Source organism: Podarcis raffonei, chromosome 10, assembly GCF_027172205.1.
Source record: "Podarcis raffonei isolate rPodRaf1 chromosome 10, rPodRaf1.pri, whole genome shotgun sequence".
NCBI lineage: Eukaryota > Metazoa > Chordata > Lepidosauria > Squamata > Lacertidae > Podarcis > Podarcis raffonei.
The window spans coordinates 63,284,570-63,355,978 of NC_070611.1; the positions used below are offsets into that span (position 1 = coordinate 63,284,570).

General features: G+C 44.0%; 2 protein-coding genes across 5 annotated transcripts; one reads left to right on the top strand and one right to left on the bottom strand.

The window, feature by feature from the left end:
- Positions 1-844: 844 nt before the first annotated feature.
- LOC128422860 (solute carrier organic anion transporter family member 1A2-like) lies at positions 845-45,512 on the bottom strand. Of its 4 annotated transcripts, none has more exons than XM_053407459.1 (15): positions 45,460-45,512; positions 32,642-32,749; positions 29,936-30,077; positions 28,836-28,968; positions 27,143-27,249; positions 24,723-24,869; positions 22,441-22,539; positions 19,809-20,042; positions 17,922-18,086; positions 17,494-17,689; positions 14,406-14,571; positions 8,907-9,076; positions 7,813-7,877; positions 6,048-6,165; positions 845-1,253 (listed from the first exon to the last, which is right to left on the bottom strand). In XM_053407459.1, exons 2-15 carry the CDS (start codon positions 32,687-32,689, stop codon positions 1,040-1,042), a joined length of 2,004 nt encoding a protein of 667 aa, XP_053263434.1. In that variant the 5' UTR covers positions 32,690-32,749; positions 45,460-45,512; the 3' UTR covers positions 845-1,039. The 4 variants fall into 4 exon arrangements, with proteins under 4 accessions (XP_053263434.1, XP_053263431.1, XP_053263430.1 ...); XM_053407456.1 differs by lacking the exon at positions 45,460-45,512 and adding an exon at positions 39,780-39,891; XM_053407455.1 differs by lacking the exon at positions 45,460-45,512 and adding an exon at positions 39,394-39,517.
- A 14,724-nt stretch (positions 45,513-60,236) lies between these two features.
- IAPP (islet amyloid polypeptide) lies at positions 60,237-68,130 on the top strand. The gene is made up of 4 exons (XM_053407466.1): positions 60,237-60,549; positions 60,849-60,945; positions 61,164-61,301; positions 67,530-68,130. The coding sequence occupies exons 2-4, from the start codon at positions 60,866-60,868 to the stop codon at positions 67,699-67,701; spliced, it is 390 nt and encodes a 129-aa protein (XP_053263441.1). The 5' UTR covers positions 60,237-60,549; positions 60,849-60,865; the 3' UTR covers positions 67,702-68,130.
- Positions 68,131-71,409: the final 3,279 nt, after the last annotated feature.

Genomic DNA, 71,409 nt, shown 5'->3' on the forward strand with positions numbered 1-71,409 from the left:
ATACCACTTTAGACAGACATTGCAGACATTGCACTTTAGACAGACCTTAGTCGGGAGCTAAGAATCCCGGGAACTGTAGTTTGTTAAGGGTGCCATGACAGTTATTGGGGACCCTTCTTCCCCTCACACAGCTACAATTCCCAGAGCGGTTTAACAAGTAAATCCTCTTCGCAGAGTCACGGGGGTCTCCTCATAGCTCTCAGCACCCTTAACAAAGCACAGTTTCCGAAAACGCTGGCGGCACTAAGGTAAATTCGACAGTATAACCTATTTAAAAGGGATGCAAGAGGGGAGAATTGAATTAAGACAGATATATAAAAATATGTAAGCAAATCAATAGAATCTTGGAAGGGGAGAGAGGGAAGTCATTGAATGCATGGGTATAATGAAAGATGCCTATTTTGAAATGTAAAATTTGAAAACTTAGTAAAAATTATTTTTAAAAACTAAACAAAGCATGGTTCCCAGGATTCTTTGTAGGAAGCCATGATTGTGTTAAACCGGTATCATACTGCTTAAAATGTACAGTGCGGACAGAGCAACAAATGTATTAAGGACTCAGCTACATTAGTCAAGAAAAAGCGCTTTAAATGTGTTGTAACACTGTGACACCAAATGGCACTATAGAGTTCCGTCTTTCGCCAACGAGGTTTACAACGTGTTTTCCTGAAATGTTTTTTGGATGGTTCTAGATCCAGCCTAAGTGAAAAACTGGAGCGAGCGAAAGCTGCCATGGCCCCTTCTCTCCTTTCTGTTATTTTGTAGAAATCTTGAAATGATATGTGGAAACAATTATTACAGAAACATGTGCACACACACACACAAAAAAGCACAAACCCAGAGGCTCAGCTATGATAGTATAGAACACACAGTACTTACAACTTTAGTCATGAAGAACGAGCCACACTAGTCACCCAATACTCTGCTGTATGTAATATATGTATTCTGGAAAGATCTCTAGAGGTGACTTGGAAAAGTGATAATGACCTACATTTGACGTACAACCTTAAAGCCACCAGTCCTCTTTAAAGTCTGCTTTTTACAAGTCTTTTGTCTCTTGATGTAAATGTGTGCTGTTCTGGGCTGCAGGTACATCCTTCTGTTCTACTGACCCATTTTCCTCTTCTCTGGCTTCCAATTCTTTGTCCTCCTGCACCAAGGTCTTGTTCTGTTTCCTTAAAATGAGGAGCACAAGCACACACGGGATGTAGGACACGGCGCGGAGGGCTGAGGGCACACCCAGGTACAGCTGCCTGGAATGCAATTTGGACAGCATCAGTAAAGAGCACCCATAGAACACCGTATCCAGAAGTTCTCATTCTCCAGAAGTTCTCCCAAGTAGAATCAAGTCGCCTCCATGCACTGATGGAGCTTATTTTCATTGGCCTTCTTGGTAACCTAAGGCTTGTTTGCATGTTACACTGAACACAGATACACACTTCTATGCGTGTGCCAGTGTTTGTGTGAAACTGTGTGTTATGTATTTGTTATACATACACCTTTACCAAAGGTGTCATGGACTTTGAAGACACTCGAACTCAGAACGCAAGGGAGAAACATGCTAAGAGGAAGGCACGCTTGGCAAATCCACACCGTGATCAACTCCTGCCCGGGAACCAATGTCCCCACTGTGGAAGGACGTGTGGGTCCAGAATTGGCCTCCACAGCCACTTACGAACTCATTGTTAAAACCGTGTTCATGGAAGACAATCTTACTCGGCTACAAGTGATCGCCGAAGAAGAAGATATATACACCACTTAGTGGCTGTGGCAGCTTCAAAGTCATTTCCACTTGGAAAGAAAGCCAATGACAAGAAACTGCCCCTAATCCAGAGTCGTGGAAAGAGGCGTATATTACACTTATACCGAAAACAGAGACTGGAAAGACTCAGCTTAAGAACTACCGCCCTATATCGTTACTTAATGTGGATTACAAAATTTTTGCTGACATTCTGGCCAAGAGATTGAAAAAAGTATTGATGGAAAAGATTCATAAAGACCAAGCGGGTTTTCTCCCGGGAAGACATTTGTCTGATAATTTGAGGAATATAATTGATATATTGGAAAAGTTAGAAGTGAAGATAAATACTAAAGCAGTTTTGATATTTGTGGACGCCGAAAAAGCTTTTGACAACATCTCTTGGAGCTTTATGAAGAAGAACCTACAGGGGATGGGGGTAGGCCAAAGTTTTGAAAATGGTATAGGTGCAATATATTCTGAACAAAAGGCAAAATTAATTGTAAACAATGTGGTGACGGAAGAATTTAAGATAGAAAAAGGGACACGACAGGGGTGCCCAATCTCTCCATTGCTTTTTATATCGGTCCTGGAGGTTTTGCTGAATACGATTAGAAGGGACCGGTTGGTTAAAGGTATACAGGTCGGAGCCAAACAGTACAAATTGAGAGCATTTGCAGATGATTTAGTACTGACGTTACAGGAGCCAGAATTTAGTACTAAAAGGGTTTTAGAACTAATTCAAGAATTTGGTCGAGTGGCAGGATTTAAACTGAACAAATCAAAAACTAAGGTTTTAGAGAAAAACTTAACACCGATTGAAAGAGAGAGGTTTCAGAATGAGACAGGTTTAATCGTGGTCAAGAAAGTGAAATATTTGGGGATTAATATGACAGCAAAAAATGGGAACTTATTTAAAAATAATTATGAAAAATGTTGGACGGAAGTGAAAAAAGATTTAGAAATTTGGTCAAATTTGAAGCTTTCCTTGTTGGGTCGAATTGCAGCTATAAAGATGAATGTTTTGCCTAGAATGTTGTTTTTGTTTCAAACATTGCAGATTGTGGACAAAATGGATTGTTTCAGGAAGAGGCAGAAAGATATTTCTAGATTTGTCTGGCAGGGCAAGAAGCCCAGAATAAAATTTAAGATATTAACTGATGCAAAGGAAAGAGGCGGATTTGCCCTGCCAGACTTTAAACTTTACTATGAATCAGCAGCATTCTGCTGGCTAAAAGATTGGCTGCTTCTTGAGAACACAGACATTTTGGACTTAGAAGGTTTTAACAATGTTTTTGGTTGGCATGCATATTTGTGGTACGACAAGGTTAAAGCACATAAAGCATTTAAAAACCATATTGTCAGGAAAGCATTGTTTAATGTTTGGATAAGATACAAAGATTTATTGGAAAATAAAACCCCAAGGTGGTTGTCACCAATGGAAGCGAAGGCTCAGAAAAAGCTCAATATGGAGGCCAAATGGCCGAAATATTGGGAAATTTTGGAACAGGAGGGAGATAGACTAAAACTGCAGAGCTTTGAGAAATTAAAAAACAAAGTGCGAGATTGGCTACACTATTATCAGATAATGGAGGCATATAATTTGGACAAGAAAATCGGCTTCCAGGTGGAAAAATCAAAATTAGAAACAGAACTGTTAGAACCCAAAACTAAGATTTTGTCAAAGATGTATAACTTGCTGTTGAAATGGAATACTCAAGATGAAACGGTGAAATCTGCTATGATTAAATGGGCACAAGATGTTGGACAGAACATTATGTTTGCTGACTGGGAACAGTTGTGGACCACAGGTATGAAATTTACGGCATGCAATGCCTTAAGAGAGAATATTATGAAAATGATATACAGGTGGTACATGACCCCAGTCAAGCTTGCAAAAATATATAATTTGCCCGACAATAAATGTTGGAAATGTAAAGAAACTGAAGGTACATTCTTTCACCTTTGGTGGACGTGCCCAAGAATTAAGGCTTTCTGGGAAATGATCTACAATGAAATGAAAAAGGTATTTAAATATACTTTTCTGAAGAAACCAGACGCCCTCCTTCTGGGCATTGTCGGCCAATTGGTGCCAAAGAAGGATAGAACGTTTTTTATGTATGCTACAACAGCAGCAAGAATACTTATAGCAAAGTATTGGAAGACACAAGAACTACCCACTTTGGAAGAATGGCAGATGAAGGTGATGGACTATATGGGATTGGCAGAAATGACTGGCAGAATCCGAGACCAGGGAGAAGAGTCGGTGGAAGAAGATTGAAAGAAATTTAAAGATTATCTACAGAAATATTGTAAAATTAATGAGTGTTAGAATGATGTTGGATTGAAATTAAGGGGTTTCCAGCTGTAATGCTTTAAGAGAATATGAAAAAAAGGATCATAAATAGGTAATAATATAATGGTAAGGATTTGCTGAACTAACAATTTGGGGTGGAATACAAAAAAGGGAGGTATGAGGAGGTCCGGGAAACAAGTTAAAAGAAAACAAGTAATTGAAAATGTATGTGTGTTGTTTTTTTTTCTTAAAAAGTTTTTTTATTCTGTATCTTTGTTATTTTGTTTTTTCTTTTTTATTTTATTGTAACATCATAAAAAATCTTAATAAATATCTTATAAAAAAGAAAGAAACTGCCCCTAATTAAAACTCACAATAAAAGTATGTCATCAAAACATCCACAATTAAAATTTGCCAAAAATGAAAGGAGAAGCTCATTATAACAGGCAGAAGCAGGGGTGGGGATGCTCAACTGACCACCTGGCAGGTGATTTGCTGCTGCTTACTGGGCGAAGGAGAAAGAAGGGCAAGGGGGCAGTGAGGTTAGCGCAGTGCAAACACACCTTCTGAGCCAATCGGGAGCTTTTGTTGGGGCGTATCCACCACACCACTCTCCCTGCTGTCTCACCCTTCCCAGGAAGCAGCAGCAACTCACCAGCTCAACAACTGAAGCACTTAAAGCAGCAGCAGGAGATTCAAGTCAGGTGATCAGGGGAATGCATGTCTAAAGAGATGCACCTTCATGAGCCGGCGGAATGCCAATGGTGATGGAGCCTCTCTTATTTCAGAAGGGGAGAACATTCCATGCCACTGGTGCCACCAGAGAACTTGTTGATTTGTTACAACTCTCTTGCGGAAGCACTCGCACTGGGAAATTCCAGACAAACCCCCTCCCACATCCAAAGCATCTATGAAGGTGTTGCAGGATTGTGTGTACTAGCCACACCTCCACTTCTGTGGTTCCCATTGACCATGCCCACCCACAGCCATGCATTTAGCAATCATCATAAGAAAATCATTGGTCCCCTGGAAGAGCACTATGTGTTTACATCGGAATGTACGTGGTATCCCTTCTCACAGTTGCCAAATACGGTTGTGAGAGGACAGTGGTGTTGATAGGGAAAGTGACAGCAGGCAGGGCTTACCCCCTGCTGCCTGCACACTCTTCAGATGTGCTTTTAATACAAAAAGAGGTTAATCTGAAACACCCCTCCAGTCTAGAGCTAAAGGGAAAAAATCCCCTATGTGACACCCAGAATGAGTGGGAAACATATTGGAAGAAAACCTTTGGGGCTCATATTCCAAATCCTTGCCATTCTAGCATTTTACAACTTCTGAGGGCCTTTTGGAAGCCTGAAAAGTGAAGTGGGCAAGGCTGTTTTGGTGGTATGGTGTGGCAGAAGGGGAGTGGGCAGTAAAAGGGTCAAAGACCTCTCCTCTCCCTGCTTGTTCTGAACTCCAGAATCCTTTATCTCCCCAAAAGGCACCGTACCAAAGAATGATTAGGTATCTTCCAAGGCTCTGGAGCAGACCTAGTCAATGCAATGCCCGTACAGCTCCCATCAGACCTAGAATGGTCAGGGATTAGGGTGTTGCAGTCCATCAAAATCTGGGCCGGGCCACAGGCTCCCCACCCCTCCATCCATCCATTCATTCACTCACTAAGCTGCAGAACAAACTGGACTGAACCCAGAGGCATCAGCTGCATCCATTTGCAGCTGTGCCCTCCAGATGTTGTTGGAGGCAATTCCAACCAGCATGGCCACAGGTCGGGGTGATGGGAGATGTAAGTGCAGCAACACCTAGAGCAGGCTTCCTCAACCTCGGCCCTCCAGATATTTTGAGACCACAGTTCCCATCATCCCTGACCACTGGTCCTGCTAGGTAGGGATCATGGGAGTTGTAGGCCGAAAACATCTGGAGAGCCGAGGCTGTGTAAGCTGCCCTCCCAGCTGCTCTACAATATTCTAGAGATAGCACAAAGCAAGAGAGACAGGGATCTTCCAGCGATACCTGTATGTGTCAGAATCGTACATCCGGCAGGCTCCTTCACCACCGCAGCTCTTGGTTCCCCATTTCAAACAGGTAGTGTCAATCATCGCTCCAAAATAAATAGGTGATGGGATTCCAGCTACATGGAATACGACATGAAGACAAGAAGGGTCATTTGGGGGGCTTTTGTAAACAGTACACTGTTACGATGGGGTGGGGTTTTTTTGGGGGGGGGGTCACACCCAGGCCTGTGATTCTGCACCAAGGAAGTTTACAATCTAGCAGAAGAGGCCATTGAACTGGTCAGACAAGTTTCTTTGAAAAACAACGGCCCAGCTGAGTGCTGCCATTTACATGTCCAAAGAGGTTGCCCTGATGCCATGGAAACAAAGGAGTGGTGCTGCTCCCACTTCACCCGGCTAGATGCCATGCCATGCTAGAATGGAGAACAACAGGCCAAGCAGGGCTGCATGTGTGTGTGAGTTTTGGTTGGTGCTGGAGACACAGAGACACGTCTTGCTCTGTGCTGGCCATAAAGCTATGGCAAGATCCATTGAAATCTTTATGCTGTGAGCCCCTCCATCCTATGACTAGACTGTATATATGTGTAAATAGAACCATATACAGTAAGACCACAATTGAAGCACATTTAACTTGTGTGCATTCAGCTTTATGAGCTTAGCAAAAGAAAGAAGAGAGAGAGAGAGAGAGAGAGAGAGAGAGAGAGAGAGAAAGAAAGAAAGAAAGAAAGAAAGAAAGAAAGAAAGAAAGAAAGAAATTCAAAAGGGGCAGAAAGGGGATGGGCATCCGGGGGGGGGGGGAGTTTGGCCGTTCCACCTGCTATTGCACCCAGTGTGTTTTGACTAGATGCAATTTTGGCTTTAAGCGTGGTTCCTGGAATGTAACCTCTGCATAATTTGTCGGCTTTGTTGTTGTTGTTGTTTAGTCGTTTCTGACTCTTCGTGACCCCATGGACCAGAGCACGCCAGGCACTTCTGTCTTCCACTGCCTCCCGCAGTTTGGTCAAACTCATGTTGGTAGCTTCGAGAACACTGTCCAACCATCTTGTCCTCTGTCGTCTCCTTCTCCTTGTGCCCTCCATCTTTCCCAACATCAGGGTCTTTTCCAGGGAGTCTTCTCTTCTCATGAAGTGGCCAAAGTATTGGAGCCTCAGCTTCAGGATCTGTCCTTCCAGTGAGCACTCAGGGCTGATTTCCTTCAGAATGGAGAGGTTTGATCTTCTTGCAGTCCATGGGACTCTCAAGAGTCTCCTCCAGCACCATAATTCAAAAGCATCCATTCTTCGGCGATCAGCCTTCTTTATGGTCCAGCTCTCACTTCCATACATCACTACTGGGAAAACCATAGCTTTAACTATACGGACCTTTGTTGGCAAGGTGATGTCTCTGCTTTTTAAGATGCTGTCTAGGTTTATGAAGTGATCCATTTGTCGGCTTACCATATCCTAAAATCTATCTATCCTGAGAGCTGTAGTTTGCTAAGACTGCTGAAAATTGTTGGGAGGCCCATATTTGCCTCTCAGAGGTACAATTCCCAGAGTTCCCTGGGAAGAGAAATTGACTGTTCAAACACTCTGGGAATTGTAGTTCTGTGTGGAGAACAGGGGTCTCCTAACAACTCTCAGTACCCTTAACAAACTACAGCTCCCAGAATTCTTTTGGGGACGCTATGGTTGTTTAAAGTGATGTAATAATGCTGTAAATGTATGTTTTGGATGTGCCTGCTCATCTTTTTGAAGTGAAATTTAAAGTAACCAGCACCTTACCAAAAACTCTTTCTGCCAGGGAGTGGAGACCCACACCAAATGACTTCTCCTCAGGTTTTAGGGACCTGGAGAAGAAGAGAATTTTCCATGAAGCCAATAAATGAGAAAAAAGCGCTATCCATCACATTGCTGTTGAACTGCAGCGTTAAACAATTAACTCTTACGCTCCGTTAATCGTATGTGAGCAAGGGACACATTTTGCAGCCAAAAGATTCTTCCTTTCCAGCTGCAAACTGATGCTGCAGTCCTATGGCATCATATGAAATTACAATCATATGAGAACTATATGTCAAAGTGGCCTCAGGGAGGGTTGGCAGCATCTGGATGCAGCCCCCCAACTGAATCTAGTTTCCTACCCCTGCCCAACTGCTTTTGTTTTAATTTTTAGTTTATTCGCCATATGATCACAGGGTGGTTCACATAAAAAAATCCTGAAAATAAGTAAAACAAAACAGCAAAACAATAACCTCCCCATCTCACAGACACATTTAAAAGGTTGTAGGATATAAATCAGCCAAAGGCCTGAGGAACGTTTTCGTCTGGCTCCTAAAAATATACAGTGAAGGCGCCAGGTGGACCTCCCTGGGGAGAGCATCCCACTTCAGAAGCCACTACAGAAAAGGCCCTGTTCTCGTGTTGCCACCTTCAGACCTCTCATGGAGGCGGCACACAAAGAAAGGCCTCAGAGGATGAACGAAAAGTTTGGGACGGTTTATATGGGGAGAGCTTGGGAGCTGTTTCTGCACAGTGTGATCCCACGCTCCAAAGGGCACGTGTATTAATAACGTGACCACACTTCAGGGCATCTGTGTGGCTGTTTCCCACAGAAAAGGTACTTCAACCTGGACTTCAGCTTTTGCTCCTCATTGTCACACAGAAAATCCTCGTCTTTTGCACGGAGCATTATTCGCCAAAACCGAAGGCGGGCAGAAAGATCGTTTTACTAAGCTGACCAAATCTGCTATGAAATATAAACTTCGACACTCTGAGGAGGAGACAAATGTGCCGTTCTGAGTCAACAACGTCGCAAATGGGACTCGCCTGTCTCCCAAGACCTATATATCCTGCTATTCCCACCTCCCTTCAGTTAGTACCTTATGAGGACCATGTAACCCGGCATGGCTCCAAAGGAATAAATTAAACAACAGACTAAGGATAAAAGCAAGAAGTAGTGCAGCATTGTCCCACAGTTCTCTCTGTTGCACTGGCCCAGGACCGCTGTGTCATTTCCAAAGGCTGAAATGCAGGAGCAGTTTCTAAATACCTGCCAAAACATAAAACGAAATCAGTTAAGGAAGAGAGTGGGCAGCCTGTAGCCTTTTGGTTGCATGGTTGATCTCTGTAAGTGATCTATTGAATAGGGCAACTGGGCCCCTGAAGGAGCAGGTGCACAGCCTGGGAGTCATTTTGGACTCACAGCTGTCCATGGAGGCACAGGTCAGTTCTGTGTCCAGGGCAGCTGTCTACCAGCTCCATCTGGTACGCAGGCTAAGACCCTACCTGCCCATGGACTGTTTTGCCAGAGTGGTGCATGCTCTAGTTATCTCCCGCTTGGACTACTGCAATGTGCTCACCTTTGAAGGTGATCCGGAAACTACAACTAATCCAGAATGCGGCAGCTAGACTGGTGACTGGGAGTGGCCGCCAAGACCACATAACACCCATCCTGAAAGACCTACATTGGCTCCCAGTATGTTTCTGGGGACAATTCAAAGTGTTGGTGCTGACCTTTAAAGCCCTAAACAGCTTCAGCCCAGTATACCTGAAGGAGCGTCTCCACACCCATCATTCAACCCAGACACTGAGGTCCAGCGCTGAGGGCCTTCTGGTGGTTCCTTCACTGCGAGAAGTGAGGTTACAGGGAACCAGGCAGAGGGCCTTCTTGGTAGCAGCGCCCACCCTGTGGAATGCCCTCCCACCAGATGTCAAAGAAATAAACAACTATCTGACTTTCAGAAGACATCTGAAGGCAGCCCTGTTTGGGGAAGCTTTTTAATATTTGATGAATTCTTGTATTTTAATATTTTGCTGGAAGCCGCCCAGAGTGGCTGGGGAAACCCAGCCAGATGGGCGGGCTAAAAATAATAAGTTATTGTTATTGTGTTTTTTAAAAAAATAATATTTATTACTTTTCCAACAATTTAAACAAAACAAAATAAACAATACAATACAGTACAATACAATACAAAAACACTACATAACATAACATAACATAAAAACACTACATAACACTAACACATTAAACTAACAAAACAAAATAAAAACAATTTAAAACACATCAAACAATTTCAATATCTTATCTTTCATTCACTTATTTCAACGACCTCCTCACACCTCCCTTTTTGTATTCCACTTCTGTTAATTGTTTCAGCAATTCCTTTCCATCTTCCTCTGTTTTCTATCCTATAATTATCTTAACCTATTCTATTTTTTTTATAATAATTTTTTATTACAGATTTTTATAACAACACAAACATATAACAAATACATAAACAAACAAAAAAAACACAATCAAAACAAAAAACATGTACCATTTCATATCTTAGTTTCTTACACCTTTCTTCCCCGACTTCCTCATGCCTCCCTTCTCTGTATTCCAAGTTCTTATCAATTACTCAGCAAATCTTCCCTTATTTTAATAAAAATTCAAGCTAATCTTCCTTATTCTCCTTGTCTTAACCATTACTAATAGTAACCATTTACTTTCCAATCCAACATCATTCTAACTCTCATTAATTTTGTAGTATTTCTTTAAATAGTCCTTAAACTTTTTCCAATCTTCTTGCGCTGCTTCTCTTCCCTGGTTTCGGATTCTGCTCGTCATTTCTGCCAAGCCCATGTAGTCTATCGCCTTCATCTGCCATTCTTCCAGTGTGGGTAAATCTTGCGTCTTCCAGTACTTCGCAATGAGTATTCTAGCTGCTGTTGTAGCATACATGAAAAAAGTTGTATCTGTCTTTAACACCCCTTGGCCGACAATACCCAAGAGAAAGGCCTCTGGTTTCTTGGTGAAAGTATATTTAAATACCTTTTTAAGTTCATTATAGATCATTTCCCAGAATGCCTTAATCTTCGGGCACGTCCACCAAAGGTGAAAGAATGTACCTTCCTTTTCTTTACATTTCCAACATTTATTATCAGGCAAATGGTAAATCTTTGCAAGCTTGACTGGGGTTATGTACCACCTATAGATCATTTTCATAATATTTTCTCTTAAGGCATTGCATGCCGTAAATTTCATCCCGGTGGTCCACAACTTTTCCCAGTCAGCAAACATGATATTATGACCCATGTCCTGAGCCCATTTAATCATACTTGATTTAACCGTTTCATCCTGTGTATTCCATTTCAGCAGCAAATTATACATTTTTGACAAATTTCTAGTACTGGGTTCTAACAGTTCTGTCTCCAATTTTGATTTTTCCACCTGGAAGCCAATTTTACTGTCCATTTTAAACACTTCATTTATTTGATGATAATGCAACCAATCTCTCACCTTCCCTTTTAATTTCTCAAAACTCTGCAATCTCAATTTGTCCCCTTCCTTTTCCAAGATTTCCCAGTATCTTGGCCACTTTGACTCCATATTAGACTTTTTAACAGCCTTTGCTTCCATTGGCGATAGCCACCTTGGAGTTTTGTTTTCCAGCAAGTCTTTATATCTGACCCAGACATTTAATAGTGCTTTTCTGACAATATGGTTTTTAAAACTTTTATGTGCTTTAACCTTGTCATACCACAGATATGCATGCCACCCAAAAATATTGTTAAAACCTTCCAAATCCAAAATGTCTGTGTTTTCAAGAAGCAGCCATTCTTTCAGCCAGCAGAAAGCTGCCGCTTCATAATACAGTTTGAAGTCTGGCAGGGCAAACCCCCCCCTTTCCTTTGAATCCGTTAATATCTTAAATTTAATTCTGGGCTTTTTGCCCTGCCAGACAAATTTAGATATGTCTTTTTGCCACTTCTTGAAACAGTCCATTTTATCCATTATTTGCAATGCTTGAAACAAAAACAACATTCTTGGCAATACATTCATCTTTATGACTGCAATTCGACCTAACAAGGAAAGCTTTAAATTTGACCAAATCTCCAAGTCTTTTTTCACTTCTGTCCAAGTTTTTTCATAATTATCTTTAAATAAATTCACATTCTTAGCTGTCATGTTTATACCCAAGTATTTCACTTTTTTAACCACAGTCAACCCTGTCTCATTCTGAAACCTTTCTTTTTCAACCTGTGTTAGATTTTTCTCCAATACCTTTGTTTTTGACTTATTCAATTTAAATCCTGCCAATTGACCAAACTCTTGGATTATTTCCAAAACTCTTTTCGTACTAGCTTCTGGCTCTTGCAATGTAAGTACTAGGTCATCTGCAAATGCTCTCAGTTATCTTAACCTATTCTAACCTTATTTTCCCTTTAATACTCTAATAATCTATTTATACTTAGTTCCTTATAACATTTCTACTAAAGCCATATAACTTCATTTCCACATTTTTCTAACATTCATTAATTTTACAGTATTTCTGTAAAGAGTCTTTAAACTTTTTCCAGTCTTCTTCCACCGACTCTTCTCCCTGGTCTCGGATTCTGCCAGTCATTTCCGCCAGTTCCATATAGTCCATCAACTTCATCTGCCATTCTTCCCGGGTGGGTAGATCTTGTGTCTTCCAATACTTCGCGATAAGTATTCTTGCTGCTGTTGTTGCATTCATAAAAAAAGTTCTATCCTTCTTTGGCACCAATTGGCTGACCATGCCCAGGAGAAAGGCCTCTGGTTTCTTCAGGAAGGTATATTTAAATACCTTTTTCATTTCATTATAAATCATCTCCCAGAATGTCTTAATCCTTGGGCATGTCCACCAAAGGTGAAAGAATGTACCTTCAGTCTCATTACATTTGCAACATTTATTATTGGGCAAATGGTAAATTTTTGCAAGCTTGACTGGTGTCATGTACCACCTATAAATCATTTTCATTAAATTTTCTCTTAGGGCATCACATGCCGTAAATTTCATACCTGTGGTCCATAACTGTTCCCAGTCAGCCATCATTATGTTATGTCCAACATCTTGTGCCCATTTGATCATAGCTGATTTTACCGTTTCATCCTGAGTGTTCCATTTCAACAGCAAGTTATACATTCTTGACAAATTCTTAATTTTTGAATCTAACAATTCTGTTTCCAATTTTGATTTCTCCACCTGGAAGCCAACTTTTTTGTCGAAATTGTATGCCTCCATTATTTGATAATAATGGAGCCAATCTAGCACTTTATTTTTCAATTTTTCAAAGCTCTGCAGTTTTATTCTGTCTCCGTCTTGTTCCAAAATTTCCCAATATTTCGGCCATTTAGCCTCCATATTGAGTTTTTTCTGTGCCTTCACTTCCATTGGTGACAACCATCTTGGGGTTTTCTTTTCTAACAAATCCTTATATCTTATCCAAACATTAAACAATGCTTTTCTAACAATATGATTTTTGAACGCTTTATGTGCCTTTACCTTATCGTACCACAGATATGCATGCCAACCAAATGCATTATTGAAACCTTCTAAATCCAGCACGTCAGTGTTTTCAAGAAGCAACCATTCTCTCAGCCAGCAAAAAGCAGCTGATTCATAATAAAGTTTAAGGTCTGGCAGGGCAAATCCACCTCTTTCTTTAGCTGTTATTGTTATTGTTATCTTCCCTGCCCAAACAGCCCATTGGGGGGAAAGTGGGTGCGGATGGAGATGTCGAGGAGGTATCAGAAAGACCACCGGGATTAAATTTACGGCTTGTAATGCCTTAAGAGAGAATAGTATGAAAATGATATATAGGTGGTACATGACCCCAGTCAAGCTGGTGGACGTGCCCTAGGATTAAGGCTTTCTGGGAAATGATATATAATGAATTGAAAAAGGTACTTAAATATACCTTCTTGAAGAAACCAGAGGCCTTTCTCTTGGGCATGGCCGGCCAAGTGGTGCCAAAGAAGGACAGAACTTTTTTTATGTATGCTACAACAGCAGCAAGAATACTCATCGCAAAGTATTGGAAGACGCAAGATCTACCCACTCTGGAAGAATGGCAGATGAAACTGATTGACTGTATGGGATTGGCAGAAATGACGAGCAGAATCCGTGACCAGGGAGAAGAGTCGGCAGAAGAAGATTGGAAAAAATTTAAGGACTATTTACAGAAATATTGTAAAATTAAGGAATGCTGAATGATGGTGGATTGAAACTGAGTGGTTTCTAGCTGTAATGATATAAAGGAACATGGATGAAAAAAAGGGTTTGGATAGAAAATAAGGAGATATTATAAGCTGTAATGCTTTAAGTTAAGGATTTGCTGAACAAAGAATATAAAAGGGAATACAAGAAGGGGAGGTATGAGGAGGTCAGAGAAATATGTTACTGAAATGATTGTATTTTGAACTATATGGTTTTTTTTAATTTTCTTTTTGTTTGTTTTTTGTTTGTATAAAAAAATTGAAAATTTTAATAAATATCTTTTTTAAAAAAGAGAGAGAGAAGGTATCAGAAAGAGAGAGGGAGAGAGAGAGATGGGGGACAGTTTTGTGCTGCCTGGAACACCTGCCTTACCGTGTTTTTCCCAGTTCCATTTGATATGTCGCATCCTGCAAGACATGCTGAAATGTACGCTATGCCGTTTTCTCCGCAAACAGGGTCCCACACCTTAGTGGAGCAGCCACAATGCCGGTTGCAGTCCGCGTACAAGTTTGTTTCCATGTAGGAGACTTGTTCGAGCCTGAAAAATACCCAGAAAGGTGTGCAAAGAGCCTGCGAACAATGAGAAAAATGAATAAACAAACCCAGAGCCCCCTCTTCGAGATGGAGAACTCGGCGGCCGCCCAGCACAAAAGGAGTTTATTTGTAGATTGTCTGAAGTTGTGTACACACCGTACATTTAAAGCACGTGGTTTCCCCACCCCACCCCAAAGAATCCTGGGAACTGTAGTTTCCCCCCACAGAGTTACAGTTCCCAGCACCTTTTCACAGACCACAGTTGCCAGGATTCTTTGGGTGAAGTTTATGCAGATAAAATTATGCATAGCATGGGAAAAGGTGGATAGAGAAAGGTTTTTTCTCCCTCTCTCATAACCTTAGAACTCGGTGACATCCAATGAGGTCAAATGTTGGAAGTTTCAGGACAGATAAAAGAAAGTGCTCTTTCACACATAGCACATACCGTATTTTTCGCTCCATAAGACGCACCTTTTTTCCTCTTAAAATCTAAGGGGAAATGTCTGTGTGTCTTATGGAGCGAATGTGTGGTCCCTGGAGATGGGGGAGTAACCTGGGCTTCCCCCACCAGCCCCGACAAGCTCTCTGCTTTTTGGGGCTGGGGGAAAGCCGGATTTCCCCCACGGCCAGCCCCACAACCTGCTTTTTGGGGCTGGGGGGGAACCCGGGCTTCCCCCACCAGCCCCGACAAGCTCCTGAGCAACTCTGGGGTAGCCCGTGAAGCCTCCGCAGGGCAGTGGGGAGCCTTCATCCCGCTGCACTGGGGAGGCTTCATGCGGCTATCCCTGGCTTTTGCGGGAGGTGGGGGAAGGGACAGAACAAGGCTCTCTCACTTCCCCCACCTCCCGCAAAAGCCCCCAAGAGCCACGCTCCCTTTTAAGAGCTGTGCGGAGTGTGTGTGTGGCTCTTGGGGGATTTTCCCCGAGGAGGGAGAACGGCAGCCCAACAGTGACGGGCAGCCCTTCTCCCTCCTCAGGGAAAAGCCTGCAAGCGCCGCACACACGCTCCACACGGCTCATGAAAGGGAGCACTGAGTAGAGCTTGGGATGCATACAGGCTCTGCTCAGCACTCCCTTTAAATAATATTTTTTTTCTTGAACCCCCCCCCCCACCAAAAATAGCAGGTGCGCCTTATGATCAGGTGCACCTTATGGAGCGAAAAATACGGTAGTTAAACTCTCCCACCAACCTAGATGCCTTTAAAAGAGTATTAGATGAATTCATGGAGGAGACAGCTATCAATGGCTACTGGCAATGATAGTTATGCTTATTGCCTCCACAGTCAGAGGCAGCAACATTTCTAGATACCAGTTGCTGGAAGCCACCAGAGGGGAGTGTGCTATTGTGCTCGAATCCTGTTTGCAGGCTTCACACAGCGATCTGGTTGGCCACTGTGAGAACAGATGCTGGCCTTGATGCTGATCTAACAGGCTATTCTTACTTTCTTATGTTTTTAATCCCAGTCATCTCCAAGTAGGACTGGGAGAGATAATAATAATAATAATAATAATAATAATAATAATAATAATAATTTATTATTTATACTCCGCCCATCTGGCTGGGCCTCCCCAGCCACTCTGGGCGGCTTCTATGAAAACCAAAAATACAGTAAAATATCACACGTTAAAAACTTCCCTGAACAGGGCTGCCTTAAGATGTCTTCTGAATGTCAGGTAGTTGTTTAGCACTTTGACATCTGCTGGAAGGGCGTTCCACAGGGCGGGCGCCACTACCGAGAAGGCCCTCTGCCTGGTTCCCTGTAGCTTTGCTTCTCGCAATGAGGGAACCGCCAGAAGGCCCTCGGCGCTGGACCTCAGCGTCCGGGCAGAATGATGGGGGTGGAGACGCTCCTTCAGGTATACTGGACCGAGGCCGTTTAGGGCTTTAAAGGTCAGCACCAACACTTTGAATTGTGCTCGGAAACGTACTGGGAGCCAATGTAGGTCTTTCAAGACTGGTGTTATATGGTCTCGGTGGCCGCCCCCAGTCACCAGTCTAGCTGCCACATTCTGGATTAGTTGTAGTTTCCGAGTCACCTTCAAAGGTAGCCCCACGTAGAGTGCATTGCAGTAGTCCAAGCGGGAGATAACCAGAGCATGTACCACTCTGGCAAGACAGTCCGCAGGCAGATAGGGTCTCAGCCTACGTACCAGTTGGAGCTGGTAAACAGCTGCCCTGGACACAGATTTGACCTGTGCCTCCATGGACAGCTGTGAGTCCAAAATGACTCCCAGGCTGCGCACCTGGTCCTTCAGGGGCACAGTTACCCCATTCAGGACCAGCGAATCCTCCACACCTGCCCGCCTCCTGTCCCCCAAAAACAGTACTTCTGTCTTGTCAGGATTCAACCTCAATCTGTTAGCCGCCATCCATCCTCCAACCGCTTCCAGACACTCACACAGGACCTTCACCGCCTTCACTGGTTCTGATTTAAAAGAGAGGTAGAGCTGGGTATCATCCGCATACTGATGATGTTTTATGTTTTTATGTTTTATTTATTTTTGATGTTTTATCGTGTTTTTAATATTCTGTTGGGAACAACCCAGAGAGGTGGGATATAAATAAATTATTATTATTATTATTATTATTATTATTATTATTATTATTATTTGAAAAGTGGCATATCACAGAGTTCTGTCCTTGCCCCATTGTTGTTCAAACTCTTTATAAATGACTTGGATGAAGGAATTGAGAGGGTGTCTATCAAATTTGCAGATGACACCAAACTGGGAGAGGTAGCTAATGTCACAGAAGACAGAATCAGGATCCAAGATGATCTTAACCGATTGGGGTTCTGGGCCCAAACTAACAAAATTAATTTCAACAGGGATGAATGCAAGGTTCTGCCAAAATCCCCATCTTTATGCAATCTAATCAGCACCACCCAATAGGGTGAAATCAGGCTTAGGTAAGAGCAAGAACATACCCTTCGTAGGACATGGTTAAGCCAGCAACTTTAGCATTCTTGCAGACCATGAAAAAAGCTAAGAAGTAGATGAGGTACTCCGCTATAGAACTCCAAAAACCGATGTGGGCAGCTTTATAGGTGCTTATCTTGAATTTCTTCATCATGAGGCCACCAAAGAAATAACCAGCACATATAATTGGTAAATTGTAAACACCTAGAGAGAAAACACAAAACAGCAGGTTGAGGTATGGCCCTGTCCGTGGCCCTTGCAGAACCAAGAGTGTTTTAAGGACAACAAACCTACCTTCAAGGTGTGGCCCCTCCTATTCATCAAGGAGGGTATAAGTGTAATGTTAAATAAATAAAGTTCATATTCAGCCCTTCATTCCAAATAAACATTTATTATTATTATTACTCATTCGCGCACACACATACACACATTTTACCTATGAAAAAGATAGCATCTGCCGCAGATATCCCATACTGCTGTTCCATATATTTTGGCATAAAGGTAATCATCCCAATCCAAGCGCTGAACTGGATCACAGTGATCAAAAGAAAAAGCATGTAAACTGGATTGTAAGCCAGACTTTTCAGGTAGGGGATGAAATCTAGAAACCAAAGAACCAGAACAGTTAGTCTCAGTTGTATTATTATTATTATTATTACTATTACAGTGGTACCTCGGGTTACAGACACTTCAGGTTACATACGCTTCAGGTTACAGACTCCGCTAACCCAGAAATAATACCTCGGGTTAAGAACTTTGCTTCAGGATGAGAACAGAAATCGTGCTCCGGCGGTGTGGCAGCAGCAGGAGGCCCCATTAGCTAAAGTGATGCTTCAGGTTAAGAACAGTTTCAGGTTAAGAACGGACCTCTGGAACGAATTAAGTACGTAACCAGAGGTACCACTGTACTACTACTACTAGTAGTAGTAGTAACATTTCACTGCTTTTTACACTGAAGCGTCTCAAAGAAACTTACAAATTAAGGAATAACAAGAGACATTTGAATGATTTTGTCTGGTGTCTAAAGGCGGACAGTGATGGGGCCAGCTGTGCTTGCCTGGGGAGAGAATTCCATAAGCAGGGAGCCACCACTGGAAAGACCCCTCCTCCCATGAGCCACTGTCCGCACCAACCTTGGCAAGGGCAAACAGAGAAGGCCCTCTGACAATTATTTTACCCACAATGGAGGACTGGGCTCTTTGAAATACATTTTAGGTTTGTATATGCACGTACCCAGATGCCAGCTCTGTCAAAGCTGTTTACAAAAGATGCTGGTGGAATTTTTCTATGGGCAATCTTAATTATGGACATTTATATATTAATGTTATAATATATAATATATAATAGGATTGTTTTATTGTGCATTTTAATTATGGTATGTTTTGAATAACATTTACAAATTTATATATAATAAAACTATACAGTGGTACCTCCGGTTGCAAATGGGATCCGTTCTAGAGGTCCGGCCACATCCTGAGGAATTTGCAACCAGAGGACTGCTTCTGTGCAGGCACGCAGCACAGTTTAGCGCTTCTGCGCATGCATGCACGGCGAAACCCAGAAAAATACTTCTGGGTTTGCTGCGTTTGCATCCCGAAATTTATGTATCTAGAGGGATACATAAGGGGAGGTATGACAGTACAGTGGTACCGCTGGATGCGAACAGGATCCGTTCTGGAGCACCGTTCGCATCCTGAAGCGAACGCAACCCGCGTCCGCATGTCTGCGCATGCACGGGTCACGATTTGCTGCTTCCGCTCATGCGTGTGATGTCATTTTGAGCATCTGTGAATGCGCAAGCGGCGAAACCCGGAAGTAGCGCGTTCCGTTACTTCCAGGTCGCCGCGGAGCGTAACCCGAAAATGCTCAACCTGAAGGTATTTAACCCGAGGTATGACTGTATTACAAAACATTGGCGGGGAAAGGGGTTTAAAAAAAATCCGTGACCAAGGGAAAGAGACGGTGGAAGAAGATTGGAAGAAATTTAAACTTTATCTTAAAAATTGTTGTAAAATTAGTGAGTGTTAAAATGTTATGGGTAAAGCATAGCAGATTTGCAGCGATAAATGATTGGATAAGTGGGAAAAAAAGGTTAAAGAAAGGGAATTATAAGTAATTTAGATCAGGGGTTGCTGAAAAAATTTAAAATAGGGATGCAGAAAAGGGAGGCATGGGGAAGTCGTTGAAATTGGGTATAAGAATTTTTTTTTTGAAATTATACATGTTTATGTGTTTGTTTGTCTGTGTATTGTTTGTTTGTAATGTCTTATAATATATGTTGAAAAACTAATAAAAATTTTATTTAAAAAAAAAATCCGTTCACCTTTAGCAATTTCTCGAATTGTTGTGCTGGCATGAGCTGCATTTTCTGCTGGTAGCAAAGTTTTGTTGCCCTTTGTGTTTAACTCGGCACTGTTTTCCTCTCCTTCCTTCGGAAGAGACTTGGGCAGGAAGCAGAAAGGGATGGCGACGATGAAGCTCACGGCGGCACAGATCAAGACCCCCAGCCACCAGGCCCCGACCCAGCGAGCATCAAGGAGGCTCAAAGTCACATCCTCTGGAGAGAGAGATTAATGGAGAGGATTTTTATTAGTAGCGCCAAGGTAGCCAACATTCTCAGTGGCAGATTCTCCCCTTCTTGCTTGTTTGATTGCAATAAGCAGGGTTACTTTCGAATGTGAACACTGTGTTTCTGGAAAGAAATAAAAGGATGCCTTTATAAACACTTGTTAAAGGTAAAGGGACCCCTGACCATTAGGTTCGGTCGTGGCCGACTCTGGGGTTGCGGCGCTCATCTCGCTTTATTGGCCGAGGGAGCCGGAGTACAGCTTCCGGGTCATGTGGGCAGCATAACTAAGCCTGTTATGTACTGAAGTTCTCACCCTGGGCCAGCAGGGGGATACTGTAGATAGTTATGCAAATGAAGGATCGAAAGTGACATTCAGTGATTGGATAGTTTGTATGCAAATGAAGGATCGAAAGTGACGTTCAGTGATTGGCTAGTTACAGAAAATGGTTACTGTTGCATTCTAGTGGAGCTCTATATAAGCAGGCTGACTGAGGTCCTCAGTTCAGTTCTGTTCCAGCTTATAAATAAAGAGCTGCTTTGGAAGAATCGCTGTGTCATCTGATATGTTCGCCCACAACTTAACAAAGCCGCTTCTGGTGAACCAGAGCTGCGCACGGAAACACCATTTAACTTCCTGCCGGAGCGGTACCTATTTATCTACTTGCACTTTGACGTGCTTTCGAACTGCTAGGTTGGCAGGAGCAGGGACCGAACAATGGGAGCTCACCCCGTCGCTGTCCCTCAGACCTTGTGGGGAGCCAGACTATATTTTGAAGAAAAAAAATAAAAAATAAAATCCTATGCCCCACAAATAACCCAGAGATGTATTTTAAATAAAAGCACATTTTCTACTCATGTAAAAACACCAGGCAGGCCCCACAAATAACCCAGAGGTGCATTTTAAATAAAAGGACACATTCTGCTCATGTAAAAACACGCTGATTCCTGGACCGTCCGTGGGCCAAATTTAGAAGGCAATTGGGCCAGATCCGGCCTCCAGGCCTTAGTTAGCCTACCCATGGACTAGATGATCCTTGAGGTTACTTCCAACTCTACAAGTCTATGATTTTTTTAAAGGCATAAGTGGTAATCTTGAGCAGATGCTACAAGTTTCAAACAGCAGAAGTTAGTAACTGTCCTGGACCAGAGCACAAGGGCACACAGGTCTGGATGAAGCACCTCAAAGCGGTTTCGCAATATAATAAAAGCAGAAATAATACTATTGCATCTGTAAAACCAGTTAAGCTGTTCCACATATGAAAAAATTAAGAACCATTGCATATGGTTGGAACAATTGCATATATTTTAAAAATTGAAATACATGCATGAAGTACCTACAGCTGAACCCTTTGACCTGGGACATCTGGAAACCAGATTCAAGAAACTGGGTTCTGCTGGCTAGTGCTTGGAGCAAAACAGAATGGGGAAGGATGTAGGGCTGAGGGGAAAATGCACACTTCCCAAACCAATGTGCAAACCAAAATACAGATCGCCTTCAAAATCCGTCCTTTCCCATATTTTGCGCTGCAATTTGCCAATCAAAAAGCATGTACATTTTTTTCTTGCAAAAATGCATACTCCGTGATATATAATGAATTGAAAAGGATGTTCAAAATAACCTTTGTAAAAGAAGAAGAAGCTTTTCTTTGGGGAATTACAGGGACAGAACTACCTAAATGGTATAGAAATTTATGTATGCTATTACAGCAGCAAGAATGCTACTCACCAAAACAATGGAAAGAAGCTGAAATCCCAGCAAAGGAAGAATGGATACAAAAACTTATGTAATATGTGGAAATGGCGAAACTTACCGGAAGAATAAGAAATCAAGATAACAAACTTTTTATAAAAGAATGGACATGGTTTATTGAATATTTACAGATAAATTGCAAACAGATCAAAACATTGGCAGGATTATTGTAATAACCTGCAGTTTTGTAAGAGTATATATTTAAAGTAGATAATTAAATGAGCAAATTAAATGAATTTGGATATGCAGGAGATATTAAAAAATAAATTTAAGGAACCGCAGAAAGATGGGGAAGGAAGTCAAACTTCAAAATGTTAAAATGATTGCAAAATTAATGAAATGTATAAATTTGAAAAGTATAAATAAAAACCTTTTTAAAGAATGCATACTGGATGGCAAAATTGCACCAGCAATGCATATCTTTGGGTAAATGTCCACAAATTTTCAGGCAACTTAAAAACAACAACACACCTTTGTAATTGTGTGTAGAATGGAGTGGATCGAACTTCCTAAAAATGAGAATCTGAAATTGACAGATTTGTCCCTCCTGAACTGGATGCCATCCAGGTATCCGGCCCCTAAGAAACATGAAACAGGAGTAGCCCTTATGGGTTTTGACCATTTCCATTGCATTACCTGGGTCTACAAATCCAACATCCACATACAGCTTGGCACAATAGGAGCCTATCAGTAGACCAAACAGAGGGCCCAAGACAGTTGCTATCTGCAGGCAGCCTAGCAGCAGAGGGAGAGGCAGAAGAATATAAAAAAAACAAGTTATTGTCATATTTCACGCATCTTCTTGTCCAACATTTGTTTGGCTTCCTGTCCTCAACCTCTGAAGGACTGGTTTTCAGAATAGCAATGCAGGATCTCACCAGCACTGAAACATAAAATAGACCTCCATGCACCATCATAAAAAGGTAAAGGTAAAGGTACCCCTGCCCGTACGGGCCAGTCGTGTCCGACTCTAGGGTTGTGCGCCCATCTCACTTAAGAGGCCGGGGGCCAGCACTGTCCGGAGACACTTCCGGGTCACGTGGCCAGCGTGACGAAGCTGCAGCTGGCGAGCCAGCACCAGCGCAGCACACGGAAATGCCGTTTACCTTCCCGCTATAAAGCGGTACCTATTTATCTACTTGCACTTAGGGGTGCTTTCGAACTGCTAGGTGGGCAGGAGCTGGGACCGAAAGACGGGAGCTCACCCCGCCGCGGGGATTCGAACCGCCGACCATATGATCGGCAAGTCCTAGGCACTGAGGTTTTACCCACAGCGCCACCTGCGTCCTGATGCACCATCATAATCTGTATTAAAAGTGAACTCATTATCCTTACATAGTTAAAAGAGGGGGGGAAAGCACAAAATGGAGGCAACTGCAGGCTTGGAGGAACCCAAAGGTTAGAAGTGCAAAAGCAATCTTAAGGGGGGAACCCAAAAGTTTGTCTGTGTTATGTACTGAGTTGAATAGGATCCAAAATGCAGCAGTCTGATTGGTCCTAGAACAATAGGATTCAGAATGCAGCAGTCTGATTGGCCCTAGAACAATAGGATTCAGAATGCAGCAGTCTGATTGGTCCACAGGAGCCGCCCAATCCAGCTCCAGGTGGAAGTGAATCCGCAACCTGATTGGCCTACAGGTGAATCCCAGAAGTAGCCAATCACGTGGGGCCCATTGTGTAAATAATGTATATAAAGCAGACATTCTGGGGGAACTTCCATTCCTCCTCACCACTATGAGCTGAATAAAGAGCATGAAATCCACTCTTGACTTTGAGTAAATTTCAGTCTGGAACCAGAACAGCTCAACATGCACAGAATGCTGGCTGGCTATTGGGAGATGGAAGCAACACAGAATCTGTGGTATACACCATCTGTGGGAAAGCACCATCCATGGCTCCAACATTTATGTATTCTTTATTCGTTTATTTAATGCCCTCTGTTGACCTTAAGGTCCCAGCGCAAGTTACACCATTAAAACACAACTTACACTGATAAAAATAAGGTGGGTCATGGCAATATATACCTCAAGCATTAAAAGCCAGGGTAAAGAGGTATATCTTCACCTGCTCCAAATGATCAACTTCCACTGAGTGGGATTTGCCTTCTGAATAAATATGCAGAGGACTGCACCATGAGCATCCCCCAAAATGTACTTTTTCTAAGGCATTTGTAGTCTCCCTTTTGATCCAAAGCCAGGATGACTCTATGGAAGAAACCAATCCACACCATAAAGCTCTTTAATGCCACTTTAAGCGGCCATAGGTAAAGGTAAAGGGACCCCTGACCATTAGGTCCAGTCGTGACCGACTCTGGGGTTGCGGTGCTCATCTTTATTGGCCGAGGGAGCCAGCATAGAGCTTCCGGGTCATGTGGCAAACCAGAGCAGCGCACGGAAACGCCATTTACCTTCTTGCCGGAGCAGTACCTTGCACTTTGATGTGCTTTCGAACTGCTAGGTTGGCAGGAGCAGGGACTGAGCAACGGGAGCTCACTCCGTCGCGGGGATTCGAACAGCCGACCTTCCGATCGGCAAGTCCTAGGCTCTGTGGTTTAACCCACAGCGCCACCTGCGTCCCTTAAGCTTCACCAAAATAATTCTGGGAACTGTAGGGTGCTGAGAGTTGTCAGGCAACCCCTGTTCTCCTCACAGAGCTACGGTTCCCAGAGATCCCTTGGAATAGGGATTGATTCAACTCCTCTCTAAACACTTGTGAGAGAAATAGGGGTCTTCTTACAACATTCAGCATCCTTGACAAATCACAGCTCCCAGAATTCTTTGGGCGAAGCTATGGTTGCTTAAAGCATTATCTTTGTGCTTAAAATGTATGCCGTGCATGTGGTCCAAGTGTATATAAGAGCTTGGTTTGATTTTTAAATCCAACACACAATACTGAGGATGGGTCTTTTTCAGGTTTACCGATGTAGAAAGGAGAGTTTTCTGTCCTTGCGAAATCCTCCACATACGAAATCCCCAAAGGCGCGATGGGAGTTTCACCAACTCCCCGGATGATGTTTCCCACCAGCACAAAAACCCACATCAAGGATCCAGCCTGTTTTCGACATTCTGGGCATAAAAGAAAGAAAGGAAAATCTCCATGGAGGATTTTTGCCGGTAATGAAATACTTTAATGCTCCCCATTCATCCGTAACCAGATGCTCCTGGCAAGGTTTACTCGTTCCTGTCCCTGAATTCAGAAGTTAAATCAGCTGATTGTGTGGCATATTGTTTTACTTCCCCCATACCTGTGCTAGGGCAGAAGCAGAGAACCTGTGGCCTCCCAGAATGTTGCTGGACTTCCATCATCCCTTGCCTGTATACCTGAAGGAGCGTCTCCACCCCCATCGTTCAGCCTGGACACTGAGATCCAGCGCCAAGGGCCTTCTGGTGGTTCTCTCATTGCAAGAAGTGAGGTTACAGGGAACCAGGCAGAGGGCCTTCTCAATAGTGGCTTCCACCCTGTGGAACGCCCTCCCATCAGATGTCAAGGCAATAAGCAGCTATCTTATTTTTAAAAGATAACTGAAGGCAGCCCTGTTTAGGGAAGTTTTTAATGTTTGATGTTTTATCGTGTTTTTAATATTCTGTTGGGAGCCGCCCAGAGTGGCTGGGGAAACCCAGCCCAAATGGGCAGGGTATAAATATATATAAATATATCCCACCCATCTGGCTGAGTTTCCCCAGCCACTCTGGGCAGCTCCCAATCGAGTGTTAAAAACAATACAGCGTTAAATATTAAGAACAGAGCTGCTCGCAATGAGGGAACCGCCAGAAGGCCCTCGGCACTGGATCTCAGTGTACAGGCTGAATGATGGGGGTGGAGACGCTCCTTCAGGTATACAGGACCGATATACCTGATAATAATATACAGGTATATTATTATTATTATTATTATTATTATTATTATTATTATTATTATTGCCAGTGGGGTCATGCTGACTGTGGCTGGTGGCATTTGGAGTGCAGGAGCATCTTGAAGCCACAATTTCTCCATCTCTCTCCTAAGGAGGTCACTGCCAATCTGGCTTCCATTGGCTTAGCATACCCTCCAACATTTCTCCAATGAAAATAGGGACGTTCTATTCCATGATAATAATTTTATATATATATATATATACCCTGCTCATCTGACTGCCTTGCCCTCAGCCACTCTGGGTGGCTTCCAACATATATAAAAACATAACAAAGCTTTAAACGTTTAATATTTTTTAAAAAAAACTCCTTTCAGATATCTTCTAAAGGTTGTATCATTATTTATCTCCTTGGCTCAGGGGTCACATAACTCCATACCCTCCAACATTTCTCCGATGAAAATAGGGATGTTCTAAGGAAAACCTGCACATTCCAGGATGAAATAAAAAAATGGGATGGCTTCTGTAAAGCCAGGACTGTCCCTGTAAAATAGGACACTTGGAGTGTCTGAGTTATTTTATGGGGTTAAGTCTTCAGGCGGCAAAATAACCTGAGCCCTGCAGTGAAGCCGTTGAATCACACACAAAGAAAATATGTGTGCTGGTGCTATGGCACTGTCTGTCCCCGCACCCATCCCAACTCTCAGCCACCAGTCACACAGGAAGGTAGGTGAGAAATATGATTCAGTTCTCATTTAAAGTCGACCTAACCAAATTCGCATTTTCTGAAACAATAGACTGAATTTTGCAGGGCAGTTTTCCAGCCAAGTGATATGTTCAAAAACACATTTACTGTGGTAAAGTCTGCATATAAATGCATACATCAGTGACTATGACATGCAACGATGCAGTCTTTTAGGGGAAATGGCATGTTCAAAATGTATACATTAGGCAAAATTGTGCAGAAACATGTGTATGTATAGCAGGAGAAATTAGCACAAAAATGCTGGATTCTCATGAGGACATTTTTTTAAATTAAAAAATGCAAACGGGTGTAGAAATGTGGAGAGCTCAGCTGAAGACTGGAAAAGGCTGGAGAAAACAAGAGAAACCCAAAATGGCAGATTTGGCCATCCCTAGACGCAGGTAGAGTAGGAATCAAAAACACGAGAAAAGCTGACATCTACAAAGGTAATACAGTGGTACCTTGGGTTACATACGCTTCAGGTTACATACGCTTCAGGTTACAGACTCCGCTAACCCAGAAATAGTGTTTCAGGTTAAGCACTTTGCTTCAGGATGAGAACAGAAATCGTGCTCCAGCGGTGCAGCAGCAGCAGGAGGCCCCATTAGCTAAAGTGGTGCTTCAGGTTAAGAACAGTTTCAGGTTAAGTACGGACCTCCGGAACTAATTAAGTACTTAACCCGAGGTTCCACTGTACAGTAGAAAGAAAGACAGTGAGAAATGAATCTAGGAAGGAACCTCACCTTCTGAGGGTTGTTCAGTCGCCATGGAAAACTGGCTATGATTTGCAAGGCAAACAGCTATGGTTGAAGAATTTTCAGATACAGAAAGAGAGTTTTCATAGCGGTACCTGTGGAGTCAGAATAAAATGAACACATGAAATGAGTGTGGCTCATTTGCAGACCATTTGCATTGCATGCAGAAGGTCCCAGGTTCATTCCCTGTTGTCTCCAGGTCTGGTAGGGAGAGATTCTCTGTCTCAGACCCTGGAGAGTTCTTGCCAGTCATGAATAGATAATACTGAGCTAAACAGATCAATGTTCTGATGGGGTATATGGTAGCTTCCAATGTTCTTGTGGCTACACATTACAGAAACAGATCGGTAGTTATGGGTGATGAGAGTAGCATCCTTTTATACAGATTTACTCAGTACTTTTTTCTGGGGGGACGCAGGGGGACACATACTCCTAAGCATTTTGTGAATCTTTGTACTTTTGTCCATTTACTGTATTTATTTTTCCTGATTTGAACTATAAAATGGTGATTTTCTTGAGTCAAAATGAAAGGACCCCTAAACATTTTTTAAGGGGGAAAAACTGGATTTACTGATCAGCTATGTTCAGGTGCCCATCTTCCAGGAAACCTATCTGGTAAAACCAGCACTGCATTTAGGATGGCATGGACAGTTACCCCCATAGGTGCCAAATCGAGGGGGTGCGAAACTGAGAAGATCCATAACTGAGAAGATCCCTTTGGATGATTGGCTGCAATGATCTGTTGGTAGTTCCACATGCTTTTGCATCAGCCTTCAAAAACCACCTGTGCAACTCCCTGCATTATGTGCAAACATTCCATAAACTGTATTGGCCCAAATATAAGATGCACCCACAAATAAGCTGCAACTTTAAAATTCAAGGCTTATTTGTGGGTGCGGCCCACCTCCCAGCACTACTGTCCTGAATGGGGGGTGGCTGACGCCCTGCTCCCTAAGCCAGCGCCAGCGCTTGGTTCTGAGCACGCTGTGCACCTGCTTGCTTCCTGGCACTACCTCCCCAAGCCAGCGCTGGCTGCCCCATCCCCTGTTCAGGGCGGTAGTGCCGGAAGGTGTGCGTGCAGAGCTCGGTTCTGAATATAAGCCGCACTTTAACTTTTCACAGTCAGAATTTGGAGAAAAAATACGTGCGGCTTATATTCAGGCCAATACGGTATTTTCTCTTATGATGTGCTGTGTTCTGGAACATTGTTCATTCTCTCTGCTTCCATAATCAAACTGCTTCTGTGCTGCTAATGCAGCAAAAAGAACATGGGAGGCAGCAGTGGTTTGTCTTCAACTTGGGGAGCGCAATCCATTGCTCACAAGAGAGACGGATACCAACAAGCATACAACTTCCCCCCAAAAAACTCGTATTAAAGATACCTTTCTAATAACGTCTGCAAATGCATTTCTTAAATGTTTACACTGATTTTATACAAATACATACAACTCTCCCACCATCAAAACACTATTACAATTAAAATCTTATTAATCAGAGGCCCCTTACTAACTGTTTCTGCAGATTTATTTCTTAATTCTTCTCCTTTAATTTGATGTTCAGGTGTGCATGGGATGAATGGGGTGGGGTTGCATATTCCGTGTTATTTCAAGGAGAAGGACCCAAGGTTCCAACAGGAGCACATAGACAGGTATACCTCGGAAGTATGAGTAATGGGATTTACCTTCCCATCAAGAAATGAGGTAGCGCTATCAGAAAACATCCAAAACCCATAACTATGCAACCAATAGCGATCATGCATGGTCTGTGGAGTTTTGATCCCAAGTAGCTCACAAAAGGTATCACCAGCAAGTTGCCTGTGGAAATAGAGAACATAGACTATCATCCGTCCAAAGTTATTCACTCTTCAGTCCCATGAGTCTCAGTAGGAGAGTTAGGCAAAGGCAGTCCAAGATATTTGGCTGCCCTAAACACCTCATCCAATTGCTCCCCTTGAAGTTTCCTCCACAATCTTGTTGGATCCAGGATGGGGATTCTGTTTCTTGTGTGCAAGCAGGACCCGAGTGCAAGTGCACTTTCCCCTCCTGCAGTTTCCAGCAATTCATATTCAGAAGCATACTGCCTTTGAATGTGGATGAAGAACATAGCAGTCGTGGCTACTAGCCATTGAATGAGCTAATAGTGTTCTCCTAATAAGGCATTATTCTCACGCTTTGTAACAATTTGGTGACAACCTGTCTGACTCTCGGAGAGAGTGTTTTGAGCTACCAATTACTCTGGATCAATTCGGGTCAATCCAACCTGCTCCAGAACAATCCAGACTTTCTTCAACCTGATCTGGATTCATCTCAAATTGTCTCAATTCAGTTCAAGGTTGGGCTTTTCTGAGTTGCACAGTCCTAGCATGTAGCTCACTAAAGTGAGCTTTCATTTCTTTTCTAGAACAGTAGCTCTATTGGTCTGTTGTACTAATCTTTTTATACACCCTGCATATACTTTTGAGAGTGATCCCCCATCATTCTCAATGGGATTTACTTCTGTAAAGACTTGTGTAAGTTTGGGAATGCAAGGTAGCCATGGTGAAGATAAAAGCAGAGTGGTCTTTATTCTAGATACTTCAGAAGACTTTTGTCTCTAGCTCCACCTATCATTGCTTTGATTCTGCCAATCAAAGGCATGTGGCCCTCAACAGGTTACAACTGAAGGGATGTGGACCTTGCCAGGAAAAAAGGATGTCCACTATTCCTGGATTGGTCTTTCTATGCATTTAGACATGCCTGTTGAGCTATGGTTGAATTCTCTTCAACCTTTTCACTTGCATACCCATTTCAAAGCTTCCGTTTATCACACCGACCAATGAGGCAGGGATGTTGAACCGCCGTTCAATCTGTGTGAGCATGCTGTTCATGTAAGCCCCAGACATGGTCTTGGCGAGATAAGCAAAAGATAGCGACACCAGAAAGACCTAGAAGAGAATGTGGAGAACTCATTAAATCAACAATAGGACCTTGTTAGGTGGATTCAAAGATCGTCAAGCTCTTGAAATTGCAAAATGAAGGCCTGGTGTAAATGTTATTGTGCACTTTAGGGTGGAAAGGTATGGAAAGGGGCAAGAATATTCACATGCTCCACCTCTGACTCCATCCAATCGTAGCCAAATGGAATGAGGTTAGGCACATGCACACACAAATCTTGCAACACTTGCAAATCTTGATGGTCAATGTCATGGGCTGGGTGGATGCAAAGGAGTGGTGGGAAGCACCAGCTGGGGAACCCTCAGGGGAAGAAGGCTTAGAGCCAGGGGCAGAAAATGAGTGGCCAGAGGGAGAAGAGGGAGCAGAATGGGAGGAGGAGGTGTTAGAAGTTGAAGAGGCAACAGGGTTTAGTGAGGAGGAAGAGACTATGGCAGAGAGCAGTTCAGAATCAGAGGCAGAAGCAGAGGGGGGTCAAGAGGCAGAGAGGAGGCACACTGCTGAAGAGGCCAGGGAATCTCCCCCTCCTGGTGTGACCAGCTCACCTCCTCCCAGAACCAGAAGAGGAATGAAGAGGGCAGAGCAAAGAGAGACAAGGCGACAGAGCCTGAGGAGGAGGAGCCTTCGAGAGTGCTGGGAAAGTGTGGCCCTTCAGTTCTTGCAACTTTCTCCTTGAGGCAAGACCTAATGGGAAGAGTTGCTGTGATCACAGGGTTTCTTTGAATAACTTCACTGACAGCAGTGGCTTTATTTCTGACCTGCTCCTGACGGTTGGCAAGCTCTGTGAGTGTGAGTGTGCATGTGTATGCAATTACCCTTTTCTCTGTGCATGTGAACAATTTCCATAGGTGTATGTGAAATTGCCCCTTTCTTGGTATGTGATTGCTTCATTCCCCATGTGTGTGATTGCCCCCTTCCATGTGTGCATGCAAAATTACCTCTTCTTCTCTCTGCGTCTGATTGACCCTTTCTCTCTGTGTTATTATTACCCCTTTTCCTGTCCTCTCTAACAGGACACTGAGAACGACCCTGGATCTACTTGACACAAAGTGAGAAACAACAGTGTCATGTTTAATCCCAAGACTTAAAGAGGCCATGGAAATTCAGTACTGATAAGCCTTAATCCCATTAGTTCTGCTTGGGGCCACAGACAGACCATAAACCTGACACCCAGAATGCAATTCAGTCGGCTGTCCTTCTCTTCCTTTATCCCATGCCTATGGAGTCGATGCCAAGCACTTAAATCTCGAGAAGCGGTGCCCTTAAGGAAACCGGATAAACTGTGGTCTTTGCTCCTTCCTCTGGTTTTCTCATATAAACAAATTAAAGGATAAAAGGGGGAGGGATTAAAAGATGAGCTAAGGCTTATGGACACAAATGGTTAGAAGCCCAACTTTTATACTAAACAAGTAAATCCAGCCTGTGCCTACCTGCCGTCTTACTTACAACCAGTCTAGGGCAGGCATAGTCTTGGCTTCAGTCTTGCACCATGTAAAGGAGGCAGGCAACACTAGGTTGAGGTGGCTCCATCTACAATTGGTTCTGGCTCCATCTATTCCCTGCCTTCCACCCCATTGGTCCCAATGGGAGCAGCCTACCATATAAAGTAAGAAGGACCACAGCCAAGGTTCCACCAACTTTTGCCTCTGGCCCTGCCAACAATCAGCATGTGGCTCATGGGAAAGTTACCAATCAAAGAATGTGGCCCTTGGTTGTGAAGAGTTCCTCACTCCTTGTCTATCCAATGTACGCGGGTGGTCGCAGGTGGCGCTGTGGTCTAAACCACTGAGCCTCTTAGGCTTGCCAATCAGAAGGTCGGCAGTTCAAATCCCTGCGAGGGGGTGAGCTCCTGTTGTTTGGTACCAGCTCCTGCCCACCTAGCAGTTTGAAAGCACGTCAAGTGCAAGTAGATAAATAGGTACCGCTCCAGCGAGAAGGTAAACGGCGTTTCCGTGCACTGCTCTGGTTCGCCAGAAGCGGCTTAGTCATGCTGGCCACATGACCTGGAAGCTGTACGCCAGCTCCCTCGGCCTATAGAGCGAGATGAGCGCTGCAACCCCGAGTCGGTCACGACTGGACCTAACGGTCAGGGGTCCCTTTACCTTTACCTATCCAATGTAAGGGCTGGTTAGCAAATGCTGCTTGATTTATGTTAATACAATTACCATTTTCCTCGCTTGCTTTGCTCTTGAATTGTTAATGAGTATCTTAAATTAGAATCTTTGGGTTGACTGTTCTGCTTCATGCTGCTTAATTGAGATAGGAGGGCAGATAACAGGCGTCTGCCTTTCTCCCCTTTAACATGCCGTCGGATCCAATTTCTATGTGCTCAGGTATTTGGATAATGGTCACACAACCATCTGTGTGTAAATTGTGCAAAGGGCATCTCTTCTTTGCAAAGGAGGCGGAAACTCAACAGTATTCATTAATTTACAGGATTTAAAGGAAAGTCAACCAACTTTCCTAGGTGCTCAGCAGTTTTCTTAAGGGGTCTGTGCAGATCCATCCACAACGAATGAGTTTTTAATTGACAAAAGAATCATAGCATTTTTCTTACCTTCAGCTTGGTCAGACAGAATATAGATGGCTCCTTAGCTCCTCTCATTGTGCTTTTTGAATCGGCTGCAGGATCTTCCTTGTGGTTATTTGTATCTGTCCCAGCATCCTTTTAAAGGAAAAGATGAAAAGAAGCGTACTGGTCATAACAAGACTAAGTTTAAAAATACTATAGAGTGGTATGCAAAAACAGTTTGCGGGAAGGGTGATGGGGTACACAGCTAATAAACTACATTCCCTGCATGTGGGTAGCTATTGTTTACTGGGTGGGATGAAGTGGCAGGGAAGTCAGCGAGGTGCAAACCCATCATTGAAGCCAATCCAATGCTCCCGCCAGTGTGTTTGCACTGTGATGACTTCCCTGCCACCTCTTCCCTCCCGATAAGCAACAGGGACTCATCAGTCAGACAGCTTGCATATACAGGAAACTGCTTATGGATGCATGGTGCTTTCAGTTTACCTACCTGGAAATAATCTACAGTGACGTCTGAAAACATGCATAGGATTGGGTTCTTAGGCACACCTGATGTACGTAGGACACAGAGAAACTATTGATCTTGGTTCATGCATAAATACCCATACAGTGGTACCTCAGGTTAAGTACTTAATTTGTTCCGGAGGTCCGTACTTAACCTGAAACTGTTCTTAACCTGAGGCACCACTTTAGCTAATGGGGCCTCCTGCTGCTGCCGCGCCGCCGGAGCACGATTTCTGTTCTCAACCTGAAGCAAAGTTCTTAACCTGAAGCACTATTTCTGGGTTAGCGGAGTATGTAACCTGAAGCGTATGTAACCTGAAGCATATGTAACCTGAGGTACCACTGTAATTGACAGCAAGCTGATAGGTCTTTAATTTCCTTGGTCATTGGCTTGAATCTTTTTAAAAATGGGCATGACTACTACTACTACTCTCTTCCAGCTAGAAGGAATCATACCAGAACTATTTATTGTAGTAAAAAAGGGCAGCCACCAATGTTGGTTTGCTTTTATAAGCTACAAAGGAAGACAGCCGGTCCTCAGGGCCTCACTTGGAAAAGTGCCAATTCTGCAGATCAAAGAGATTGTGTGGACACATATGGAGTAAAATGATCCTTTGAGTAAACTAATCAAATCATTATTCCTGAATATGACAATATAGGGAAATAGAGATATATAGCTAAACACATTGGGTTATATCCAACTACTCAAAGCAGACCCACTGAAAATAATGAACCTAAGTTGGCCATATCCATTTATTTCCATAGGTCTACTCTGAGTGCCACTAGCATCAGTGACAACCCATTGATTAATGATGCCACTCAAAAACTAGCGCATTCATAAGTCAACTCTGTAGTTTCATAATTCTTCAAAGCTTTGTGAGCCCTGATCCAATGATTTTTTAAAACGTTTTCTTAGTTTGAAACAATGAGATTATGAGCAAACAACATGAGATCACAACCGATCATAAAATGCCATGATACCGTGATGCATGTGTCTCAAGTTCAAGGTCTCCAGCATCTCTAGGTTGGGCTGGGTTGCATCTAACACTGTGAAGGCAGAGTTTTGCTTGCCCAAGGAGACCTCCAGTTCCTCTCCTCCTGCTGCCTGCTTCCACAAACTACTTCAGAGGGTCCCAGAAACTGGACCTGATTTGGAGGGTGCATGGAGGGGTGGAAGGGGCAAATGATGAAGAGAGCATTCCATCGGTCTGTTGCACCAGTGGAACTTCAGCGATGGACAGTGCCCCCTGTCTGAAACCCTGCCAGAATATTGTTGCATGCTACCCCAATCTCCAGGCAGTTTACAATTCCAGAGCTTCCAGGCACTTACCCGGGATTCGGTTTCCCCGGAATGAGGGCGATGGTAGTGTTTTTAGGCTATATAGTTTATTTACACACATATACAACCTTAGCCTATGAAGACCCTGAGGCCCCAAGAAGGTCTTGCTTTTCCCATAGCCACAGCCTTGGATTCAAGCATAAATCAAGCATGTCTCTCCCGCTCTGGTTTCTGCCTGCATCCTTGCTTCTAGCCCAGCTCTCTCACACACACACCTCTGGCACAAAGCCACTTCCTTTGTTACCCCTACTTAGAGGACCATTAAGTCACCAAGGAGCTGGCCTGGCGATTCCAACAATTGTATCCTCCATTAGATTTTAACCCTTGCTGGATTCAGGAATTAGAAGGGGCTGAGGCATACAGCCCCAAACAAACACATCCTGTCCAAACTCACAAGAATCTTGATGAGACAGCAGGTTGGCTCAGTATAAGGCAGCTTTCTCTGTTCCTAATTTCCATCCAAGTTTATGCCAGTGGATTTGTAATTCAACAGGCACATTGCAAATTATACTGGGCTCAATGTGTCCATCACTAATCTTAATATGTGCGCAGAGACCCCCACCCAGAAAGAGACAGGAAATATGCTGAGCTTCAAAGCATGTACACTGCTGAAACAGCTCTATTTTCTCCATGTCTTGATCCTGCAGGTACCCCTGACCATTAGGTCCAGTCGCAGACGACTCTGTGGTTGTGCGCTCATCTCGCTCTATAGGCCAAGGGAGCTGGCATTTGTCTGCAGACAGCTTCCAGGTCATGTGGTCATGATGACTAAGCCGCTTCTGGCGAACCAGAGCAGTGCACGGAAACACCGTTTACCTTCCCACTGGAGCGGTACCTATTTATCTACTTGCACTTGACGTGCTTTCAAACTGCTAGGTGGGCAGGAGCTGGTACCAAACAACAGGAGCTCACCTCCTCGCAGGGATTTGAACTGCCGACCTTCCGATCAGCAAGCCCTAGGCTCTGTGGTTTAGACCACAGTGCCACCTATGTCCCTGATCCTGCAAACTCTTGCCTAAATAAGCACACCAAGATTCTTTATTCTGGATTAAAATACAAAACCCACGTACATCTCTGGACTCAATACATTCGAGATCCCCCCCCCCTCTCTCAACAATACAAGTTCATTCTCTTATTTAGTCCAAAAGCATAACGGCTTCTGCTGGCTTTTCTGTTTGCTGGGAGCTGCTTGACGTAGGAAGAAGAGGAAAAGGAAGTGGGGTAGCTTTATTTAAGGTTAGGGTCAATTACATTCCTTGAAAAGAAGTGGGGAAGTTTCAGATCCCCCTGAAAAAGATGTGAGGTGGCATCCCATAACCCTGCTGTAAGGATAATAGCCTATAATGGTCAGGGGAGGAGAGCTAATGATTGGGAGTTAGTTGGCCATCTGTCTGTTGAGTTTGAGCGATAAGATACCTATCAGAGCTGGGTGTTGGGAAGGGGAGGGCACTAGATTGTGAATGAGAATCAAACAATGTTGTTGTTTAGTCGTTTAGTGATATCCGACTCTTCGTAACCCCATGGACCAGAGCACACCGGGCACTCCTGTCTTTCACTGCCTCCGGCAGTTTGGTCAAACTCATGGTGGCTTTGAGAACACTGTCCAACCATCTCGTCCTCTGTCGTCCCCTTCTCCTTGTGCCCTCCATCTTTCCCAACATCAGGGTCTTTTCCAGGGAGTCTTCTCTTCTCATGAGGTGGCCAAAGTATTGGAGCCTCAGCTTCAGGATTTGTCCTTCCAGTGAGCACTCAGGGCTGATTTCCTTCAGAATGGATAGGTTTGATCTTCTTGCCGTCCATAGGACTCTCAAGAGTCTCCTCCAGCACCATAATTCAAAAGCATCAGTTCTTCGGCGATCAGCCTTCTTGGTGGTCCAGCTCTCACTTCCATACATCACTACTGGGAAAACCATAGCTTTAACTATACGGACCTTTGTTGGCAAGGTGATGTCTCTGCTTTTTAAGATGCTGTCTAGGTTTGTCAAACAATAGTTTCCACTTTAGAAGAGACAGGAGAGAGGAGGAAAGAGAGATGATGGCTGAAGGCAACTTGAGACTGCAGTGCCAATTTCTGGGGAGAAGGTCTGCTGGTTTGCAGGAGAGACAGCTGCTTGTTCAAGTTGTTATTATCGGTATGTAAAGCTCTTAGCAACTCGGGACCAGTTTACCTTACCCACTCGACTGCTTCAATCTGCAGAGCTGGTTGCAGGTGCCAAGTAATACTTGCTCTGCCTTTGTAAAGAATCAATATTTCCATGTGGCAGCACCTGCACATTGGGACTCCCTGCCAACTGTCAAGGCAGGAGTCAGGAGCAGGTCAGCAATAACTCAATGAAGTTAATTCTTTATTCAAAGAAACAAAACAGTTCAGGCCGAATGGGCATAGCAAATCCTCCCAGTAGATCTTGCCTCAATGAGGCAGTTGCGAGGACTGAAGAACCTCACTGTCCACAGCTCTCTAAGTCTCCTCTTCCCCCAAGTCCTTCCCAAGCAACCTGAGACCTCTTTTCCTTGTCTGTCTCTGATCCTCCCTCTTCATACCTCTTCTGGTTCTGAGAGACTGGGGGCAGGGTAGATTGTCGCAGCAGAAGGGGGTGACACCCTGGCTTCTTCAGCAGCCTGCCTCATCTCTGCCTCTTGGCTTCCCTCCTCTCCTGCTTCATCTTCTGATTCTGAACTTCTCTCTGGCACAGATTCTCCCTGCTCACTAAACCCTGTAACCTCTTCAATTCTTCTCTCTCTAACCACCAATCTCCAGCCTCTGAGTTTTCGTCCCTTGGGAGATTCCCCTGCTGGTTCCTTCCACCACTCCTGTGCATCCAGCCAGTCCACAACACCAACTGACAACAGGTAGGTGTACTCTTTTTTGGCACCTGCTAAAACTATTTCTGCTTAGGCAAGCCTGCCCAGCTACGTAGATTGGTAGGGCAGTGTTGGCTTCCACTGGCACTTTCTCTTCCCAAGAGTGTAGAGCTGCCCCAGGAACTGCTTAGAGAGCAGGGCAATACTGTTCTCCCCAATGGAAAACATCAAAATATTACACATATACCTTAACAGTTTGGCCGTAGTTGAAAGATCTGCACTGTGCACTGGGGTGGGCAACCTTTTCCAGCTTAGGCTCAATGGGTGGGGACTATGGGCTTGTCCCACACCTAGAAAGTGTTTTTTTTTTCCCCATTGACTCCCACTTTCTATACAGTGGTACCTTGGGTTAAGTACTTAATTCATTCCAGAGGTCCGTTCTTAACCTGAAACTGTTCTTAACCTGAAGCACCACTTTAGCTAATGGGGCCTCCTGCTGCCGCTACGCCGCCGGAGCACGATTTCTGTTCTCATCCTGAAGCAAAGTTCTTAACCTGAAGCACTATTTCTGGGTTAGCGGAGTCTGTAACCTGAAGCGTATGTAACCTGTAGCGTATGTAACCCGAGGTACCAGTATACATGGGTCCAAGTGGTTTTGCTTTTGCTCAGCCACCATCCCCTGGGAAACCCATTCTTTAGCACTAAATCAGAACTAACAGCAATCTGCAGGGAAAACCGGCTGCTCTTTGTCCAATTCCGCACTAAAGATCAAGTTTCCCGGAGGGAAAGCAGCAGGGCAAATGGAGGCGGGAGCCGTAAAAGGAAGCAGATTTTGGTTGAACATCAGGCAAAATGTCCTATGCTAAGAGCTGTTTGGCAAGGCTCTCCTTCACTCGAGATATTTAAGTGGCGTCTGAACAGCTGTTTATTAGAGGTGCCATTCCTCCATCATGCATAGAAGGCCCCGCACTGAGCACAGAGGTAATTTTGGGGCAGCACAACCAGTTCACCCACACTGAGCGCCAAGCGGAGAGGGCACCTGCGAAGCATTTGCTTGGCTACAGGGAGGAGGCGTGAGGGCTCTATTAAGGTCCTAGAGTCCACCCATCACCTTCCCAAAGCCCAGGTGATACTTGCCCAGCATTGGGAAGGAGGTCAGTGGCCTCTAAGACCCTACCAGAGCCCTCAAACCACCTTCCCAAAGTCTGGCAGGGTGCAAGGACGGGGGGGGGGAGGAGCGCCAAATTTTGGGCAAGCACAAGGTGCCATAGTACCAAATTCCGTCCTTGATGTGCAGAGAGTTGTCTATGGTGCTGTGATCCTCTGATTCGATGGCAATGCCTTGCAGAGGTGTACAGTTTGCCTCTCAGCAGCTTCAAGCCCCCTTTACACACACACAAAAATGATGACTGGCATTTTGCTAGTTAACTCGATGCGCCCTCAAGTTTACAAACCGAGTGCTGCGATTTGGACCTTCTGGCTGTTCCTTTAGGAAAAGTTTTAGGTGCAACATGGGAGAGATACCATGCCCCCAATCCCCTGCCACACATACACCATCCCCATTGCAGCGTCGGTTATGAAAATCTGCTTGCCGGAAAATACAATACACAAAAGTCCTGCGAGCTCCGTGCCAAGGAATGCTTTAAAAGAACGTCAGGTGTTTTATTTCCCTGAACTTCTGGTTACACAATTATTTTGGACGTTTCTTCAGGTCATTAAAGGGAGCAGCATTTTCAGAATGCTTGTACAGTGCGACTCTTTTAATCGCTTGATCTGTTAGTTCAAAGGGAGCCAGCAAAAAAACTAAAACAAAACAACAACCCAAAACATGCTACAGTCTAGGATTTGATGGCATGCAACCTAAAGGCTTTGTGTGTGAGAGTTAGAATCTTGCAAATCCCAACATTCTTTAAAATGTTTCTTGAAAAAGGACTCTTCTATTCCTTTCTAGATAAATGTAACATCATATATTCCCTGCGCCAAGCAAGCTTCCCATCTCTGCATCAACTCAAAGCTCTGATTGTTTATTTTTAACATTCCCATTAGATGACTTTTCTCCCCATTTACAATTCTGATCTTCCCTCCCATCTCTTTGCGTCTGGTGGCATCTTTATGGCTTTATTGCTATCCATACCTCGGTGATCCTGTTAGTGGCAAATCCATTGGCTTCTCTCCTCAAATCTAACCCATATCGGAGTTTCTTTTGGGATGAAGCCATTGCAGTTTTGGAGCAATGAAAGGATCTCTTACGAGAGACACAAAACCAAGACAACGGGGGGAAAGAACAGGACTGAATGTACTTCTTTCTTAGAAGAAGTCTAAGTGAAACTTTTGTTATATTCAGCAGTGACCTGCTGAGCGGAAGAAAGAAACAAGAAACAGGGGGACCTTGAGCCAAAATAAATAACCCAGAAAACTGCCCCATTTCAAGATATGGTCATATCTCTCTTTACAGCTCTCCTCTCTGTTCTTGCAAGTGCGTTTCAGACAATAAACTAGACACAACCTTGGATTGCCTACCTTGATGCTATCACTCATCTTGGCTTCAGTTTCCATTTCAGACCAGGATCGGACCACACACTACCTGAATGTCTCCTCTGCTCTCTCTTCCTTTTTCAGCTAAGCTTGTAAAAAGACTTGAGTCCTGGGTAATTCCCTAAACAATTTTAATCCCTGCAGGTCTTTGATTACCTTGAGTTCTGGCCAGTCGACTGCCATTAACCCCTAACAGGATCCAAAATGTTGCACTGATGTGCTCATTAAAGGCAAAATATGTACACAGTGAAACTGAGATAATGAACACTGGCTCCTCTAGATGAACTGTTTAACTGAGCATTTGTTTTGCTTTGCTTGCATAAAGCTCGCACAGCAGTTGGAGTCCAGGGGCAACCAATATGGTGCCTTCTGTTGGACTACAACTCCCATGAGCCCCGGCCAGCATGGCCAATTGTCAGGGATGACGGGAGTTGGGGTCCAGGCATCCTTTTCATGATGGCACCAGGGCACATATACAATCTTGCTTTCAATACAGTTTTTACAACTCTTGCCTCTGTTTTATTATAAAATGAAATAATAATAAACTTTACAAAACCCTAAATTTTTGCATCCGCTAAAAATTGTTGTATAAAGGGGTGAAGGGACCCCTTACCATTAGGTCCAGTCGTGACTGACTCTGAGGTTGCTGCGCTCATCTTGCTTTATTGGCCGAGGGAGCCAGCGTACAGCTTCCGTGTCATGTGGCCAGCATGACTAAGCCACTTCTGGCGAACCAGAGCAGCGCACGGAAATGCCATTTACCTTCCCGCCAGAGTGGTGCCTATTTATCTACTTGCACGCTGACGTGCTTTCAAACTGCTAGGTGGGCAGGAGCAGGAACCGAGCAATGGGAGCTCACCCCGTCGCGGGGATTCGAACCGCCAACTTTCGGATCGGCAAGTCCTAGGCTCTGTGCTTTAACTCACAGCGCCACCCGCATCCCATAAAAATGGTTGTATACATGCTGTTTAATTTCAGACTGGGGTATGATGTCCTGCAGCTTCCTACTGAAACAGTGGCATAGCATTCGTTGCTGGCACCCAGGGCAGGTGTGCAGGCACTCAGCAGGGGGTCACCACTGCCAAAGCAACCTCACCCCCACTGGAGCAAAACCGGGCCAAGCTGAACCGTCTGCCCGCCCACACAGGGGGGAACCTGACTGATCAATGTGGACCTTAGCAGGCAGAGAAGAGCATAGGGCCACACTACACTGGGGGCGCTTTCTTGGGGGCGCCGGGTTCACCCCCCCTCAAAATTTGTGCACCCAGTGGCATGACACTCAGGCACCTATCACGCTACGACGCTGCGCTGAAATCCTAAAAATGGTCGCACCACAAATGCTCCAGGTTTTTCTGTGGTTTCGCTTTGGTTGTGCTATAGCTCCCCTTCTGACAGCAATAACGTAATAAAATTGGGGAAGCATCGCAGAACATCTAATAGAGCAGGATGGTGTGTGTGGACGGTCCATTATAAATCCACCGCAGCTGTGCTGTTATGATGTCAATGGCATTTTGCAGAAGACACCCTCAAAAGAACCACAAGTCCACAGAGACCTTACATCTGGATGAGGGTGGCGCTGTGGTCTAAACCACTGAGCCTCTTGGGCTTGCTGATCAGAAGGTCGGCGGTTTGAATCCCCACGAAAGAGTGAGCTCCCATTGCTCTGTCCCAGCTCCTGCCAACCTAGCAGTTTGAAAGCACACCAGTGCAAGTAGATAAATAGGTACCGCTGTGGCGGGAAGGTAAACAGCATTTCCATGCACTCTGATTTCTGTCATGGTGTTTTGTTGTGTCAGAAGCGGGTTAGTCATGCTGGCCACATGACCCAGAAAGCTGTCTGTGGAAAAACGCCAGCTCCCTTGGCCTGAAAGCGAGATGAGCACCACAACCCCATAGTTGCCTTTGATTGGACTTAACAATCCAGGGGCCCTTAACCTTTTTACCTTATGTCTGGTCTTTACTAAGTATTCATTCTGATTTGGTTACAGAGCAGTTGCAGCGCCATCACCCTGCATCCGGAACTCAACCTCATTTGCCTGCAAGTTTTTTTTTACAAACCTTCTTGTTAATCATTCATCAGTCCCACACTTTGCAGTGCATTTCCCCATCACTTTTCCAAATGGCAAAAAGTTTGTTTCTTTCCCTTTTTTCAAAGCAAGTTTATTGAACTTTGCAACAGAGCTTTAATCCACCTAAAGTTCCAAGAAGACCCAGAATCCTTCAAGCAAAATACTGCCAGTCTGGGGGCACCTGAATTCGCCGCTGGACCCCTTTGTGCAGAACTCATAATGTGGTCTCCCAGGTTAAGGAACCTATTTGCAGGCTTTCCTCAGTCTACAGCAAGGGGGGGGGGTCAACCTTTGGCTGTTCAAGGAGCCGCATTAGCTCTTGGGAAAGTTTCTGTTTGAGTGTGATTGTTTAAACTATATAACTATGGAAAGCTGTGTTTTGAGCCCCAACATTTTAAATTCTATTATCTCCCCACCTCCAATACACACCTTTTTGTGTTTGCTACCCTGGGCAACTTTGCAAAGAAGGGAAGAATATGAAAGGAAAGAAAGAAATTGGTGCTAGCTAGTGGTAAGATTTATTTATTTTATCAGAGTCTTTCTACCCCTGCTCCTTCCTGAAGCTCAAAGTGCATGGCAGCTTAACAGCACCATGTATACTATAAAGAGTAATGCAAAACATAAAAGAGAACCATCCCTCCATGACAAAACAGGTGTTTATCCACAGACAGCTTTCTGGGTCATGTGGCCAGCATGACTAAACCGCTCCAGAACACCGTGACAGAAACCAGAGTGCACAGAAATGCCGTTTACCCTCCCGCCACAGCGGTACCTATTTATCTACTTGCAGTGGCATGGTTTCAAACTGCTAGGTTGGCAGGAGCTGGGACAGAGAAGAGTTTGGATTTGGATTTGATATCCCGCTTTATCACTACCCGAAGGAGTCTCAAAGCGGCTAACATTTTCCTTTCCCTTCCTCCCCCACAAGAAACATTCTGTGAGGTGAGTGGCGCTGAGAGACTTCAAAGAAGTGTGACTAGCCCAAGGTCACCCAGCAGCTGCATGTGGAGGAGCGGAGACGTGAACCTAGTTCACCAGATTAGAAGTCTACCACTCTTAACCACTACACCACCCTGGCTCCCAGAACTGCCAAACAGCTGAAGGATCTGCCAGTCAACAGAACAAGAACAAGGAGTCCAATCAAATAAGTCTGGGCATGTGAGCGAAGCAAATGGGAGGATCCAATCACTCCCATTGCTTGAGCCAGCTTACAGCTTGCTATGGTCACACAGCAAGGTTTGATAAACTCCTATCCACTCTTCCATTGAATAGGCCTTGGGTTTATTGGCCGACATTCAACCCGATGCACGTACTAGGCCAAACGCCCCAAACGACTCAGATATTGACCGCATATTATCTTAAATCCGCTCACCTGCCTGGAACAAATGCCAGTAAGCCAAATTGCTATACACTACTCCAGCCTGAAAGGGATGCAGGTGGCGCTGTGGGTTAAACCACAGAGCCTAGGGCTTGCCGATCAGAAGGTTGGCGTTTCAAATCACCGCGACAGGGTGAGCTTCTGTTGCTCGGTCCCTGCTCCTGTCAACCTAGCAGTTCGAAAGCACGTCAGCGTGCAAGTAGATAAATAGGTACCGCTCCAGTGGGAAGGTAAATGGTGTTTCCTTGCGCTGCTCTGGTTCGCCAGAATCAGCTTAGTCATGCTGGCCACATGACCTGTAAGTTGTACGCCGGCTCCCTGGGCCAGTAAAGCGAGATGAGCACCGCAACCCCAGAGTCGTCTGCGACTGGACATAACGGTCAGGGTTCCCTTTACCTTTAACCTTTACTCCAGCCCTATGGGAAGCACTCAGCAGTGTGGAGTAGGTGAAATCAAGGAAGAAGAAGAAGAGTTTGGATTTGATATCCCGCTTTATCACTACCCAAAGGAGTCTCAAAGTGGCTAACATTCTCCTTTCCCTTCCTGCCCCACAACAAACACTCTGTGAGGTGAGTGAGGCTGAGAGACTTCAGAGAAGTGTGACTAGCCCAAGGTCACCCATCAGCTGCATGTGGAGGAGCGGGGAAGCGAACCCGGTTCACCAGATTAGGAGTCTACTGCTCTTAACCACTACACCACACTGGCTCTCCAGTGCAAGGCAATCTGTGTCCCTACCCAAAAATCCTACTCAGTCCCCTAAAAGAAAGGGTAGCTAGCAAACCCCACACTGCAGAAAGGGTGGGAGGGTGGGTGTCCAGAAAGGAAAGAGGGGGGGGGAATGTGGATTAAATAGGCTTAAATAGCCTAAGTGTCACTTCTCTCCTACTGGGCAAAATGCCCCCATGTGGTGCCCAGACCGCTCCCCTATAGAAGATAACATCTCTCCTACATTTCTATGATTCCTCTTCTTCCAGGGGTGGAGGGTGTGGCAAATACGTTCGCCTCACCCCACCCCGCCACCAACAGAAGAATGGGAAGGGAAATGTGGTAGACTGTCATAATCTCATTATCACTGTTTTATGTGCAAAGCTATACAGTGGTACATCAGGTTAAGTCCTTAATTCGTTCCGGAGGTCCGTTCTTAACCTGAAACTGTTCTTAACCTGAAGCACCACTTTAGCTAATGGGGCCTCCCACTGCCGCAGCACCACCACCGCACGATTTCTGTTCTCATCCTGAAGCAAAGTTCTTAACCCGAGGTACTATTTCTGGGTTAGCGGAGTCTCTAACCTGCAGCATATGTAACCTGAAGCGTATGTAACCCGAGGTACCACTGTCTAAGCTGCCTAATCAAGACCTCTCATAAGCAGTGTACACAATAAAACTGTAGATAAAACACAGCTGTAATCTGCAAAACTATTTTGTCTGTGTGCATGAAATAACCACTACTAAAACACAGATAAAATCTGTAAAATTTTCAAAACAAATATGGGTAAGTCACACGTAAATTGATCACTGCTATTAGTTAATCAGGTACACCTTCATATGTTGCCATTTAACAGGAAATCCATTTGATTACCTCTTACTGTTTCTGCTCTCAGACCAGGGCTAGGTCTCTAGGGGGCTTGTCACGATTCCCCCCTCCATATTCTGCCAACCTGCCCCATTTTGGTGCATTTCAAGCCCCTCTGGCTCCTCTTCCCCCCTCCACCCTATCCAAGTCCACTTTGAGCAGATGGATGCAACCAATCTGAAAAAGTCGACAACAGGGAAAGGTGCCTCTTGTTGAAAAATTAAAGCAACAAGGAGGTCAGGTTGGCATGCCCTAGGCCTGGCAGTGCTACCTGGTGTAGCTTGAAGCTGCCTAGAGTAAGAGAATCAATTTGCAGAAACATCACTTATTCCAGAACCCACAGGATTCTGTACATTTTGCACTGCAGACAGAACCCTTCAAAAACAGGGTTGCCAAGTTTTTAACCAGACCGTGTAACGAAACCTGTAACAGCACCTTGGCATGAAGAAATCTAGCTGACGATCGTGTTCATCTCTACACCATGGCAAGCTGCACCGTTTTCTGATTTCTGCACGCCAAGTGACACAGTCAAAGGCAGAAGAGCTGAGATGGCCCTTTTTCTTGCTCTGTCAGCAACCACACTTGAATATTAAAACAAACCCACACTCAAGATCTTTAGTAAAACAGATGCTGTCATTCACTTACCGCTGTGACTGTTTAGGAACATGTGGAATGATGTTTCCTGATTTTGCCTTTGATCTTTTATTTCCCAACGTGTTGAAAATTAACTAGCATGTGGCGGCCATTATATGATAGGCTTCTGTCAAATATTTGCAGCCTCACATTTTAACTTGCTTCGCTCTAGCTGAGTAAATAATGCCAATGTGGTTCAGTGGTCTAAATCAGTGAGCCTCTTGGGCTTGCCGATCAGAAGGTCGGCGGTTCGAATCCCCGCGACGGGGTGAGCTCCCGTTGCTCCGTCCCTGCTCCTGCCAAACTAGCAGTTCGAAAGCACGCCAGTCCAAGTGGATAAATAGGTACCGCACTCAAATGCTGTTAGCCCAAAGATGGAAAGAAGCAGCAGTCCCGACTAAAGAAGAATGGCAAACCAAGTTAATGGATTATGCTGAAATGGCGAAACTAACTGAAAGTTCAGAAATCAACATGACAAGAATTTTTTTTAAAAATGGGGAATGTTTATTATGTTTTTGCAAATGTATTGTAAACATTGGCAGGATTTTAAGAACACTTGTAATTTTAGAACTAGTATAGTAAATCTGAGGTTAGAAAAAAATTGGAGTAGAAATGACATGCAGTTGATAAGAAATTTAGGGAACCTAGAATAGGTGGGGAGGGAAGTCAGGGGATTCAGAGAATCCCACTTTATGGAATTGATATGGTTTTATGTATAATTATCTTTGTTTATGGATGTTATTGCATTTGTTACTGTCTGTTTTTTATTATATTTTGTTACTCTTGTTGAAAAATTAATAAAAATACTATTTTTAAAAAAGATAAATAGGTACCACTGCGGTGGGAAGGTAAACAGCGTTTCTGTGCACTGTGGCTTCTGTCATGGTGTCCCGTTGTGCTAGAAGCGGTTTAGTCATGCTGGCCACATGACCCGGAAAGCTGTCTGTGGACAAACACCGGCTCCTTTGGCCTGAAAGCAAGATGAGCGCTGCAACCCCATAGTCACCTTTGACTGGACTGAACCGTCCAGACGTCCTTTACCTTTACCTTATTGTATGGAGTATGGCTCTGCAGTATGGGACTTTGGATCAGCCCTCACTAGGGCTAATCTGCAGCTGACATGACCTGCAACTGGGCCCTGAATCAATTCAGTGGGAGGGGGCAGTTCTTCCTCCACTGTCTCCCAATCACACATTTTATTTGGGTTTTTAAAACACAGAGGAGGGGGTGGGGAGGCTGGGAAAGAAGGGGACGCAGGGTCTCCTGCCCACTACTTCACCAGGGCAATCCCTGCAGGGAACATGCTGGTGAAGCATGGTCCTCCATTCTGCCAAAGCACAGTGCAAGGCTGTTTGAAAGCCTTTTTGCAAACAGCCCAGCCCAGCTTACAGCCTGCCTCTCCTTCCCCTCTGCTGCCTGCCCACATTGCCTTCTGGCAGTCTGGAGCCGGAGTGATCTGAGGCTGTCCTCCCAACTTGGTTAAACACTTGGTTAAACCCTGGTTCCACCTAAATAGGCCCAATTCAGTTCAGAAGTTAAAGGAAACCAGTGCCACTACTTAATGGCTATAATTGACTCATACATTTCAAGTGCACATAAACAGCTATCTGGGTCATAGAAATCTTCTTCTCACACATCATGGGTTGGCAGTGGGGTGGACTAGATGACATTTGAGGTCCCGTCAAACTCTATGATCCTACATAAATAGGAAATAAGGACTTCCCCTTATTGATATGATGCTGGATGAGCATTTTAAGTATTTTAAGTTTTATTCATTTTTTTAAAAAAAATATGGTTTTAAATTGCATTTATGCATTGGATTCTATTTTGTCATTTGAAGGTTTTCTATTGTATCAGGTGGTTCATAAATGTAAATCACCATTATAGCTAATGGCCTTTTCCTCCCAGGGAGAATAGCAGGTTCAAGGGACATTAGCATAACTACTGAGCTTCAGTTTCAATGGGCAAAGGTTGGGGGGTGGAGTTGTGGGGGCAGGGCAAGCCGGCCAACTCCCCTTCCACCTGTTAAAAGGCACAGGACCAACCTTGGCTATCTGAACTTTCACAAACACACAAATGTAACTGACTTCCTGTCTAACCTGAGTTGGGTGACAGCTGATAGAAAAGGCTCCTGGAACCATGTCTTGATTTGTAGCAATGGGCATGTGTGCCATTGGCAGATCGAGCGGCTGTTTAAGTGCAGCTCCAGTGACTGGTTGGAAAACCGGGAGCCATAACCACAGGCCGATACAAGGCATCAATGAGTGGTGTCAAAGGTGAAGTTTGTCAAGCATGTTGCATGCCAGGGGAAAAAAACACAGAACCTAAACAAACAAAACAGGAAGGGTTTTAACAGAGGTGCTCCTGCAGAGGGCATTCCCCTGAGTGCGAACAGCTGCATGCCTGATCACCCAACCTGACCTGCCCCCTGTATACATAATGTCCTTAGCAGTTAGGAATTTGCAGTGGTTGTAATTTTCATCAATGGCCAAGGCTGGTGCAGAACACAGATATGGAATTTGATACTTCAGTTGTTGCCAGTCTTTGAACATGTATGTTTGCAATTGCTTTCATACATCTTATTTGTTTTTTGAATTTCTACACTGCCCTTCACCCGAGGCTCATGGTCTGCAGATATGGCATTTTATGCCTGCAGAAGCGGGATTTTATTAGCAAAGGGTCCACTGCCCCAAATAAGAAGATTTCTCGATTTGGTTTTCTCTCAGTTTCTCTCTCTTTTTTTCTTCTGGTCTATTGTTCAGTCCTCTATGTTTCCACTTCAGTTTCTGCATTTTTTTTAACGCTTTCACAAAAATCATCAGCATTTTTAGTGAAAATATCCCCTAATACACAAGTGTTTGTATGTAATTCTGGCTAACGGAGACCTTTTTGCAAAGCGATTTCCCCTGATACAATGAATTTACATTGTGGTTTTCGCCAGTAACATGAATTCATAAGTACCCTGTGCCATTTTGCACACATTACTAGGCTGCGTTGCAAAAGGTGGAGAAGCGCAGAATTCGAAGGAGGCTGTGTTTCAGTTTGTGTATTGTTTCACACTGTGCAAATAAGGTAAGTTTGCCTTTAAACATGAATTGAATCAATTTCCTCCCTCCAATCCCAAACCTCCTACATTCATTGTGCTTTACCTGTGCTGCTGTTAAAGGCCCTCTGCTTCTGTGAACCAGAGGTCAAATGTGGAATGGGTGAATCTATCAAATTTGTTTTTCCAAGTTCCTCATTTTCCTATCTTCACAATCATCAGTTTAATCATCAGTTTAGTTTTCTATATTGGTTTGTGTATTTTTCTTAAGTCTTCATGAAATTTTGCCAGCATTTTACTGCACATTATTCCTGATATACATATTTTTGCATGCAGATTTGCATACTTTATGTTTTCCCCCAATACAAGCATTTCCCCCTAATACAATGCATTTTCCCATGTTATTTTCATAAATATATACATTTATGCACACTTTCTCCTAATGCATGCATTCTTGTACAGACCGTTTGGTTGGAGAACTACAATGCAAAATTCAGAGAAGTGTGAAGGCTTCTTATATTTCACTTTACATATTTTTTCCCCAGAAAACTTTAGGGAAGCTTGCATTAAAATGCAAATGAAACTGAATATCTCTTCCGACATACTGGCAGCTCTCCTAATTAGATTGTCTAAATAGGGCTTAAGAACATAGACCATAACCACCTGTAATGCAGCAATATGCAGCTGTCCCATTTGGGGATCGAACCTGTGCATTTGGTATTATAAGCACTATGATCTAATCAACTGAGATATCCTTGCTTCCATGACAATAGCCTTTTGGATCAGGCCAGTGGCCCATATAGTCCAGCATTCTGTTTCCATAGTATTTGTTCCCAAAATCCGGTACGGTGGTACCTTGGAAGTCAAATGGAATCCGTTCCGAAAGTTGGTTTGACTTCCAAAACATTCAGAAACCAAGGTGCGGCTTCCAATTGGCTGCAGGAAGCTCCTGCAGTCAATCGGAAGCCGCAAAAGCCGTGCTGGATGTTCAGGTTCCAAAGAATGTTCACAAACCGGAACACTCACTTCCGGGTTTGCGGCGTTTGGGAGCCAAAATGTTCAACTTGCATGACATTCGGGATTCAAGCTCCAGATATATTTGGAAGCCTTTGCCTCTGACTGTGGAGGCAGAGAATAGACATCATGTCGGCAGACTTCCGGGTTGGCGCCTCCAGCAATGGCAGAGCTCCTCCGATTGGGAGGAACTTGCTCCGTGGAAACCAGGGTCTGACCGCCACGGCGAAGGCGGAGACCCACTGAAATCACAGGCGGGAGAAGCTTGTGAACTTGGGATTCAGCTGGCACCTTTTGCGCCTCCCCTACTCGCGGGGAAACCCTGTTTTGGGGATCCGGAGTGACGTGGGGTGAGTGGCGCGGTGCTTCGAATCGACTGCTTTTTTCACGGAGTGAAGCCGCATTGCTGTTGCCGGAGAGCACTGACTTTTTCCTGTGGACAATTGGACTTTAAACAACTACCCGTGAGTAGAACGGAAAACTGGATCTTTAAATATCTTAATTTGGCATCAAAACGGGAAGGTTTTAAACAGGAAGTCCGCCTTCCTCTTTTGTAAATAGATTGAAGCAAAGACGTTACAAGCTAAAGTCCTGGAAAACCTTTGGCAAAGGATTAAATTTCCATCGGTTAAAATCACCAAACCCCCCTTGGAAGCAGGAGAAGAGGGGGAAAATTTTGAACCTAGCGAGCCTGCAGGAGAGAGTGAAAAATCAAATTACCACCGCTCTGAACCTGGAAATGGGCTGCTAGTAAGAGTGATGTTTTGGGAGAGTTCATTGACTGTGAACAGAACGTGTTTCACAGCTAACTAAATAAGAGAAGTATACTGTTTCCACTGTCCTCTTCTGCGTTTAAAAAGGAGGAAAAGTAACTGAAAATTGAAACTCTCTTTATTGCTTGAGTTGTGTTTGAAAGGATTGATACAAGTGGAGACTGTTTCCCTCTAGAGGGAGCTTTTGAAACTGTTACAGGAGTGGAACTGGGGAATCTCCAGCTGCAAGATAAGAAATTGTGAGAACCAGAGATTGACCTTGGACCATTTAAGAATGTTGACAGGAGAAGCCATAGTGACCGTATTATGTAAGATAAGCTATTCGCTGGAACAGCTTCACAACAAGACGGATGATATGACTATTAAAATTGTTAACTTGGGACAAAAAGTGATTAATCTGAGACAAAAAGTGAGCACCAACACAGAAATAATTCAGGACTTGGTACAGGAATCTACTTTGGCAGGACAAATTGTGGAGGAGAAGGAGAAAGCTGTTTTTGTTGAACCTAAAGTAATACAGGCGGGATCCTCAGTCTTACAGAAGCAAAAATAAGTTGAGGCCTTTTATGATTGAATCTAGAAAAAGTCAGATTTTGAGGATCAGATCCCAGCTTGGACTGAAGAAGGAAAGTTGGAAAGATCCCTCTATGCAGGGATTAACTGACTTCTGGGACAAGGACTTGTGTCTGGAGGAGATTGAAGTTCTGGGGGCCTTTGGATTTGGGGGAATCTTGAAACATGTCCTGAAACACTTTATGGATCTTAGCTTCAACTATGGAAATTTGGCTGACCTGTCCAGAAGGAATAAAAGCATTGTTAGGTCGGAGTTTTCCCGAGATCTGCTCTTTAGCATTAAAGAATATGAAGAAGACCTGCAGAAGGGGCCTGGAAAAGAGTTAAGAGCCTCAGATATAAGATCTCCAGGTTGATGGACTATATGGAGTTGACGGAAAGGACTGGCAGAATCCGAAACCAGGGAGAGGAGATGGTGGAAGAAGATTGGAAAATTTAAAGTTTATATATAGACATATGGTAAAACTAATGAGTGATAGAAAAATGGTGGAATGATATTTTATGGGCTTAGCAGAAATGTTATAAGGAGTTAAGCATATATAAGTTTTTTAGTTTTAATGGAAAATAAGGTTAAAAAATATGTTAATTACAATATGATAGAAAATGGAGAAAGATGGAAAGGATTTGCTGAAACAATTAATAGAAGTGGAATACAAAAAGGGAGGTGAGAGGAGGTCGAGGAAACAAGGGAATGAAAGATAGAGTATGGAAAGGTGTGATGTATGTTTTTAAATTGTTTTTGTTTTGTTTTATTTAGGGTTAGGGTTAGGGAGTGGGTTTAGTTTAGTTTAGTTTAATGTGTTTAGTTTTGGGTTTAGGTTGTGCTTTGCATTGTCTATATATTGTATTGTATTGGGTTTTTTTTCTCTTTTGTTTCTCTCCTTTGTCTTCTTTTTTTTCTTTTCCTTCTTTGTAATCTATAAAAGTAATAAATATTATTTTAAAAAAATTGTCAGGGAACTGCCATCAGAGCTAGAGGCGGAGGCAAGGCTCCAAAGCGATGCTGGAGAGGGGCCCAGCAGGGAGAGAGGCAGCTCATCGGCTGGGGAAGGAAATCAGCGTAACACCAGGGATAAAGGGGGGCAGATGGGGGAATCGGCGAGAGGGCTCCAGGACTCCTCGCCGGAGACCAGCGGGGAGAGCACGGGTCCTCCGCTGCCCACACCCACCCTGCGCAGAAGACTTCCGCGCAGGGAGAGTAGGCGGAGACTTGGTGTCAAATAACTTCTTTGCTGGAAGAGGTTCAAGAAACGCCCACTGACGGATTCTGCTAGCGACTGAAACAGCCACGAAGTGAAGGGCTGTCCAGACAGAAAAGGTTTAACCAGGCAACCTAGCCAGGAGTGGCAGCAACTTACGCACGAGCAACCCCTATAACCATTACAAAAATATATAAGTATTTTAGTTTTAATGGAAAATAAGGTTAAAAATATGTTAAGATATTTATAATATGATAGAAAATAAAGAAAGATGGAAAGGATTTGCTGAAACAATTAATAGAAGTGGAATACAAAAAGGGAGGTGAGAGGAGGTCGAGGAAACAAGGGAATGAAAGATAGAGTATGGAAAAGGTGTGATGTATGTTTTTAAATTGTTTTTGTTTTGTTTTGTTTAGGGTTAGGGTTAGGGTTTTGTTTAGTTTAGTTCAATGTGCTTAGTTTAATGTGTTTAGGTTGTGTTTTGTATTGTCTTTATATTGTATTGTTTTTTCTCTCTTTTGTTTTTTTCTCTTGTCTTTTTTTCTTTTCTTTTCCTTTTTTGTAATCTTTAAAAGTAATAAATATTATTTTTTAAAAAAGAGAGAATAGACATCATGTCTAGTAGCCTTTTCCTCCATGAATGTGTCTGATCCTCTTTTAAAGCCATCCAAGTTGATGGTCATCACTGCCTCCTGGGGGAGCAAGTTCCATAATTTGACTATGTGCTGTGCAAAATACCGTATTTTTCGCTCCATAAGACACACTTTTTTCCTCCTAAAGTAAGGGGAAATGTCTGTGCGTCTTATGGAGCGAATGTGTGGTCGATCGCTGGCTCCCTTTCTGGTCCAGCCCCTTGCCCAGGTCTCCACTGTTGAATGTTCTGCAGACGGAGGCCTTTTATTTCCCCAGCGACATGTGACTGGCTGATTAGGTTATCTATCTGGAACCTGTAGAAACAGCTCCCTTTCCTTTCCTAAAGAAGCTGCAGAACTCTGAGTTGAACCCCATAAAAACAGGATTTTTTCCCTTTGCAAAAGAAGCTGCACAACTGTGAGCTGATCCCCCCCAAAACGGGGCTTTCCCCCTTTCCTCCTCTAAAAACTAGGTGCGTCTTATGGTCAGGTGAGTCTTATGGAGCGAAAAATACAGCTTCTTTTATCTGTCTTAAATCTGCCAACAGAATATATAAGCGATCACCCTTATTTCCAGCTTCAAAGCCCTGAACGATATTATTCCATCCGTTCTTCCCAAAACAAAGGTCATCACGAGCATCTTATTTCTGAAACTCCGTGCATTCATTTTTTGGTTGGTTTTTTTTTTAAATGTAAGCAGGTGGATATCTCCTGGTCTAGAGGTAAATTTGTTAAGACATCTTATTACAAAAACATCCATTTCTGAATGTTAGGAAACATCAAATGTTCTGGTTGTCTAAAGCAGCTCTATCGTTCAGTTTGATTCTTTTTTCCCATAGTGTATCAAAACAAAAATAATAAAATACCCTCTTTTAGGCAAACAAGGCCTTTAATGGAAGGTCCTTGAGGGATCTTTGCATGCCTCTGTTATGGGGTCTGCTTGATCCCCTGTTACGAGGTGCAGTGCATGTCGTTAAAATGGTTCGTGAACAAATGTGTGGCAGCTTGACTGACAGTTCAAAGGCATCACTGCATCTCCCGAGTCCTCTTCCTCTCCTGAAAATGCCATTAACTATGTGATTCATCAATCAATGCTTTATATAATCCGAAAACATTTCCATTTGGTTACCCACCAGGTCCCATTTCTTGAAGTGGGGCACCAATGTTCTCCGTGGGCAGAAACTGTCAATTGTATCTAGTTAGATTCTAAGCAATGCAAGGGGAATTTTATTTTTATTTTTAAAAAGGGGGGTTGTTCTGAATGAAGGTAGTTGGCCAGAAATACCCTTAGATGTTGTGTTTGTTGTTTCAACTATTTTTAGAAGGCTATAGGGAAGACAAGACTGGCTAAAATTGAGGGCATCAGAAGCGGAAGACCCACTAGGGCTGTTACGAAAACTTGAGCAATAATGCTCCACTGGGCAGCCAATAGAGGAAGACATAGTCCTCCTCTACTTTCTACTCCATCCCTCCAGGAGCAAAGTACTCACCATAGTAGGTGTGGATGGGGTAGCAGGCAGCGGAGAGGTCCTTCGAAGGCGAGAGAGTCCCATCAGGCTTCTCCTTGCTTACTCAAAGTGTTTGCAAAAGGGAAACAGGGCTGCCTTGGGGACAGTCGGGATGGTGAACCAACAAGCTGAGGTTCGGTTGGGACATTTCAAGTTGATTGGCAGCGCTTGCAATGTCTTGCTCAACTCATGGCTCTCTGCAAGCTTCGGCAATTAGTTGATCACCATGGATGGGCCACTGAGCAACCCCCTCTCCGCCCCCCTCAATTTTATGGGGCCAAAAGGTGGCCAGGAAATAGCAAGCACGCAAACATCGTGTCCATGGCCACTATCCTGGCAGCATCTTCCGTTTCCAGGTTTAGCCACATATCTGCTGGCAGCAGGGTCTCTCTGCTCTTTCCTTCCTTCTGCCAAACATTCTATTCTTATTTGCTTGACATATTTTACACTTATTCCATATTTGGTAGGTTGTTCTTCCTACCTCAAACAGGCCCAGCTTTAACTAGAAATGGGGTCAATCTGTCAATTTCGGTCTCTCTCCATTTCTATTTTCCCACTCTTAAGTTTAGATCTCTACATTTAAACACGAGCTTGCAATGCCCCCCCCCCAAAAAAAACGCCACAGGAAAACACATTAGCACAGATCACTCCTAATTTATACACCTTTTAATGGCAATTTTGTGGTATTTTGGCTTAACACTCACATTTTTGCAAGCAATTTCCCCTAATAGAATGCATGTTAGTATGTTGTTTTCACTAATATCTCAATTTTTATGCACACGTAACCCTAGTATATGCTGCTTCTTTTTTTATAGAAATTATTTGGCTAGAGATCTGCATTGCCAAATTCAGACAACTATGAATTCCAAAGGGCTGGCAGTGTTTCGGTCCTCGTGTTGTTTTGGAATGATGCAAGTTCACCTTTAAATGCAAACTGAATTGACCCCACCTCCCGCATCCCTAGCTGTAACTAAGCTTCCAATCTGATTTGAATTGTTTGCCTAACCAGCCACTTTTCATACGGTAACAATGGCTACAATTAATCAATATTTTTAACTCTGCCGAAGAACTGATCATTCTTGTATTCTAAGTTAAAGTCTGGTTTTGGTTTTTTTAGTGTTATATAGTATTGCACTCCCCTGTATACCAGTGTATGTTGTCTGGTGTATATTGAACCGAAACTACTCTCTTTAAACAGGTAAGTGTAAAGGTACCCCTGACCGTTAGGTCCAGTCGCGGACAACTCTGGTTTTGCGTGCTAAAAATCTAAAGATTTCATAATGTGTGATCAATTGCACATATAGACATGCATGCCAACAGGAACAAGTGCTTTTTACCAGAGGAGGGCAACCAAAATGGTCAAAGGCCTGGAAACGATGCCTTATGAGGAACGGCTAAGGGAGCTGGGCATGTTTAGCCTGGAGAAGAGGAGGTTAAGGGGTGATATGATAGCCATGTTCAAATATATAAAAGGATGTCACATAGAGGAGGGAGAAAGGTTGTTTTCTGCTGCTCCAGAGAAGCGGACACGGAGCAATGGATCCAAACTACAAGAAAGAAGATTCCACCTAAACATTAGGAAGAACTTCCTGACAGTAAGAGCTGTTCGACAGTGGAATTTGCTGCCAAGGATTCAGGTCGGAGTTAAACAATACAAGTTGAAAGCGTTTGCAGATGATTTAGTTTTAACTTTGCAAGAGCCAGACACTAGTACGAAAAAAGTTTTGGAGATAATACAAGCTTTTGGTCGAGTGGCAGGTTTTAAGTTAAATAAACAAAAAACAAAGGTACTGGGAAAGAACTTAACAGTGGAGGAAAGAGAGAAGTTTCAGAGTGAAACTGGATTAATGGTAGCAAATAAGGTGAAATATCTAGGGGTCAATTTAACAACTAAGAATGTGAACCTATTTAAAGATAACTATGAGAAATGTTGGACAGAAATTAAGAAAGATTTAGAAATATGGTCAAATTTGAAACTTTCCTTGTTAGGCCGAATTGCTGTTATTAAGATGAATGTTTTGCCAAGAATGTTGTTTTTGTTTCAAACATTGCAGATTGTGGACAAAATGGATTGTTTCAAGAGGTGGCAAAAAGATATATCTAGATTTGTCTGGCAGGGCAAAAAGCCCAGAATAAAATTTAAGATACTAACTGATGCAAAAGAAAGAGGGGGGTTTGCCCTGCCGGACTTAAAACTGTACTATGAAGCAGCAGCTTTCTGCTGGCTGAAAGATTGGCTACTTCTTGAGAATACAGACATTTTGGACTTAGAAGGGTCCAATAATAGGCTTGGTTGGCATGCATATATATGGTATGACAAGGTAAAAACACACAAAGGTTTCAAAAACCATATTGTTAGGAAAGCATTATACAATGTTTGGATTCGTTATAAAGATCTGTTGGAAAATAAAACCCCTAGGTGGCTGTCACCAATGGAGGCTAAGGAAGTCAAAAAACTTAATATGGAATCTAAATGGCCAAAATATTGGGAAATTATAGAACAAGAAGGAGGAAATGTGAAATTACAGAGCTATGAGAAACTGAAGTCTAAAGTAAGAGATTGGCTTCATTATTATCAGATAAAAAGAAGTTCTGATGGTGTTTCCTGCTTGGCAGGGGGTTGGACTCGATGGCCCTTGTGGTCTCTTCCAACTCTATGATTCTATGATTCTACCTGGTGCTGCTTATTTGCTAATGTCTAAGTTGAGAAGATGGGAAGCAGGCAGGTAGACAATACTAGAACATCCTAGAGACTTAGGATTGCTTTTTTGGAACTGTTTCTTTGCAAATGTACAGATTGAGCAAGTAGGAATCAAGCATGCTGGCAGATAGGTCCACTAGGTAAAGGTAAAGGGACCCCTGACCATTAGGTCCAGTCGTGACCGACTCTGGGGTTGCGGCACTCATCTCACTTTATTGGCCGAGGGAGCAGGCGTACAGCTTCCGGGTCATATGGCCAGCATGACTAAGCTGCTTCTGGCGAACCAGAACAGCGCACAGAAACGCCGTTTACCTTCCCGCCGGAGCGGTACCTATTTATCTACTTGCACTTTGACGTGCTTTCGAACTGCTAGGTTGGCAGGAGCTAGGACCGAGCAACGGGAGCTCACCCCATCGTGGGGATTCGAACCGCGACCTTCTGATCGGCAAATCCTAGGCTCTGTGATTTAACCCACAGGGCCACTGCCAGTCAAAAACATAGTAGCCACTTTCCCCCCAGCAAGCTCCAAACTCTGCCTTCCTATATTCAAACTGCAAAAACTTCCTCTCAGCCCATAAATGGAACTTCCTACAGCCAGTCATTCTTGGCACCGTAAGCCCACCTACATAATGAACGGCTGCACGTTTGTTTATTCGCGTGCTCAACTTTGCACCTTGCAGAAAACTATTACGAACATCTTGATTCTTCGTTAGGCTCAGCTCCCCAAATGCTTGGGGGGGGGATGTCGCTATTCATAGCAGAACTGTCAAGCAAACGTCATCCAATGAGTACCTAATGAAAAAGGCAGGTTATCGTCCCCCTCTCTCGTTTTTTTCCTGCAATTTTCAGAGGTGCATGCTTTTGTTGAAGTAGGGAAGCCTGGAAAAGAATCCAGATGGTTGAAAGTCAGGAGCGGAGACGGACGGACACAAATAGCCTCTGCTCCAGATTTCTTCCCAGTAAGTTTTGCTCTGAACGTTTTTAAAGGGGGAAGGGGTTCGCTTCTCAGCACAGCCATCACCCTATTCCTGATCATGCAGGAATAATGCGAAGAGTATTTGGTAAGCAACTAGATACAGCTGCAGCTCCTACTTTAAAAGATAAACGAATGAGCAACCTAATTCAAATTCAGGTCCATGTTACTGGGGGAGGGAGGTTAACCCTTTCCTCACACATTTTTCTGTGTTTTCCCTAGTACAAGCGTCGCCACATCCAAATGCTATGGGGTCGCTAACCTGTGTAGCCCTCCAGATATTGCTGGGCTTCAACTCTCATCAGCCCCAGATGATGTAGTCCATGGTCAGGGATGATGGGAGTGGTAGTCCAACATCATTTGGAGGGTCGGAGCTGAGTGACCTTTGCTGAAGCTATTTGTCCTGTAGGGCAGCAGTCAGTTTTTAAAGGGATGGTTTTCATCTGAAAGGTTAATAGCCCCTGTCACCATTGTCCAAATCCAAAACAGTCACGTATGTTCCTACACAACCCTGCAGAGTCAGCACCATCCAATTGACTGCTGACACTATGCAGGTGCACTAACACTAATGGTGCACTCAGACTTTTCCCTCTATGCACCTTCACTTCATGGTTGCAAGGTGCATAGAGAACAATTCAGTCTTACTGTAGAGTTCTGATTATTCATTTCAATACAGTGGTACCTCGGGTTACAGACGCTTCAGGTTATAGATGCTTCAGGTTACAGACTTCGCTAACCCAGAAATAGTACCTCGGGTTAAGAACTTTGCTTCAGGATGAGAACAGAAATCGCACGGCAGCAGCGGGAGGCCCCATTATCTAAAGTGGTGTTTCAGGTTAAGAACAGTTTCAGTTTAACAACAGACCTCCGGAACGAATTAAGTTCTTAACCCGAGGTACCACTGTACTGTCTGTCACACAAACACAATCTGCACCAAATTAGTTCTGTGTGGAATTTTCCTGTTCAGGTTCCAGCCAGCCAGTCAGGCTTTCAACCAGGGCGTGCCGTTTTCTGTTTCCCACGCCCAACAGACATTCCATGGCCAGTGAGCATGCTCAGTCCTACCTAAATGGGTATTTTTTTGTTCTCCCCGAAGTGGAAGGATCCTTTAAGGCAGGCATCCCCAAGCTCAGCCCTCCAGATGTTTTGGGACTACAAGTCCCATAATTCCTGACCACTGGTCCTGTTAGCTAGGGATGGTGGGAGTTGTAGTCCCAAAACATCTGGAGGGCCGAGTTTGGGGATGCCTGCTTTAAGAGAATTTCCCCCTACTTTCTGCAAAACCCTGGGTTCTCTCAAGCATACTGATAGCCTCCCATATTTCTGAATTGCCCTGTTTTGGCTGCAAAGCTTCTGCAGTCAATTTTAGTGGGAATAGATGGATAAATGCATTGATGGATGAATGAAAGACACACACACACACACACACACGCTGATAGTTCCTCCTTTCTTAAGAACCTCAAGCACCACTTCTCCCCATATGAGCCAACCTGGACCCTGCAATCATCACCTGAGGCCCTTCTTTGTGTGTCTTTCCCCAAGAGAGGGCAGAGGGTGGCAACACGAGTACAGGCCTCTTCTGTGGTGGCTCCCCATTTATGGAATGCTCTCCCCATTAAGACTCACCAGGCACCTTCATTACGTATCATTAGGCTCCAGGCAAAAACATTCCTCTTCTCCCAGGCCTTTGGTTAATCAAACCATCTATGGCATTTTAAAAGTGTTTGTGGGAGGGAAGTTATTGGTTTCCTTTTGCTGTTTTGTGTCATTATGTACCGTATTTTTTGCTCTATAAGACTCACTTTTTCCCTCCTAAAAAGTAAGGGGAAATGTGTGTGTGTCTTATGGAGCAAATGCAGGCTGCGCAGCTATCCCAGAAGCCAGAACAGCAAGAGGGATTGCTGCTTTCACTGCGCAGCTATCCCTCTTGCTGTTCTGGCTTCTGAGATTCAGAATATTTTTTTGTTTGTTTTCCTCCTCCAAAAACTAGGTGCATCTTGTGGTTTGGTACGTCTTATAGAGCGAAAAATACGGTACTTTATGTTCTCATTTTGCATTTTTATGCTGTGAAGTGCCCTGCGATCTTCGGATGGCGGGCAGTCTACAAATTTACTAAATAATAATAAACAATGCCCAACTACGTGCATTTCATTAGTTCTTCACCCTGCATTTCATTTCCTCTTCCTTGCCTCACAATTCCTTTTTTTAAAGAAAATCTGTTTTGTTGCCTTATTGAGCGGCAGTTAACACCCAAAGGGGACAGCAACTCTCTGCATCTTATTAGACCTCTTCTCGAAATGCTGGTGTTGGTTCTCATGTTGCGATGTCTTGCGTTATTAGCATCCCTTCACAAGAGCTTCCCAAATTGGCTTGGCTCAGATTTACCGACGTGTAAATGGAGGGATGACCCATCAGCCTCTGCTCATTACTGGGGCACTTTTTATCTATAGGGAGAGAAGTTAATGACAGAAGCTCTCTCGCTCTCTCTTCTCTCTCTCTCCCTGCCTGATGTCAGAGCTGAGAAAGCTATGAAGGGTATATAAGCACTTGTATCGCTTGCGAACAAGGCAGGTGGGGGGGAAAGGTAACCCAGAGTCAGAAGCAAGTGTGAGATTGTTCCCTGCACAATTGCTTCTAATACTGGCATTTGCTAGATTTCATCGGCTCCTTCCTCAGCCACTGACAGGTAACCGGGTTCTTATTTGAAAACCGAAATCAGAAAAAAAAGTATAGAAAAGAGGGGTGGATTCTAAAGTAACGCAAACTGGAAATTTTGCCGGGATTAGGGAAATTGTTAAGGCAGAATTCTGTTAAAACATCTGGGGAAACAGAGGAGATGTTTTCTAATCGTTTAGATTGGAACGGGGATCTTCGGGCTATTATTTCTGTTCTGACTGAATATTCGGTGTGGATGCAATTGTAGTGCTCAGTGAATGTTTCTGGCTGAAGTTTGTCTTGTGTGATTTCTTTCCCCACCACTCCCAGAAAGACCCAGAGGAGAGATGTGCAGCCTCAAAGGACCCTTCCTTTTCATCATTTTGTCTATTACTTTAAATTCCCTGGAAGCGACGCCTGTCGACAGGTCAGTAACCATTAAGCATATTCTGCTTTTTAAAAAGAAGTCAAATGATTATTATTTTTGTAGTGTTGCACATGTGGATTTTGGGGTTTGGGTGTTGTTGTTTTTGGCCATATCAATTGCAAAAGGCAGAGGGAGGGAAGGAGATAAAGAGGAAGGGAAGGAGAAGAAGGAGAAGCATGAAAAGAAAGAACAATTTTGCTTTTTATCCTTGTTTAAAGACTTCTCTCCTTGGCTGATGATTTATCCGATGGCACTCCCAACAGACAAGAGTGGCTCTTACCCATTGTCTCCCGAAGCAGCGGCTTCTTGGGAATTAACAGTGCACTGATCGGTGAGGAAGCGATAAAGCCCAAAAGGTACCAGATTTGTTTGGATTGCTTTTGATTCAGATGCAAAAGATATGCAGAGGGACAGTGTGTTGTGAAGTGCATTTGAGGCTCGCCTAGGCATTGCAATTCTGTTCAAGTTCCTGTGGTTATTCATATCTCCAGACAATGTTTGCAATATTCTCCAGCTCCACACCTTCAGATGCAATCTGCACTTTCGCTCATTCCACTGCTAGCATATTTGGCAGTGCTTCTGTTTTATAGATGTTCTGCTAACAAGTCTCTCATAGCTGCCTAAGATTTTAACTCTCCTTGAATTTATTTCTAAAAAGCACTTTACCAATCAGGTAGTAAAATCGAATAGATCACAAATTTGGATTTATTTATTTTTTTATGTGGTGAAGTTGACAATGATGCCAATTTCATTATGAGATTGCATGAAGTGTTATTGTTGATACAGCAAGGATATAGCTATAGATCTGGGGTGTCTCATGAACTCCAGTGTTATTTCCTAGAGGTCACCTTTTTCCTTGAACATAAACTTTCTTGGAAGTAGAAAAGAAAAATACAAATACTGAATGGCTGTCAGCAATTTATCCTAACTACTCTAATCCATAAGAAATAGCTATGGGGCGAACAAGTGGGAAGATTTAAGAGTATTAAGATTATTTAGATCTCTAATACCTTGAGTATGCAGTATTTCATTATTTCCCATTTGCTTTAATTAGAATCAAACTGACCCCCAAGGCCATTTTAATGAAATAAAAAAAGGAGGAATGCTTGACATATTTTGGGGGGGGGCATATTAAATATCAGAAAAGCCACAAAGACGCATGACTCAAACTTTTGAGACTTTTCAAACTTTGCAAAGGTTTCGTTTTGCATGGAGTTACTGCTTTTTGATTTCTCAAAGGATTATTGCATAGGATTTTTCTTTCCTCCCATCCTAAAAAGATCTTCAGGAGAGAGTGTTAGCAGGCATGGAAATAAGACTTTTGTTTTTAAGTCTTCCTTGCTCAGATAAATGTACACGGTTGCTCACACATTACACTGCACACAGGTATAAGCTGTCACTCCACACGTACAAGTGTTGGGGTGAAAAAGCGAGCCCTTGTTCATTTGTACACAGGTGACTGTACACTCATTGAACATTACTTGTGAATTACTGTACGAGTGTGCACAACTCAACTATTTTCATACACAGACTGTGCATTCATCAAATGTAATGTGTGAATGTTCCTTACAGCCTAAAAAATAACAGTCATGTAAACGGTTACTGGGTTTGTGTGCTCTTTGTGAGTTCCGGGAGCATTTTCATTTAAGGAACCATAAATGCTGTCTGATTAAACAGCTATAAAAAGAACAATTTGGATATAAACAAATGAAACACTATAATAAAGGGCAGCAGGCCTTGGTAGGCTTCCTAAGTGCCTAGCTAATTTTAAATTAGTTTCCTAATTTTAGTTAGGGAACTGTGCACCAGCCTCAGACCATGCCTTCTGGAGGGAGATGATTACCTGTCAGAGGATGATAAAGCAACAACAACAACTATGTAGGTAGCTGTGAATGCAGGTGTGCTCTTGAAATTCTTTGCTGCAATTCCCTCCTCATGAGAGACATAAGGAGTGAATGCACAGTGCAGATTTTACAAGTAAGGACCGTGATGCCCGATGTAGGCAAGGACCTGTAACTGTCCTCAGAATAGTGAGAAGCATTGCACTGCTCTCTTAGGAATGGACCATAGCTCAGCCTTGTGTCCCAGATTCAATCCCCAGCATTTGCAGGGAGGGCTCTCATCTGAAACCCAAGAGTGCTGCCGCCAATTGATTTAGGCACTTCTAACCTCAACGGAGCAACAGTTTCATTCAGTATCGATTCTCGTGCTTCCACTTGTGTGAGTTCTTGTGCAGACAGGCAGACATCACTGGATTTCAGCAGAAGTCTAGTGTCCAAGCCTTATGAGGAAGGTTGAGGGAACTGGGCATGCTTAACCTGGAAGGTGAATTCTCTTTCATTGGAAGAAGAAGAAGAGTTTGGATTTGATATCCCGCTTTATCACTACCCGAAGGAGTCTCAAAGCGGCTAACAATCTCCTTTCCCTTCCTCCCCCACAACAAACACTCTGTGAGGTGAGTGAGGCTGAGAGACTTCAGAGAAGTGTGACTAGCCCAAGGTCACCCAGCAGCTGCATGTGGAGGAGCGGGGAATCGAACCCAGTTCACCAGATTACGAGTCCACCGCTCTTAACCACTACACCACACTGGGTGGCCATCTGCCATGGATGCTTTAGCTGAGATTCCTACATTGCAGGGGGTGGGACTAGCTGGTCCTCAGAGTAATTCATTCAGCAGTTGCTTTATGCCTGGTAGGAGGGGAATTGGAGGGGAATAAATCCTCTCCAAAATGCCCTGTAAATGTATGAATGTTAATAACCCTTATAAGTTACATGCAAAAGACCCCCCATTTAGGTGTCATTCAATCTATTTGAGCAGCAGCTTCATTGTATCTTCAGAGAAAGATAATTATAGTATAGTTAAGTCATTAAGCAGCAACAATGACTCAATGTTAACTTTCAGGCGCACTTTTTAAAGGCTATTTAGAGAACTTGCTGATATCATGAGAATGATTAGCATGACAATATCTTGCTCCCATCAGCTACTCCTGAAGAAAGAGAAGAGCTCCATTCAGTGGCAACTGCTCCCCCTAAAATACTTTCCTCCAACGTCTTCCCTAGTCACCAGCTGTTCTTTGGTCCAACCAACAAAGATGGAAGTTGCTGGCCTATGTGTTAGTTATACCTAACCTGGAATTGAGTCTGCTCTGTGATTTGTGGCTCCAATGGGCCAAATCTTTATGTGGATTGGCCTGATAGGCTGCCCTCTTGTCAATCACCTGACATCACAATGGCATCAGGTCGGAAGTGCTGCTAAAATGGAGGGTTCCCCCTCTTCGTTTTAGCATGCATACCCCTTCTGAATCAGAAAGCAGTTTTCAACAGAATTCCCTGCCAAAAGAAGGAAACAGGTGCATGTAGCCAAAATAGGATTTAACCATATCCTCCCGACCATTAGATGACATGTGGGCCAGGATGGCCAGTGGCCTAGAATTTCCCCACCCTGACCTATATTATTACATTACATTATTCTATGATTCTATAGGTTTTCAAGCAGATGGAAGGTCATCTGTCATTGATGCTTTAGTTGGAATCTCCTTTCTTGTAACTTGAAGCCATTGGTTTGAGTCCTAGCCTCTGGAGCAGGAGAAAACAAGCTTGCTCCATCCTCCATGTGATAGCCCTTTAGGTATTTAAAGATGACTATTATATCTCCTCTCAGGCTAAATATACCCAGCTCCTTCAACCGTTCCTCATAAGGCTAGACCCTTGATTATCTTAGTTGCCCTCCTCTGTACATGTTCCAGCTTGTCAGCATCCTTCTTAAATTGTGGCGCCCAGAATTGGACACAGTATTCCAGGTGTGCTCTGACCAAGGCAGCATAGAGCGGTACTATTACAGGAGTACCTCGGGTTAAGAACTTAATTCGTTCTGGAGGTCCGTTCTTAACCTGAAACTGTTCTTAACCTGAACTACCACTTTAGCTAATGTGGCCTCCCGCTGCTGCCGCACGATTTCTGTTCTCATCCTGAAACAAAGTTCTTAACCCGAGGTACTATTTCTAGGTTAGCGGAGTCTGTAACCTGAAGCATCTGTAACCCGAGGTACCACTGTACTTCCCCTGATCTGGGCATTATACTTCTGTTGATGCAGCCTAGAATAGCATTAGCTGCTGCTGCATCACACTGTTGACTCATGTTAAGCTATTAAGACCCCTAGATCGTTTTCACGTGTACTACTGGCAAGCCAGGTGTCCCCTGCCTTATATTTGTTCAGCTGCTTCTTCCTGCAAAAGTGTAGAACCCTACTGAAATTCATTTTGTAGTTTGGGCCCAGTTCTCCAATCTGTTGAGGTCATCTTGAATCCTGATTCTGTCTTCTGTGGCATTTGGTGTCATCTGCAAATTGGATGAGTATCCAAATATGTTGAACAACAACGGACCTAGGACAGAACCTTGTGGCGTCCCACTTGTCGCTTTTTTCCAGGATCTCAAGGAACCATTAATGAGCAATCTTTGGGTTCGGTCAGCCAACCTAACATATCCACTAAAAATAACCTCATCCAGCCCACGTTTTTCCAGCTTCTCCAGTTTCCCTGCCAGAATTTCCACCTCAGTCCACATTTGCTTTTGGCCCTGCCTATCACTGCCATGTGACCCCCCTAGACATTTGCCCAAATAGGAGTGCAAACCACAGGCTGAGAAACATCATGTCTTCCCACCTTAGAAAATCTAGCCCTTGTCTCTCTGAGCTGAAACCTATTTCCTGAAGGGATGGCTTGAAGAATCGTTTTCAAGCATCCATGATTGTCAGTGAGATCAGCCTATATACGGAACAAGGTACAATGTCGTTATATGGTTTCAATGCAACCGAGATATTGGCTTCATGCATTGAGCTTCGTTATTTATTAACCTCTTCATTCAGCTTTAAGAAGAAAAGTTCTGGAAAGTTCCTGCAAGGATTGGTGTGACTGATTAAAATCCACTAGGTCTATTGTTATTGTGCTTCTTTGACAGCTAGAAGAATCTTCTCATTCTTGTTCCACTAGGAGCAATCTTCAAAAATTGCTTCATGTGGGATCGTAACAGAAAGAAAAGGCAATTGTACTTTTTTGGAAAAGAAAGGAAGAAGGAAAACCCACAAGTCCATGCCTAATTGGTTCGGATTGGTAAGAGGCCCATCTACAGTAGATGGGCCAGCCCTGATTTCAGCTACATAAAGATCCACACTCAGAGAATAAACTTTAGTACGTAAGATTTGGATCATAGTTGTTTGCAAGATGAGTTTACTTTTCAAATTCAACATGGAACAATATATCTCTATGTCAGACAGAATGTGCAATCTTTTATCCATTAGGATTGCAACTTCGACAAAACATTGAACAAAACATAGATTTTAATAGATGGGGATCTCTGTAGTATTTAGATGTACAAATAGCTGGAGATGTAAATGTCAAGGGAAAGAGGGACAATACCTTGCTTGAATGTTAGATCTCTTGGTAGAATGATGTGTTGGTTATCCCATGCCATCCAGGTCAGCAAAAACAAGTGCTCTAGCCATGAAGGTTCATGACAGTTGAATGAATTTTATTATTATGGTCACAGACCAGTTCTGGCTCACTTACAATATCAGGAAAATCGTAAAACACAACAGGAATACATTGAATTGCAATTGGGTGTACAGAGACAATTCAGACATAGTGGCAGATAAAAATATACATTAAATCTTGATCACTAAAATATAACCTAAAATTGTCATTTAAAACCTTGATCATTTTGGTAGTACAGCTTGTTCCCTAAGTTTTATGGCAGTTGCACAGAATTTGGCCACCCTTAGTGTGATCTCTAGATCCTTGTCCTCTATCAGGAGTTTTAGACATAAGGTTCATGACAGTTCAGAGAGCTTTCTTTCTGAGATAATCTATTTCTAGGTTAATGAAGAAAGTGTGAGAGTCCAAAGTCACTTCGCAACACAGCAGAGTCAAACAACGCAATGTGCAAAGTTCAATAAATAAAGAGGAGGCTGACATCCTACACCAGGGGGAGGAAACCTCAGGCTGGGGGATGGGGGCAGATGTGGCCCTTGAAGACTGTCTACCTGGCCCTTGGGGGCTTTCCCCATGCCTTCTCCCCAGCCATGACCTCTGCTGACTAGCTGTGATTCCTACGTTGCAGAAGATAGGACTGAATGACTCTTGGGGTCCCTGCCAACCCTTCGGTACTATGATTCCAGCAATTGGTGATTCAGAAGCATTACTGCCTCTGGTCATGGAAGCAGAGCAGAGCCATCACAGCTAGCTGATAGCTCTTCCACTGATAGCCGTACCTATGATCATGTGCTCTACCTCCACAACTGGGGGCAGCCATGCTTTTGAAGGCCAGTTGCTAGAAACCACAAAAGGAGAGAGGGATCTTGATCTCTGGTTGGCCACTGGAAGAACAGGAAGCTGGACCACCCATTAGCCTGATTCAGCAGGGCCCTTCTTATGCACTTATTTATTTATTAGATTTATCTACGACCGTTCATTGTCTCAGGGCCAGTTATGGTCTAGTGAAGCAGCTTAATGTTGCAATCAGCCATGGCAGCAGGAGTGCCTGTCCCAAGGTTTTCACAGTGGTGTGTCTCTTCTTTTCAATGTCCCCAGCCACCGCCTAGAGAAACGGAAGTGCAACACTGCCACGTGCGTGACACAGCGCCTGGCAGACTTCTTGGTCCGGTCTAGTAACTCCATCGGTGCGATCTATTCACCGACCAATGTGGGGGCCAACACCTACGGCAAGAGAGACAGAGAGCCTCCAACCTATCTACAGCTTTAACATTGCAAGATGGCGAGGATCGCGGTCCTCCTTAGGGATTCCCCCTCCCTCCCTCTGTTTGTTTGTTTCTTTAATGTACGAGGACCTGATCCTTCAAAGTCCTCCACCCAAGTTCTCTTTGTCTGAATGAGGCTGCTGCTCGGGCAAGCAGCCTGTGGATTTGGCTGCCCACATGACCCCTCTCCCTTCTGGTCATTGAATACCTGTCTATCCTTCAGAGTGCCTTGTTTTCTTTGTGTGGTATCTGATGTACGTGACTTTCATGGATTCGCCATGCCTCTGTCTGTGCGTGTGAAGGATGAAACACGTAGCGCTCCTGCAATGTGGTTGTGAAACGCCTCCCTTCAAAAGAAAATAAACCTCACGCGCCCATGCCACAAAACCTGAAATGTAAAAGTGCGACAGCCACTCGTTTCTCTTTCTTTCATTTTTTAAAAAATTAAAATGATTTAAAAAAAGACGAAATGCAAGGTGTACATCCTTGTAGTCCCATCTGAGTGGAACCATGTGTCAGGAGGTCCTACACACGAGTAGGAGTCTGGAAGAGACACATGCCCGACTGGCATGTTCTCTCCCTCCTGGTCGTTCATGCAGGAGATTCAAAATCTTTCTCCAGCCTGAACATCACAGCGACTGATACCTTAGACCAGCGGTGGCCAACTTCCAAGAGACTGCGATTTACTCACTAAATTAAAAATAGGCAGTGATCTACCAGTTGGGTTCAGGTCAAAGTTGTTGAACTTTTTATAGGGAGGGGGGAAACCCTGTTTTATTGGGGTTCAGGTCAAAGTTGTTGAGCTTCTTTTAGGGAGGGGAAGAGCCCCATTTTTAGGCTTAGCTTGGGGGGGAGCAATGTTTTTACACTATTTTGGGGTCAAAGAGAAACAGCAAATCACCGAAGGATTGCTGGGGGGGGACAGACAGCCTGGGTTTGAAAACTCCATCTTCCATTCTCCAACAATGGAGGGTGGGGCGGGGTAGGGTGGGGCGAGGGTTGGGGCCAGAAGGGAGCCAGCGACTGACCGCCATCGACCAAAACCTCGTAGGGATTGACCAGTAGATCGCGATCGACCTGTTGGACATCCCTGCCTTAGAGGCATCAGCACACTTTGTGACTAGCAGAGTATAGGCAGTCAGCGTACAGACTCAGTAGCACAGCATTTGGCTAAACTACGTTTATTTACATATACACACTCGGAGCATCATAACTCAGCTCCTTCCTCTTCAGCATCAGACAGCAGAAAGAGAGAACAAAGGACAAAAGTCCTGCATCACAGAAACACAGTAATACAAACATCCTGTCTCCGTGACTTCCCACAATGTGGAATGAAAACATACACCATCATGTGATAAAAACAATCCCATGACTGCAGCATGGGAAAAGAATCCTAACACCATGGTCTACCTGTTGAATGTGCCTTAAGTCACTCCATATACCAGGGATGGAGAGCCCTGGCAGCGAGGAGGAGGGGATGTAGGGTTGTGTGAATGAGGTGCATGCACCGGGTGCTGAGCCAAGGGGGTGCTCTCTGCAAGCCAGCTAAGAGAGGTGCTGGGCTTTGGGAAGGAGGAGGGAGGCTCTGATAGCATCCTGGAGCCCTCCCACTTCCTTCCTAAAGCCAAGTGCCTCCTTACCCACCTTTGGGCTCACACAGGGCACCATAGCACCCAAGTCTGCCACTAGCCCTGGGTCTGGAGACAGAACATGCCCCCCTCAGACATCTCTATTCGGCCCTCAGGATGAGTGGCCAGAGGGAATAGAGGGAGCAGACTGGGAGGAGGAGGTGTCGGAAGCTGAAGAGGTATCAGGGTTTCGTGAGCAGGAAGAGGCTGTGGCAGAGAGCAGTCCAGAATCAGAGGCAGAAGCAGAGGGGGGTTCAAGAGACAGAGTGAAGGCAGGTTGCTGAAGAAGCCAGGGAGTCTCCCCTTCCTGCTGCGACCAGCTCCCCTCCTCCGTGGTCCCCCAGGACCAGAAGTGGTATGAAGGAAGAGGAGCAGAGACAGGCAATGCAAAGAAGCCTCAGATTGCTTGTGATGGCATTGCAGGAGTAGGAGACTTAGAGAGCTGTGGGAAGTCTCTGTCCTTCAATCTTCAGTCCTTGCAACTGCCTCTTTGGGGCAAGATCTACCTGGAATAGTTGCTATGCTCATGAGGCCTGATCTCCTGCGCTGTTTTGTTTCTTTGAATAAACCGTTAACTTCACTGGCACCGTGTGAGTTATTGCTGCCCTGCTCCTGCCAATCGCTCTGCCAACCCCTCACTGCAAGCAAGCCCCACTTGTGTCAAAAGGATATTTCTATTTAATGAGCCTATTCCACGGTTTGCAACAAAAGCCATCCAAATATAACAATAAACACACACGAGTCATGCATGAACTGGCTACTCCAGCAGGCACAGCAAAGAGATCCCAGAATAAATCTTTTGGAGCCCTAGCTCAAAGCCCTCTTAGACCTTCGGCATCAATTGTCACAAATAATAATGGCCTCCATCTAAGCCAGGGGTGGAAAACCTCAGGCCTAGGGGATGGATGCAGCCCTCCAACAAGCTCACAGGTCTTTCATCAAGCTACGCCTCCTCTCCAGGCCTCTATAGCTCAGTCAGTAAAGCATGAGACTTTTAATCTCAGGGTCATGGGTTTGAGCCCCATGTTGGGCAAAAAGATTCATGCATTGCAGGGGGTTGGACTAGATGGCCCTTGTGGTCCCTTCCAATTCTACAGTTCTGTGATTCTATGGTTCTTTGACCTTCCTCAGTACTCTTCCAAGTCCTGTAACCTGGCTGGAATGCATCCTTGAACTGATAATAATTCTTTTTTGCTTGAATAGAGACACAGTAGGAGTGTTTGCATGGGACGCGGGTGGCGCTGTGGGTTAAACCACAGAGCCTAGGACTTGGCGATCGGAAGGTCGGTGGTTCGAATCCCCGCAACGGGGTGAGCTCCCATTGCTCAGTCCCAGCTCCTGCCAACCTAGCAGTTCGAAAGCACATCAAAGTGCAAGTAGATAAATAGGTACCGCTCCGGCGGGAAGGTAAACGGCATTTCCGTGTGCTGCTCTGGTTCGCCAGAAGTGGCTTAGTCATGCTGGCCACATGACCCGGAAGCTGTGCACCAGCTCCCTTGGCCAATAAAGCGAGATGAGTGCCGCAACCCCAAAGCCAGTCACGAGGGACCTAATGATCAGGGGTCCCTTTACCTTTATCTAGGAGTGTTTGCATGAAAAAACCTCTGTTTTGTGAGTGGCTGCTGGAATGCAGGCTACAGTACAAAGGTAAGATTTGCACCCATTGTTTTCCCCACCTTTGGATTCTGGCCCCTTCTGCCAACAGCAAGCAGCCCCTGGAAGATTGCTGTTAAGGGGAATGCAACCCTTGGGCTGAAAGGACTTTCCCACCCCTGATTGAAGCTAAAAGTATTCCTCTGAGTTGCAAACCGGTTTTGCCCTTCCTTGTGGGGGAAAGGAAACTGTTCTTCCAAGCCTGGGAAAGCTGCGTTATTACATTTCGTGCGCCAATCAAATCAGAAGGATCATCTTCACAAAAGTCATTACGCGCTGTGCTAATCTGAAAAGCCGACAAAAGGCTGAAGTCAAATCTCAGGGCAAGATAAACCATTTAAAATGCTAATCGTTGTGCAACTTTGTTCTCCCTTTGTCATGCTAAAGGTGCTCTAACAATAGAATATATGAAAAATATCTCCATCGCGCATG

What these genes read in the sequence shown, in the direction of transcription:
- LOC128422860 (XM_053407455.1), bottom strand. Translation starts at nt 39,477, where the DNA reads ATGGCTTCATCCCAAAAGAAACTCCGATATGGGTTAGATTTGAGGAGA. An exon ending in AAACTCTCCTTTCTACATCG is followed by an intron (nt 22,540 to 24,722) that starts GTAAACCTGAAA and finishes CTCTGCTGCTAG; the next exon opens with GCTGCCTGCAGATAGCAACT. An exon ending in TGTTGGATTTGTAGACCCAG is followed by an intron (nt 20,043 to 22,440) that starts GTAATGCAATGG and finishes CTCTCTCTCCAG; the next exon opens with AGGATGTGACTTTGAGCCTC.
- IAPP (XM_053407466.1), top strand. Translation starts at nt 60,866, where the DNA reads ATGTGCAGCCTCAAAGGACCCTTCCTTTTCATCATTTTGTCTATTACT. An exon ending in GAAGCGACGCCTGTCGACAG is followed by an intron (nt 60,946 to 61,163) that starts GTCAGTAACCAT and finishes CCTTGTTTAAAG; the next exon opens with ACTTCTCTCCTTGGCTGATG. An exon ending in GAAGCGATAAAGCCCAAAAG is followed by an intron (nt 61,302 to 67,529) that starts GTACCAGATTTG and finishes CAATGTCCCCAG; the next exon opens with CCACCGCCTAGAGAAACGGA.